Source organism: Clarias gariepinus, chromosome 7 (genome assembly GCF_024256425.1).
Source record: "Clarias gariepinus isolate MV-2021 ecotype Netherlands chromosome 7, CGAR_prim_01v2, whole genome shotgun sequence".
Classification (NCBI taxonomy): domain Eukaryota; kingdom Metazoa; phylum Chordata; class Actinopteri; order Siluriformes; family Clariidae; genus Clarias; species Clarias gariepinus.
The window spans coordinates 725689-786636 of record NC_071106.1 but is presented as its reverse complement, the minus strand read 5'-3'; the positions used below and the strand labels follow the sequence as shown (position 1 = coordinate 786636).

At 40.8% G+C, this 60948-nt stretch overlaps 3 protein-coding genes across 3 annotated transcripts; all 3 read left to right on the top strand.

The window, feature by feature from the left end:
- Positions 1 to 3565: 3565 nt before the first annotated feature.
- LOC128527520 (long-chain fatty acid transport protein 2-like) lies at positions 3566 to 10726 on the top strand. The gene is made up of 10 exons (XM_053499947.1): positions 3566 to 4043; positions 5443 to 5652; positions 5742 to 5900; positions 6002 to 6126; positions 7401 to 7595; positions 8531 to 8621; positions 9005 to 9203; positions 9415 to 9505; positions 9606 to 9743; positions 10511 to 10726. The coding sequence occupies exons 1-10, from the start codon at positions 3569 to 3571 to the stop codon at positions 10685 to 10687; spliced, it is 1860 nt and encodes a 619-aa protein (XP_053355922.1). The 5' UTR covers positions 3566 to 3568; the 3' UTR covers positions 10688 to 10726.
- Positions 10727 to 14198: 3472 nt separating this feature from the next.
- On the top strand, positions 14199 to 36191 carry LOC128527511 (long-chain fatty acid transport protein 2-like). Its single transcript, XM_053499934.1, has 10 exons — positions 14199 to 14682; positions 18145 to 18354; positions 18442 to 18600; positions 18728 to 18852; positions 20785 to 20979; positions 25830 to 25920; positions 29368 to 29566; positions 29765 to 29862; positions 29972 to 30102; positions 34715 to 36191. Exons 1-10 carry the CDS (start codon positions 14208 to 14210, stop codon positions 34889 to 34891), a joined length of 1860 nt encoding a protein of 619 aa, XP_053355909.1. The 5' UTR covers positions 14199 to 14207; the 3' UTR covers positions 34892 to 36191.
- A 5044-nt stretch (positions 36192 to 41235) lies between these two features.
- LOC128527526 (long-chain fatty acid transport protein 2-like) lies at positions 41236 to 54106 on the top strand. The gene is made up of 8 exons (XM_053499956.1): positions 41236 to 41713; positions 42948 to 43157; positions 43557 to 43715; positions 43846 to 43970; positions 45635 to 45829; positions 53290 to 53380; positions 53754 to 53952; positions 54016 to 54106. Exons 1-8 carry the CDS (start codon positions 41239 to 41241, stop codon positions 54104 to 54106), a joined length of 1545 nt encoding a protein of 514 aa, XP_053355931.1. The 5' UTR covers positions 41236 to 41238.
- Positions 54107 to 60948: the final 6842 nt, after the last annotated feature.

The following is a 60948-nucleotide window of genomic DNA, read 5'->3' as shown; positions in this document are numbered from 1 at the left end:
GCGGTGGAAACGCCGGCTTCCTTTGGCAGGTGAGGGATGAACGCGAATGTAGTCCTGAGGCGGTCCGGCCTCCACATAGTTCGATGTTTCCCCGGCGTGCGGCTGGTAAGGCGCAAGACGGTCCCGGTGGAGCAAAACTCGTGCCCGCCCTGCCAACCGCACCCGGTAGATGACATCGGAGAGCCGAGCTGGCTGTGAGTGTCCACGCCCATTCGCCCCATAGGTGCCCCCACCCAAAAGTCTTGCAGCGGTGCCCGCGAGCGCTGGGTGAGGCCCTTCTGCCTGGCGATGAGCGGTTCACAGTTCTACAACCCGTGGGAAACAGTGGAGCCGGTGTCCACGAGCGCCCGCAGTAAGACGCCGTCCGGCACACAGTCGATGTAAAGCCCCGCGGGGCTCCCCAACCGTCCACCCGGCGCTAGGTTAGCGGCTGCTGGTGTACGCTGTCCCTCAGGCCTGAGAACGTTGCAGTGGTAGTCCGGCGGTCCCTGGCCTCGGCGTCGTCGCGGAATCTCGGAAGCGGTGTTGAGGCCTAGCCGCGACGGGTAGCCCTGTCCCCGGCTAGGTTCACCTACCAAGCGCCACTGAGCTGCGGGCGGTCGCTCGGCTCTTTCGCCGTGATGTGCCACCATTATGGGCTCAGCGCGCTCGACCTCGCGCAGCGCCTCCTTACGGTCACCCACGCCGTCGCCTCGCCGCAAAACGTCGGAGAGCTGCTAGTTGCCTAGCCGCGACGGGTAGCCCTGTCCCCGGCTAGGTTCACGAACCGAGCGCCACTGAGCTGCGGGCGGTCGCTCGGCTCTTCCGCCGCGATGTGCCGCCGATATGGGCTCAGCGGGCTTAGCCTCGCGCAGCGGCAGGTCGCTTTGCCGGCTAACGGCGCACGGAGCTGCTTCCCGCTCCGCGTTGGTTGACGTGGTGTGCTCGCGCTAGCTCCGCCAGGAAAGCGCTTCTTCTGCACGAGTAGTCGCTCCGCTACTCGGCGGCCCGCTTGGATTTTTAGAAGGTCCTCCTTTGTGCGCTCGAACCCGTTATTCTCCATCCCACTTCTGACACCAATGTAGCGTTTTTACGCCGGGAAGGATGGTGGAGAGACAAGTGAGCTTATTTGCTGCCCAATGCAATGGCTGGGAGTACTTTATTAGCACACAGTAGGTATGGCGTGAGCAGCACCTTCACTCAGGAGCGTACATCCAATTCAGCACTAGCTTGAACTGGAGCACATTTCACACGTCACACCCCCACACACACAAACAGGGCCGAAGCCACCAACCCAAACACCTTTCCCCAATATGGTGAACACACCGACATTCTCGCAAGGCATGCTGGTCGTCAGCCGCCGCCCCGCCCACGCCACAATATGTATAATCATTCAAAGTCTGCAATTTATAGTGCAGTCTATATGCACATGTAACTTAGTGATTGTGTGAAAACAGCTACAATAAATTCTGAACAAATAGACACAGTTCTTATATATTTGTCTATTTGTTCAGAATTTTACACCAAGTTTCTTCTTTGGGTTCTGCCAAAGTTGCGTGCATATTCGGAAGCAGAGCCACACAGGTTTTATGTGACGGACTGATGTGAAATAAATCAAATATTTATATATAATAATATTGTTGTTGTTGTAACAGTGTTTTCAAAAATACACACTACATTAATGTTGGCAAACAGCGTTTCATCTCATCTGTGGAGAAAACAGTTGTGTGAGGACAGGTGACTGCAGCGAAACTTTACTCAAAACGAAAACCGCAATTAATGCTATATATATAGTCGCAAGTTTGTGTATAAATGAATAACACTAGAATTACTGACTTTTTTTTTATTTTCTGGTGCAAGTCCAGAGGTGTTATTCACCCCTGCTGAGGTTTTCACAGTTCTTCAGCTCAATACTTTTGTTGTGCAAACCACCCATTACCTGTGAGACCTGGCACATTTGCGCAGGGTTAGTAAATCTATTGTTAATAAAAAGCATCCTTGGCATATGACTTAATCTTTATATTGTATGAATATAATAAGTCAATATTGTTAACTTGGAAATCTTACAATTAGTGTTGACTTTATTATCTAAACATTACTGTTAAATCATGCATTATAATGACTTTAAACGACTAAAACGACTTTAATGACTAAACAACTTTAATGACTAAAACGTTTTTGCTCTCTTTCCTAATATGCATATGTATGGTATGTATTATTACATATAAATAGTGTCATGTCAATGTTTGCTACAGTACAGTATTACATTATTTTATTTTATTAAATAATTTTTTTTTGTATTTAAAGAAAGTTTCTGTATTCAGTTTCTGTATATGCCTATTTGCATTTCTATTTGCTTTTATCCCCATGTTTAGCACATATTAATGCTCAATACTAATACCATTAGATTCTATACACACTAAGTACAAATGTTTTTGATACAATGACTTTGATAACTACTATATAAGTATAATTACAAGTGCAAATAGTAATACTGTAGTTGTCCTAACTATTTCACAGTCGTTCAAGCTGGTGATCCGGGTTCTCTTTTTTGTAAATGCAGTTAATGCCAAAACATTCACACTATCTTTAGGAGAGGAGGTCCTAAGATATACATTTACATTTACATTTAGGCATTTAGCAGACGCTCTTATCCAGAGCGACTTACATTTTTATCTCATTACACATCTGAGCAGTTGAGGGTTAAGGGCCGCGCTCAAGGGCCCAACAGTGGCAACTTGGTGGTTGTGGGGATGCCTTAACCACTGAGATACCCCTGGCCTATAGTAAGAATATAAAATGCTGTATTAAACTAGCCAAACTACAGTGTATGCATTTGCAGTTCGCGTAAAATTGGTATTACACATTGGTTGCTGAATTTAATCTTACAACAGACATGGAGGCAAAGACATTCTATAAGAAAGTTTCTTATAGGTTTCTTCTATAAGTTTGCGCTAGCAAAAAGCAAGAATCCATTTTTTTTTACACTATTTCTTATTAAGTTTGTCCTTCTGTTTTAACCTCGAAATTGCTCTACAGAAATCTGGAAAGCAGAACAAGCCATGCCCTGGCAGGAAAGCAACAGCAGCAACTCGGCAGATAAAAAAGAAATCAGTATGTACAGTAATTGTTTTTTATTATAACACTGATAAATACTCATGTACTGTACATGTCCATGTTGTAATAAAGGTATTAAATTACTCTTAAAATTGGTTTCCTTTGAAATGACTTTTTACCTCTTGCAGCCAGGAGTTTAAGGACAGAGACCAGCCTTAAAGTGAATACTCCTTGTATTCTGAAAGATTATTGATCTCAGTGCTAGAGGTCTGCAGGGAGTGCGTTGATGAGCAGGGTGTGATCTGGGGCCTGACCCCAGACTCACTCATTAACTATTGTCAATAGTACTGTATCTAAACGTTTGATAGAGTTTGACAGTTTTGTCATCCTCAAATAAAAAATGACACTTTTTAGTGATAGTATCGACACACACACACACACACACACACAGTGTCAATAAGTAAGAGCAATATACTTTGCCCTGAATATTACATAACTCTGAAATCTTGGTGACTCTTGCAAACTGTCAAACATGGAGCTACTGTACGCTGCATTTGCTACTCTGAGCGTGATGTTTATGCTGTTTTTTGTAAACTTTCCTTATTTCCTGCATGACTGTGCGTTTCTAATTAAAGTTCTCAGGATTAAATCAAAGCGGCAAAGGTTACGGAAGAGAGTTCCGTTATACACTGTGCTCGAGTGCTTTCTGGAAGATGTGTCCAGACATCCACATAAACCCTTCATAATTTTTGAGGATGATGTCTACACGTACCTGCCGGTGGACTGCTGGAGCAACAAGGTAGCACACACGCTGCTTAAACACACGCACCTGAGAGAGGGAGATACGGCCGCGCTGCTTGTGGGCAATGAACCAAACTTCATCTTCCTCTGGCTCGGACTGATGAAGATCGGATGTTCTGTGTCGCTTTTCAACACCAACATTCGGAGCAAATCTCTAATGCGCTGCTTCATGTGTTGTAAGACAAAAGTGCTGATTGCAGGGGCAGGTAATACACCTGATTTTATGTGAGCTTAAATTTAATGTGTGTTTAGTGTTCATGTAACATCTAACATGTAGCATCTTTGTAACAAGACATCTTAATGAAGGTTTTCTATTCTTTGTGTGAGAGATTGTGTAGATCATCCATAATGCACCATCATCTACAAACATTTTGAGGAGTTTGGGCATGTATGTAAAGCGTTTTGAGTACTGGTACGGTGTTGGCACAGTACTTCCACTTAATAAGCTAATACCCCAATGTAATTGTATATTCATTAATGCAAACTTCAAAGCACTTACGCAATTCGCTTTGGAGAAATGCATCTGCTGAATGTCATAAATATAATTGTTTAGTTTTAGTAAGTTTACACTTTAAACAATTGTTGGTTAATTATCTAGCTACATGCAAAAGTAAATATGTATGACATCGTCTTTCTAGCTGCTTTTATTAGCCTTTTAACTCCAGTCATAAAATAATTTTTTTAAAACAGTAAAAAGTTTAAAACACAGACAGTAATCTCCCATTAACTGAGACCTCTGTTGCCAACACCAAACTTTCTCTTACCTTTTAAGAGATTTCATTTTGTTGGTCCTTCGATTCAGAAACACTTTTCTGGCTTCAGGAGAGCTGCATTGATTTAAATAAAGTTTACAGTAAGAAGAAACAAGAGCATCTTATAGGGATAGATCTTTCTGAAAGGCTTAAGATGATCCTGGTAAACAACAGCTCCACTTTTCTTCTTAATCTGTATTTTTTCCATAGCTCCAAAAAAACATTCAGCCTCCAAAGAGAACAGGACTGGAAGGGGTCTTGCCGTGAGAAAAAATTAGAGGTTGAAGTGGTTACATCCGGGTCTCAAACAATCTCAAAGATCCTAGCCAGTGGAACCGACAGTGCAATCTCCACAGAAATTTCTCATGTTGATGTTACTCAGAAACTTGCTGCTAGATCAGCCAAACAACCTTTGGCCCTAGTTTCAATTGATCTCTCAGCATCTTTCAACATGAGCAAGAACAAGAACATCCTGTCCCTCCAGACTTTGGAGTTCATGGCACAGACTGGCAGTGACGTGAATTTATTTACCTGAAGGGAGAGCCATTTCGCATAAATTTATCTGTCTATTTATCTGTCCATGCAAACCTTTCCACTGGTGTCCCACAAAGCCCAGTGCTGGGTACTGTTCTGTTTTAGATGTACAGTATATCTGTTCTATCATCTCTGTACCCGGTCTAACGAGGTCACACCCTCACACTATTTCCTATGCTGTTATCATGCTGATGACACTTAATAGTTTCAAAGCACTTGTCAGATTTATCTTTGTATCTTTTAAAAAAAACAAAGTGTGACTTGTTGTGTTGTTTCAGGGTGTCATAATAGAATGTTTGAGGTTTGTGTGTTATTTCAGAGTTTAGCGATGCAGTGTGTGAGGTGCTACCAGAGTTGCGTGAACGTGGCGTGTCTGTTTTCCTGTTGTGTGATAATTGTGACATGGATGGAATTCAGTCTCTAAAAGATAAGATGGATGACAGTGACGATGGGCCCGTGAGTCTCATGCTGAGAGCTAACATTACTATGAAAACCCCTGCCGTGTACATCTACACATCTGGAACTACAGGTACACAACTACACACTGATACTCACAGCCACAAACAGCAACCTCCAAACTACACCTGTATACGTGTGTGTGTGTGTGTGTGTGCATAGGTCTGCCTAAAGCAGGTATTGTCAGTCATGACCGAATGTTTGGTGGCACTTTCTACCAGTCATTGTTAGGCGTCAAGCACGATGATGTCATCTACATAGCCCTCCCCCTTTACCATGCTGCAGGATTTATCGTTGGTCTAAATGGGGTGATAGAGAGGGGTCAGACTCAAAAACATCTTAAATACCTCTTTAATATATTGTGGAAGTTTCCTAAATGTTCTATATTAAATGTTCTATTATGTGTATATGTGTGTGCTCAGGAATCACAGTAGTGTTGAGGAGAAAGTTCTCAGTGTCTCAGTTCTGGAACGACTGCAGGAAGCACAATGTCACGGTGATCATGTATATTGGAGAGATCCTGCGCTACCTCTGTAACACACCCAAGGTTACACAAAATAACACAACTAAACTCATGAGAGATAATGAGATAAAAACTGCTTAGCATATTTGTGATTTGGCAAGTCAAATACGTAGCAGGCAAGGTGCTCAGCAACCTGGTACTTTATATGCGTGATAGTGTGTTACTGAAGTGATGTGAGTAAGTCTACTTACCATGTGTGAATCATAAGCATAGTGACACCACTACAGTGCAGCAGCCACAAGCTCCCACTTATATTTTTCCCCTCTATAGTGTTTACTACAGATGGTCACATACTGTACAGTACATGTGCATTTCAGTTCCTTCCTTGCTTAGCTTGACCGTGACCTGTTCTCAATGTCTAAGCCTTCACACATTATTGCCCAGGGATATTCTTCTTTGCATATTCCAGATTGGGGTCTGGGGTCAGAGAGCAGGGTCAGTCATGGCACAGCGCCCCCTGGAGCAGACAGGGTTAAGGACCTTGCTCAAGTGCCCACAATGGCACTCTGCTCAAGCTAGGGCCTTCTTATCAGCAACCCAGAGACTCAAACCGCTGAGCTACCACTGGCCCAGCATCGCACATCCAACTCTGGTTCTATAGAGTAGCTATCTGGCTATCTTTTAAACAAAAACAGAAAAAATGCATAAACCCAAAAGGTTTTTAAAATTATAGCAGTGGCTATCTAACAAAATCTGAAAACAAAGGAATACATGAAAAACGTATTATAATCAGTATAATAAATATTATACAACAGTTAATTCAGTAATCTGATTGGAAAAGAGGTGTTCTACTGATTGAAGAGTGCTGATAATGGAAAGTAATGGCACTGGGACGTTCTACAGTGGTTAACTACATTAACTGTGGGTCACAGCGTGGTGAGAGTTGTAGTAGTCTCTGTGTGCATGGAGTTTGCATGTTTTCCCTGTGCTTGGTGGGTTTCCTCTGGGTACTCCAGTTTCCTTCCACAGTCCAAAGAGATTAAGGTTAGGTTAATTGGTGTTTCCAAATTGCCTGTAGTATGTGAATGGTGTGTAAGTGTGTGTATGGGTGTGTGCCCTGCGATGGATTGGCACCCTGTCCAGGGTGTATCCCACCTCATGCCCTAAGTCTCCTGGGATAGGCTCCAGGTCCCCGTGATCCTGAATACAGGATAAAGCGGTATAGAAGATGCGTGAGTGAGTGAAGTTAATATAACATTAAGTTACAAAATGAATTTTGAAACTTACAAACTTTGATTTTGTCAAACCATTCAACCATTTTGTCAAACAGACACATTTATCACCATGATGTTTCTCAGAGAGAGACAGACCGGCAGCACATGGTGCGAAGAGCCATTGGAAACGGACTGCGTGCTGACGTCTGGCAAGAATTTCAGAGCAGGTTTGGGGTAAAACACATTAGAGAGTTCTACGCTGCATCTGACGGGAATATGGGTTTCATGAACTACCCAGAGAAAGTGGGAGCTGTGGGCAAACAGAACTTCCTGTACAAGGTGAGCATAAGACCTTAAGGCTCTTCCTTTTATCCAATCAGAGAAGGTCAGTGTCAGGGTGATATCACATAGCTTCATCAGGATGTCAACACACTTCAGTTGTAAGGTTCACTGCAGATGTCACCATGGCTTACTGACAGGCTAGTTAGCTCTGTTTTAGCTGAAACGGAAAATTTGAGAAAAATGAAATTTAGAGTGGGGGAGGACCAGCCACGGCCTCGAGAGGTGCAGTTCTGCATGTTCCAGTTATGTAGCCTATTCAATATTCACTGCTGATTTCCTGGATCAGGTGTGTGTTCAGTCAAAGTGAATTGGTCCTTCAGCTTTTGACTGAGGAATTTCTAAACATCCACTGGAGCTAAATCTATTTATAACCAGTGACTTACATAATCAAAAGGCTGACCTTGTCCACTAAATCTGGATGTTATGTTGACATGCGTAAATCGGCTCAATTACTACAATAATAAAGCCACATAACACTATGTTTTGTTCAACAGGTTGATTCATTTCCGTTTACATTTAGACATTTGGCAATGCTCTTATCCAGAGTGCTTTACAAAAGTGCTAACTTTCCGTCATTGGATTCATTCTTAGATACAACAGAGAACCTGGGGTGAAGTGTTTCCCAAAATGTTTGTTGTTTCTTGGCCGTAAATGTGTGGTGTCCTTAGGATAAGCAGGATGAAGGCCTTGATGGAGTGTATCACAGCGTAGTGGAGCAGGAAGATACGGCTGGGGGGAACTAGAATCTATAGATTTTAAATTCTTATGTTAGTGCCAGCGTAATTCTGAAAAAAATTTGAGTGTGCATTCAAACTTGTTAGCTGTGTGTAAATAAAGTATAGAGTATATAATAAAGTACAATTTGGCAGGATTAATTAAAATTAATTGTCAGAAATCTGTATTAAATGCTGGTCTGTCTGTACTCTGTGCAGAAAATGTTTCCCCATGCACTGATTCGGTACGACACTGAGACACAGGGACCAGTCCGGGACAGCAGGGGGCGCTGTGTCCCCGTTCCTACAGGTGAGCCTGATAATACCCTGTTCAGCATGAACACACACACACTCGTCAATCAACACCGTGTAATGAACAGTAATGAGCTTTAACATAAAGACGGAATATCGTAACAGAATGTGCCGTGAGGATCATAAGGATTGTGGGTAATTTAAGTTTCACACAAATCAGATCGGGGAAAGAAGGAGACACTACAGTCAGAGGAACAGTGAGAGCAGAGTTAGGAGTTACGAGGAGTCAGACGTCTGTTCCTTAGGAAACCAAAAAAAGTATAGAGAATAAATGAGGGAAAGTAAAACAGGCCGTAGTTTGTGATTCATAATTAATAGATCATTGATTAAAATAGGATGTGCATTGTGTGTGTGTGTGTGTGTGTGTGTGTGTGTGTGTAGGTGAAACAGGACTCCTTGTGTGTAAGATCACTGAGCGCACTCCATTTCAAGGATACGCAGGAAATCCAGAACAAACGGAGAAGAAGAAGCTGCGTAACGTGTTTGAGGACGGAGATGTTTATCTGAACACTGGAGATCTGTTGAGGACCGACCACCAGGGCTTCATCTACTTCCAAGACCGGGTCGGAGACACTTTTAGGTGTGTGTGTGTGTGTGTGTGTGTGTGTGTGTGTGAGACAGAAAGGAAAAACAAACAAACCGAGCTGTAAGAAATGTTCTGTTCATTAGAAGAAAAGAAACAAGTACATGACCAGACGTCTGAACCTAAATCAGAGAGGGAACCTGGGCAGGTGTGTGTGTGTGTGTGTGTGTGTGTGTGTGTTTGATGAGTGTGATTGTTTGTGGTGCAGATGGAAAGGAGAGAATGTGGCCACCACTGAGGTGTCTGATGTTATATCACTGCTGGATTTTGTTGAAGAAGTGTGTGTGTACGGTTTTCAAAGTTCCAGGTAAAAAAAAAAAAAACAAGAATAAAATCTTATTTCATCTTATTATTAATATTCAGACATTTACCGCAACCTGTGTTTGTGTGTGTGTGTGTATTAAAGGTCATGAGGGTCGCGTCGGCATGGCAGCACTGAGAGTAAAGGAAAAGCGAGAGTTTGACTGCAACAAAGCTTTCGATCACGTCACCAACTTCCTGCCTGTGTACGCTCGGCCCCGCTTCATACGCATCCTGGTACACATGTACACACACACACACACACACACACACACATACATACACACACACACACACACACACACACACACACACATAAATACACACACACACACACACACACACACACACACACACATTAGAGGTGGAAAGAGTAATAAACTTTTGAAGTCTAGGACAAGTTTTGTTACTTCAGTGAAATTTTAGTGAAGTTCAAGTAAAGTTACTATTATAAAATCTACTTAAGTAAAAGTAAAAAGTAACTCATTCAAAAATTTCTTAGAGTAAAAGTTACTGTGTTCCTTTTTTTACCATAATTTTTATTATTTTTGAATTTTTAATAAATTAATTTTTTACTTAGTAGCGAATATGATTTAAAATGTAGCAAAGTACAATACTTTAAACAAACCATAGTTAAGGAAAAGTAAAATTACAGATTTTAAGACCTACTTTAAAAATTAGAAGTACACAAAAATACTACTCAATTACATGTATGTCATTGCCTCTGATACACACACACACACACACACACACACACACACACAAACCTCATGTCCGTACTTTATGGTACCACCCGTGCAAAAAGGGTCAAACCTGTTACACCTACGGAAGAACTGAGTGCAGATGTGTGTGAAGCTGCGCGGTAGTGAGCTAGCATGCTAACTGTTATTCATCACTACAGAACACTGATTAGCGATGTAGTTCAGGGCTTTACTGTAAATAACCCACTGATGGTGTGTTTATTACAGATAAATATACAGCTGTTGTTGTTGTTGTTGTTACAGAGGAGTCTGGACCTGACCGGGACGTTTAAACAGGTGAAAACTTCTCTGATGAAGGAAGGATTTGATCCTGAGAAAGTGACTCCGCCCATTTATTTCCTGCAGGAGAGCAGCAAGAGCTACATCCCCCTGACACACACACACTACAAATCTATCATATCAGGGGAGGTCCGCTTCTGAACACACACACACACACACACACACACACACACACACACACACACACACTCTCTCTCTCTCACACACACACACTACAAATATATCAGATCAGGGGAGGTCCGCTTCTGAACACACACACACACACACACCGACACACACTCACACACCGACACACACTCACACACTACAAATATATCAGATCAGGGGAGGTCCGCTTCTGAACACACACACACACACACACACACACTCACACACACACACACACACACACACACACACTCTCTCTCACACACACACACACACTACAAATCTATCAGATCAGGGGAGGTCCGCTTCTGAACACACACACACACACACTCTCTCTCTCTCTCACACACACACACACACTCATACTCAATCTCACTTTTACTCACTCACACACGCACTCAGTTACTCACACACATGCGGACACACACTCACACACACGTGCACACACTCACTCATACTCACATATATAAACACAAACACACACACACACACCTCCGCCTTCACTAAGTCTGATCATAAAAACAGCTTCTTCAACAGGAAAAATCAGAGGCCACACCTCCTTCACTAGGATGGATCAGTGTTTTACTAATTTTTCTATTAGTATTACATAGGAACCTTGGATTACGAGCATAATTCGTTCCCGAAATGGGAATATAAAAACACTCATACACCAAAGCGAAGAAATATTAGAAACTTAAATTACACAAATAAATACATAAAAATAATTAATACAAAAAATAAAGTAAAAATCAAACAAATTAACCTGCACTTTAACTTTGAAAAGAATTGTGACAGAGCAGTGTTTCCATTAGAGTGTGTGTGAAGGTGAGAGGAGGAGAGGTGTGTTTGAAGGGGCACGGTGTCCAATAACGTGCATGCCCACACATTAACTGAGTCAGTGCAGGCTGATACAGAGAGGAAAATGGATCTTTAACCTCTCTAATGAGACTTGCTTTTGCTTTGTGTTCCTATGCGCGGTACACACACACATACAAACACAAAATAAAATATGTTTTACACACACACACATGTGGTCACAGTGTTATAGTGAACAGTACACACGTGCACGGATGTTGATTATACCAGTGAGAGACGAGCACTAAGACCCAGCAGGGGAGACGATTACCCACAATTCCTCATGCATAAGGAAAAAGCTACCCAAAAGCTCATGCATGCTATATAATACTCTATATTCCTAAAACCAAGACTTGATCATTTTTTCAAGTCAAAATTAATTAAAAAAATTTTCTCGTTCTGTGGAGCACAAACGTGTTACTTGCAATCCGAGGTTCCACTGTACATATTACAGTAATAATTATTATATGTGTTAGTCATTACAAACCGTCACATCAGCAACACGCCACATTTTAGCTAAACACTTTACACTTTACCCAGCAGGGGGAGCTGTGAGGATTAACACCACTGTGACAAACCAGATTTACAATGGCTGAGTGTAAGAATAAACACATTCACCACACACACACACACACACACACACACACCTTGGAGCCAGGTTTAAATATTCACTGGGCTCACTTTTAGCAGGTCACGTAGTTGAAGCATGAATAAAAAGAGGGTCTGTCAGACTCAGTGTAAAAGAACTTGCACATCTCTGGAACAAAATTCACAGCATTCGACCTTAAATGTATATGTTGTATTTGTTCAAATCAAGAACTACCATGTCTAGCAACACTCGTCTCTGGTTGTTTCATGAGTTGTCAGGATTCTAATGTTCTGTTATAATGAATATTTAAAAGGAATGAGACGTGGGGTCATGTCAGTGCAGACTGAACCTGTAATAGATGTTTTGAGTGACATTTACTAAATACAACCACGCCCCTTGTATCTGTGTGTGTGACCTGTTTAAAGTGCAAGTTTGTGTCTGTTGTCTCTCTTCCGAAACAACCTGCTATCAAAATGAATTACATTGGCGACGAGGATTAAGAGTATATTTAGAGACTGTTAGTGTGGGAGAAACACAATGTTGGACTTGTCGTGAACTACGTGTCGTAGGAGAATCTAAAGCCATACTTCATGGTTAGAGGTCATACCAATGGCATCAATTACCTCATCACTTACAATTGATGCTCTCCGAGGTTCACCACCGATGGCTCTAAAAGCTGAACCAAATCACACACAAACGGCCTTTAGCCGAGACCTGAAGCAACCCCAGATCACAACACAGTATACACACAGTGGACACTATGCATGATGGGAGCATCGCTTCACGCGCTTCCCTTCTCACCCTGATACTGTTTAGTCCCAATCCTGTGAGTTCTCATCACATTGTGTGTGTGTGTATATGAACATGCTCTTTCTTTCACTATTAAACATAGCTTTGATTCACCTACAGTACTTCCCCAGGCATTTAAGTAATCTCCCATCACACTCAGGATGTTTTTCTAAAGATATTTTTGGGTGAAGTTGAGGGTTTAGAACTATCATTACAGGGTTTAATAATGTCTTAAACAGTTCATTTCCCAATTCCACTCATTTCAGCTTTATCTCCTTAATAGTTGTCTTTGGTTAATATCAGACAATTATGTGACTCCCTTTTGAGCTAACATTGTGGTAAAGACCCAATTATACGTTGTGCTTTTCCTTTAGTATAAAGACACTTCAGGAAGCCCTCGCTTTTTATCTTATTACACCAAAAACAAAAGTTTAAAATGCAGAAATATGAATTATACACAATCTTTAAAATGACATGGGTTACTGAGTTCATGGCCACACCCAATAAAACAAGCACTTGGTTTAAATTAGTACACATGGAGTTTGTAGTCTGAAGAGTGCACATCCAGCGGTACCTCGTCATACAAATACCCTGCCTCAAGAATTTTCGACTCAGAAACTGAAATTTTACAAGAATTTTTTCCCGGCATATGAGAAAATGAACCAAGCCGCATCGTATGATCATATTAAAACTTGCTTGTGTCAGTGGAAAGCCAAATAAAGTGAGTAAAAAAAAATTTTTTTTTTAGTTTTTTGCATTTTGTTTTAAGAATGTTACCAAGGACCAAGAAGAAAAGGGAGCCACTTTCAGTTTTGTTTTTTAATCAGCTGGGGCCAAAATAAATCATACATTAAGGTTACGTGAGGTTAAATGTCTATTTATTTATTTATTTATTTATTCATTTATATATGACTAAAAACCTGTTTCACCATTTGGGGTCACTACAGCAGACCATCAGATCTGCACACAACTTGGCACAGGTTTTAAGCCAGATGCCCTTTCTAATGCAACCTTCCCGTTATATTTGTTTGCTTGGTCGGCACTGCATGTAGTGGCTGAGTTATGGGCAGGAATTGAACCTTGGCCGTTTGCATGGCAGGGCAGAAACTTACAACTGAGCCACAATGTCGTCAATACTCCGCCCCCATAACCCCCCCCCCCTCCCCCGCAACCAACCACACAAACACAAAAACAAGGTAAATCATTAAGAGTGATAGACTCTGCCCTACAAATCCCTGAACAACCCTGAAATCTTGCTGACTTCAAGGCAAACTGTCAAAGATGGAGAACTTGTACGCTGGACTTGCTATTCTGAGCGTGATGTTTATGTTGTTTTTTATGAAGTTTCCATATTTCCTGCATGACTGTGCGTTCTTAATGAAATTACTCAGGACAAAATCAAAGATACAAAAGCTACGAAAGAGATTTCCATTATACACTGTGCTCGACTGCTTTCTGGAAGATGTGTCCAGACATCCACATAAACCCTTCATAATTTTTGAGGATGATGTCTACACGTACCTGCAGGTGGACCGCTGGAGCAACAGGGCAGCACACACACTGCTTAAACACACGCACCTGAGAGAGGGAGATACGGCCGCGCTGCTTGTGGGCAATGAACCAAACTTCATCTTCCTCTGGCTTGGACTGATGAAGATCGGATGTTCTGTGTCGCTTCTCAACACCAACATTCGGGGCAAATCTCTAATGCGCTGCTTCATGTGTTGTAAGACAAAAGTGCTGATCGCAGGGGCAGGTAATACACCTGATTTTAAGTGATATTAAATTTGATGTGTGTTTAGTGTTCCTATAAAAAATGTTACATTTTAAACAAGACATCATGATGAAGGTTTTCTATTCTCTGTGTGTGAAAAATAGATTATCCATAATTCAGTACATATGAACGCATCCCTTTGTCCTCCGTATGAATTTAGATAAATTTAAACATGTACTTAGAGCGTTTTGGGTAAGACCACTGGACCCCCACCACCCAACAGTGCCAGTACTTCTAGCCAGTAACCAAGTGAACCAGTGTATATTAATTGATGGAAACTTCAAAGAATTTATATGTCACTCTGGCTAAGAGCATTTGGCAAATGCCCTAAAGACAATTGTTACTGTTTAGTTATAGTTAGTTTATAGTTTAACTTTAGTTTTCACTTTAACTTTAGTTAGTTTACATTTTAGCCAATTATTGGTTTATTATCTCACCACCTGCAAAAGTGCAAATGTATGAACTTGTTTTTTCTAGCTGCACTTATTAGCCTGTCCCAAACACCATTCTAGTAATGAAATTATTATTGGAGTTACTTTTGTGACTTCAGGACTGCTACTGTACACTGATTTAAATAATTACAAAATAGATAAGAGCTTCTTGCATTGCAGTGTCCCTCTTGCTAATGGATTCCCATAACTACACATATTCCAGGTTTTTATTTGACCATCTTGAGTTTGACCACTTAGTTGAACAGAAAGGTAGATGTATCTGATGGGTCCTTATAAAACTACAGCTCTACCTTTCGTTTGAATCTATATATTTTTTCATAGTTCCAAAAAAACTTTCATCCTGACAAGAGGGCAGGACTGGGAGGAGAAATTGAGGAGGACGTGGTTACATCCTGGTCTTCACTCTTTCCTCTTCTCAGTTTTACTGACATGCTTCTTCTTTCTTCTTAGATCTCTAGCCATTGGTTTTTAAATTGGGTTGTCCTCTAGCCAATACGACGCTGTGGTTGCCGGTAGATTCCAAACATCATCTACCATCCTCTTCCACTCTGCAGCCTTGCACTTGGCCTCATTAATGATCAGTCATTGGCTCCGCAGATCTTTTTCATTTTGTTTGATCTATGTTATCTTTGGTGCTGCTTGTTTGAGTCCACATTTTCGACCCATACAAAAGAACTGGTAGTATTAAGGTCTGGTGAACTTTGGTTTTGGTTGTAATATTGTTTTTTTTTAGAACTGTGTTTTTCATTGACACAAATGCTGCCATTGCCTGACAGATTCTGTTGTGGATTGCTGTGGTTGATACTTTCTCCTACACAAGCAATCCCAAGTATTTAGATTTTTGGACCTGCCCGATTTGGACCTCGTTAAAGTAGCCCTTTGCCTGGGATGCATCTGTGGTCATAACTTTGGTCTTATTTGCATTGATCTTTAGTCATTAGACTTGGCAATGGTGGCTATGCGGAATAGGGTGACAGTAGCATGAGCATCAGTGCTCAAAGTGTCTGTAAGAAAATCATTCTGGTCGTACTGGACTCCATGATTACCCTTGAATGCTTTTCTCCTGATGGCATCAATCACGATGTTGAAGAGCAGGGGTGACACAACATCACCCTGGTGAACTCCAGTTTTGATGGAGAAGCCCTCAGAGAGCTCATTCCGGATGCATACTCTGCATGTTGAGCTATTGTATTGAGCTTGGAGAAGCCTGATCATCTTCGCTAGCACGTGTTCGACATCTAATGCTCTCTAAAGGGACGGGTTGGTGCACACACTTAAAAGCAGATTTAAAATTAATGAGGACAATGACAGTCCGCTCCTGCATCTGACTCTTTCTTTCATTAGTTGTCGGGTGGTAAATATTTGATCAATGCAACCCCAATGTGGCCTAAATCCTGATTGTTCTTCACAGCTGGTACTGATGTGCACTGTAAAAAACATAGATCCTTATTCTAATCTGTTCCACACTGCAGACTCATTTTCCTAAACCTTAATTTTGTCTGAATTTACTTTCTGCATGATTTTACCACTGGAGTCCCACAAGGCTCAGTACTCATCTTTTCTAGATATACTTAATGCCTGCTTTTTCAGCAGGGTAATTTACTTTCTACCTTTCTACTTTGTAATGCATTCAATGGGTTACCTGTTTTGCAAATTTCCATAACCAACCTGCTTGGGTGGAAATGTCAAAAACTTTTTCAAATACTTGCAAATAAGACAGGGTTAACCCTAACCCTAACCCTTCGGGGTGAGTCCGTCCCACGGGTGATTGGTCCAACATCCGATGTGGTTGTGGGGCTTAGCCACGCCTCACGTGGTTCCCCCTTTTGTGCATACCTTAGCCCGGTGTTTCGGCTGTCAGGTGGGACCAATCCGGTTGGAGTTTTTAATACCTTTTATGAAGTAATTTTGCATGAGCTCGGTTTATTCTAACAATTTCCTGTGTTCACCAACGTTCTTTGAATAAAGCCAGCTTTAGATTGATATCAAACATTACATATCTTACCCACTCATTTCTTCCTTTATCTAATAAAAGGGGTTTGTAAATGCTGATTACACCTTTTAAGTTATGCAGAATAATCAAACATACACACAGGAATAAAACATACTGAGTAAATATCTGTACTGTATATGCGTTTTGCCCTACTGGCACACTTTAAAGATATAAAGTTTAAAATAGTGTCCACGTATGCCTCGTTGCGCATTAAAAGCCATGTGCTCTGAAGGTCAAGAAAGTGTCCAGGTGTGACTTGGTGGTTCCTCCCCCACTCAGGGTGAAGCTGTTAATCTTTAGTCCGGCGCCTTAGACTGCTCATCCATCCTGACACCTTGATTTTGGGGTTTACTTCAAAGCATCTGGTCTCATGCCTTGTGAGGTTTTCTGCAGCTTTGTTTCACAGACGTTTCTTGATGATCATGGATCAGATAGAATTATTGGGATGCCGACATCTAGGCCGTGAGGGGGACTCTGGAATGTTGTCAATTGATTGCTTTCTTTGTGGGAGCCCTGTCTATCGCTACATCACTTGGACAGACTCATCAGATGATACATGGAACTCAATTCTTAGACTGGTCAACTCAACCTCCTTATGCACCTGTCATTCTTTATTACAGTTTAAGGATGTACACAGGGCTCATTTCTCCAAAGTTACCTCTACCCAGATATCGATACTTGCTGTGATAAATGTAAAAGCGGAGAGAATTCATATGCATTGAACATACACTAATTTTCAAAAATTCTAAAATTCTCTTACATACTAAATTGCAGTCTTGCACAACACCCCATGTTTGCTCTTTTCGGCATTACTGGACAAGAAAATAAGCTTAACGTTGATTACTGTTCTTTGATCCATACTATGGGGCTAATAAATACAAGTGTACAAGTGTTTACAAGTGTGCCTTGAAACACACACTACATGGTTCATTATATTTCTGTTTGAAATGAATAAAAATGTTGTTGATTAGAATGATTGAGGTTTGCGTTTTATTTCAGAGTATCATGATGCAGTGTGTGAGGTGCTACCAGAGTTGCGTGAACATGGTGTGTCTGTCCACCTGTTGTGCGATAATTGTGACATGGATGGAATTCAGTCTCTGAAAGATAAGATGGATGACAGTGACGATGGTCCTGTGAGTCTCATGCTGAGAGCTAAAATCACTATGAGAAACCCTGCCGTGTACATCTACACATCTGGAACTACAGGTACACAACAACACACTGGTACTCATAGCCACAAACAGCAACCTCTAAACTACACCTGTATATTTGTGTGTGTGTCTATGTGCGTAGGTCTGCCCAAAGCAGGTATTGTCAGTCATGACCGAATGTTTGGTGGCACTTTCTACCAGTCATTGTTAGGCGTCAAGCATGATGATGTCATCTACATAGCCCTCCCCCTTTACCATGCTGCAGGATTCACCATTGGTCTGGGTGGGGCAATAGAGAGGGGTAAGACTCAAGAAACACCTCAAATACCTCTTTAATATATTGTGAATGTTTCCGAAATGTTCTATACATTTTCACTTCAAGGATTGCCTGACCGTATGTGTGTGTGTGTGTGTGTGTGTGTGTACAGGAATCACAGTAGTGTTGAAGAGGAAGTTCTCACTATCTCAGTTCTGGAATGACTGCAGGAAGCACAACGTGACGGTGTTCATGTATATTGGAGAGATCCTGCGCTACCTCTGTACCACACCCAAGGTTACACAAAATAACACACACAACTAAACTTATGAGAGATAATGAGATACAAATCAGATACTTAGCATATTTGTGATCTGGCAGGTCAAATACTTAGTTAGCAGCCAAGTACATTGGATGCATGTTAGTGAGTTACTGAAGTGATGTGCGTAAATCTACTTACCATGTGTAAATCATAAGCATAGTGACACCACTACAGTGCAGCAGCCACAAGCTCCAAGCCCATGTTCGCGTAGCTGAAGAAGGACGGCGGTTACATGACGGATGTGCTCGGCATAAGACCATGAGTAAACCAGGATATCATTCAAGTAGACTATAACGAAACGGTTCAACATATGCCGGTACACGCCATTCATGAACCCCTGAAACACAGCAGGTGCGTTTACCAATCCATAAGCCATTACGTTGTATTGGTAATGACCTGATGTAGTGCTAAACGCTGTCTTCCATTCATCACCCTTACGAACACGAACGAGATTATAAGCGCTGCGGAGATCGAGTTTGGTAAAGATGGAAGCGCCGCGGAGTTGGTTGATAGCGGCCGGTACCAGGGGCAGTGGGTGCTTATATTTCACTGTAACTGTATTGAGCCCACGGTAATCAATACACGGCCGTAAGCCCCGGCCTTTTTTTTTCAATAAGCGGGAGACGACCAGCTGATGAGACCCTGCCGGAGAGCCTCACTCACGTATATTTCCATGGCCCGGGCTTCTGCCAGGGACAATGGATAAATGCGCAAGCACGTGGTGTTTACCCCGGCAGGAGCTCTATCGCGCAGTCCCACGGACGGTGAGGGGGAAGTCGTGCTGCTGCCCTAATACTAAACACGTCTTTGAAACTGGTATACTCAGATGGCACACAGGTCGAAACTTCTTTCAGGTCGTGTGGGATTTCAATTGAGGTGGTTTGGACCTTCAAAGTCGATGGTATACAGAATTGAGTGCATGGAGGTGCCCAGGAAGTGATGTGAGATTTTGCACAATCAAAATTGGGATTGTGTGAGCTGAGCCAAGGGATACCCAGCACGACGGACTAATTCAGCCGAGGAATCACAAAAAATTTAAGTTCCTTGGTGTGCTCGGTGAAAGTTAATCGTAGGGGCATGGATAAGAGTTCAAGAGGCGATTGTTTTAATTTTTTGCCATCCAGAGCTTTAATCGTGATTGGGTATGGAAGCTTTGACACTGGAGCTTGTAGCGAGGAAAGGACAGAAGAAGAAATGAAGTTTCCAGCTGACCCGGAATCTATAAGGGGAAAAACAGACACAGTGCAATTATTAAATGACAATTTAGCCTGTACACAAAAGGCGTGATGTGTGCATGGTGGTGTGTGAGGTAACTTCCCTCAATGGACAATCACGGATCCTATGTGAAACCACCCCCCCCCACCGGAATAAATAGGGAGACACATGAGGTAGACACAGGTGAACTTGATTTCGTGATAAAGATATGTAGTGACACAAGTACACACTAGGGGAAGACAAAGCGGCGGCTCAGTAATCCAGCAAGCCAGATCTTTTTCCCCAAGGCTGAGGTGGGCCAGGTGTGACAGAGGACACCAGAACAAGTCAGACAGGTCCAGAGGGCAGAGGGGGTCTGGATCACTGGTAGCTCAATAGCAGGACAGAGAGACAGGAAGAGTTAAAGAGGGAGAGAGGAGAAGAGAGCGGAAGAGAAGGAGAGATAACTGTTAGGTAAGCTAACCGTTTCAAGCTTTACATTAACTAGTATACATCATAATAAACTGCAAGGAGTTCTTCCAATTTCTCCCCTGCACTTGAACCCATCACAACCTTACAGACCCTTAACAACTTTGATTATGTTAAACCATTGGAGTTTGACTTATGATATAATTATTTCTTTTTTAGTGTTGCATGTGTGTAGTTCTATGACAGACATGTTGCACTCTGTGATGTTGTATTCGTTTTCTTAGAGCGAGACAGACCGGCAGCACATGGTGCGAATGGCCATTGGAAACGGACTTCGTGCTGATGTCTGGCAAGAATTTCAGAGAAGGTTTGATGTAAAACACATTAAAGAGTTCTACGCTGCATCTGATGGGAACATGAGTTTCATAAACTATGCAGAGAAAATGGGAGCTGTGGGCAAGCAAAACTTCTTCTACAGGGTGAGTATGAGACTAAATCTGCACAAGCACCAGTGAGTTCTTGATATACGAGTAGTATGCATGTGCTTTGTCTGCTGAACATCACGCAATCAGAACCTCTCACTCGCTGTGGGATTATTATCTACCATGCTCGGTCTCAGTGCACATGTGTCACTGTGTTAGCAGGGTTGTAATACGACTCAACATACCTCCATCCAGCTATCTCAGTTAAAGTCTGTATTTCTGCCATGCGTGTTACACTTACATTTAGGCATTTGGCAAACGCCTCATTTTACATCTGAGCAGTTGAGGGTTAAGGGCCTTGCTCAAGGGCCCAACAGTGGCAACTTGGTGGTTGTGGGGTTTGAACCTGGGATCTTCCGAACCGTAATCCAATGCCTTAACCACTAAGCTACCTCTGGCCCTGTTCCTCCAAACATTTTGTAGCGGCAAGATTCAGATGTTAACCAGTACAAGACTGTGGTAGAGTCAGATCAGAAAGTGACCTTGCGGATAGGTATGGTCAACTCAGTTTGGGTGACCTTTCCCAATTGAGCACCAGTAAGGGCAGCACACAACTCCAAGCGAGGCACAGACAGGCATTTGCGAGGTGTTACTTTAGACCTGGCCAAGACAAAGGTAATATGAACCTGTCCTTGCTCATCTGTGGTACGTAGGTATGCCACTGAACCATGGGCCCTTTTCGACACATCACTGAAGACATGAAGCTCTCATATGGCCCCTGGGTTGTCAGCAGAGGCTGGGCTATATGCCCGAGGGAACTGTAGCTTAGTAAGAGTTGAAAGTTCTCCTACCCAGGTAAGCCAAATTTCTCTCAAATGTAAGCTCTATTGAGTGATCAGTACTGCTTTGTGCCCACCAGTGCCCACTTCTTGCAAAACCCATCTTCTATCACTTTAGCCTCATTAGCTGTTGATACCCTATATAGGCAGTTGGCAACATAAAACGAATGTTCCACAATATCAAATAATACTGCCTTACCATTTTTGTACTCTTGAACGTGGTATTGGAGAGCATGGATAGCACAACAGGGACTGCACGTTGTGCCAAACAGAAGCACCTGCCACTCATACCAAGATTGGGGGCCAGGGGTAGCTCAGTGGTTAAGGCATTAGACTACGGTTCGGAAGATCCCAGGTTCAAACGCCACAACCACCAAGTTGCCACTGTTGGGCCCTTGAGCGAGGCCCTTAACCCTGAACTGCTCAGATGTGTAATAAGATAAAAAATGTACTGTAAGTCGCTCTGGATAAGAGTGTCTGCCAAATGCCTAAATGTAAATGTAAAATATATCTCAGGTTCTGCTTCTCTGCACATGTCTCTCCAATGGAAATGCAGCACAGATTTGCCCCAGGCAGCAAGCAGACCTGGTGAAACATACCTTTGATGTCCCCACTGATAGCAACTATGTGCTGTGGAGTCTCAGGAGGATACTAAATAGGGATGGTCCCAAACTCTGCCCGGGTAGCAGATGATCATTCAAAGACTGTCCGGTATTGGAAGGAGCGGTTGAAGACAATTCTGGGTGCCGAGAGGAGCTGTGGTGTTGTATGAGGAGTATGTTAGAGTGTGGCAGAGAAATATGTAAGAGTGGTGCAGGACATGTATGAGAGCTGTAAGACGGTTAGCCGCAGCAAGACGGAATACATGTGTGTGAATGAGAGGAACCCAAGAGAAACGGTGAGGCTTCAGGGAGCAGAGGTAAAGAAGGTGCAGGACTTTAAGCACTTAGGGTCAACAGTCCAGAGCAATGAAGAGTGTGGAAAGGCGGTGAAGAGGTGTGTACAGGCAGGTTGAAATGGGTGGAAAAAAGTGTCAGGTGTATTATGTGATAAAAGAGCAAAGGTAAAAATGAAAAGAAAGGTGTTCAGGACAGTGGTGAGACCTGCGATGCTCTACGGCTTAGAGACAGTGGCACTGAAGAAAAGACAGGAGGCAGAGTTGAAGGTAGCAGAGCTGAAGATGTTGAGGCTCTCCTTGGGAGTGACAAGGATAGATAGAATCAAGAATGAGTTCATCAGAGGGACAACCCATGTTAGCAGTGGTGTCAAAAGTATTCACATTCATTACTTGAGTAGAAGTACTGTATAGATACTAGGGTTTAAAAAGACTTCTTTAGAAGTTGAAGTAGGAAATTAGTGTACCCAGGGCAAACTTAGTAACAATTACCCTTGTATGGTTGTCTACAATAAACATTAGTGCTGTCAGAATAAATGATTAATCCAAGTGATTAATCAAAAAAAAAAAAAATATATATATATATGTGTGTGTGTAAATATATATACACTCAACAAAAATATAAACGCAACACCTTTGTTTCTGCTCCGATTTTTCATGAGATGGACTTAAAGATCTAAAATTCATTCCAGATACACAATATTACCATTTCTCTCAAACATTGTTCACAAATCAGTCTAAATGTGTGATAGTGAGCACTTCTGCTTTGCTGAGATAATCCATCCCACCTTACAGGTGTGCCACATCAAGATGCTGATCTGACATCATGAGTAGTGCACAGGTGTACCTTATACTGCCCACAATAAAAGGCCACCCTGTGCCATACATCCATGAACACCTGGGGATGAGTCACAAGGGATAAACAACAGTTCGGTTTTACTGAGATTGAGCTTCAGCTGATGAGCAGCCATTTAGAATGAGATGTCTGTCAAACATGCTGAGATCCGGGTGGAAACCTGAGAACAAGTTGGGTGTCATCTGCATAACAATGGTATGAAAATCCATGCGATGATATGACCTTACCAAGAGACCGGGTATAGAGGAAGAACAGAAGAGAACCAAGTAATGAGCCCTGCGGGACACCAGTAGAGAGTCTACGTGGGGCAGATGTAGATCCCCTTCATGTTACCTCATATGACCTATCTTCTATATGTTTGCGGGTTTACCTTGGGACTTGGAGAAGTCACTTGGATACAAGGCTGCAGCTCGGGTACAGCTCGTACTGGAAATGTGTTTCGCCTGAGACTTAATCTCTAACCAGGTGGCCAGATCAGGGAGTGTATAGGATCTGTCAGTGCCTGTTTGGAGTATACCCTTGCTCAGACAGTATTTGACAAAGCTGTCACTATAGGCAGGGGGCAACATGGTGGGACAACTATCCACATGAGGGCCACACATAAGGTCATAACCATTTTGACGTTCAAGAGGTCTCAACATGATTGTACTGATAAGGCATAGATGTCAAAAGCATTAGCATCACCCAGTCTAAGTGGTGGGCTATTGATGATGGCACCCAGCTCGGACTGCACAAGTTGTCTTTGCTGGCCGTACTTACTCCTGAAGTGCCTGTAGCACAGCTCAGTATGGATGTGGATAAAACATATAAGCTTTAGCCAGCTGCTGTGCACTGGAAAGCTTCAAAAGGCTTAACAGGACATGGTATTAATACTGCTCACTAAGATAGTTGTGATTACTTACCAAATTATCCAATGCCATTTTAACAAGGCGAAGTTACTCTCATTACCACTCTCAAACACTGGTAGCTTAGGTTGTGGGATACCATAAGCTAAGGCAAACAGTAGCTCTGTACCTGAGGAGGCCGAATAGGTGTGGGGGAGATGCATGAATGAAGGTGGCTGAGAAAAGCTAGCATTAGGTGGCATAGCTGAGGCCTGCTGGCTGGTAACTGGAGGTTGGTAATGTGCATGGGCGCTCGCTGGGGGGATGAATGACTGCTGTATCACATATGGACTTGTACGCATTGATCGTTTGACAGTAGTAGGCTGCTGTGGTACAGACAGCACTCTCATACTCGTGGAATGTGCAGTAGTGGACATAACTGTGGCTGCCGAGACAGGCTGAGATGTCACATGCAAGGCTGACATCACTGTGCTTAATGGCATAGTTATGGGGGCAGTCTAAGATACTTTAAAGACTGGTGATGAAACTGCTTGTGAAGGTAACACTGTTGATTCAGTGGTGGGTAATGTTAGCGCCAATGGTCCAAGTGACAGGTGTGAGATGTCATTAAGCATTCTCTGTTCAGCTGCTGAAGGCTGTATGGATGATGTTACTGCTGGTGACTGAGGAAGAGGATGGGACAAAGAGGGAGACTGTGGACTCATGGCTGGATTAATCTCATTAGGTTGAGGTGGTGGCAAAGTGCTGTCTGGTGAGCCTGAACGTACAGGAGTGGCTAACCTAGAGTCTTTATTGAGCATTGAAGATACAAGACTGGCTACCTCGAGTTCAGTCTCTGTTTGTTGCAGCTTCCGCTGTCTCTCTAGCTGCTTAGCTGCAAGAGCCTCCTCCTGATTATGCTGAGCTTCCTTTGCTGGTGTCTGCAGGTGCTGATATTCCATGTCAGCGAGTGAGTCCTCCTGTACCTACTGCTGGAGACTGTCAAACTGTCTCTGCTTAATCTTCTCTTTCAAAACAGCAGTCTGGACACTAGAGAGTTCAGGTGAAAGATAAATGCCAGTGGAGGAAATAGAACACCTACTGGTCCTGGAATGAGAGCTGGTACCGCTATGAGATGTTTTCGTCGAGCTGCTTCTAGATTGACCGAGACTAGGGGTAGAAGCCTTTAGAGGATGGTCCTCTGTGGGTCGGTAGCCAACCATCTATCCAAAACGGCTGAACTTGAAATTTGTAGAGAAGCGAGATTGGTCATTACCATGCAGCATAAACTTCAGAAGTAGCTTCTTAGCACACACATTTTTTGTATTATATGTATCACATAAACAATAAAATCAGCAACAATACTGTGTTTTGTTCGAAGTACAGTAGAGTATATAATACATTTATATAATAAACTACATTCCGGCAGACATTAATTTAAATTAATTGTCAGAAATCTGGATTAAATGCTGGTCTGGCTGTACTCTGTGCAGAAAATTTTTCCTCATGCACTGATTCGGTACGACACTGAGACACAGGGACCAGTCCGGGACAGCAGGGGGCGCTGTATCCCAGTTCCTACAGGTGAGTCTGCTAATACCCTATTCAAATTCAAATTCAAATTTTATTTGTCACGTACACAGTCATACACAGTACGATATGTAGTGAAATGCTTACACAACTGCCAGTGAGCTTAAAAAAATAAAAGCTTAAACATAAGAGATAAATATAAATAAAAGAAATACGTTAGAAGATAAAATCAACTAATAAAATATACTGTACAAGTAAAATATATTGTAATAAAAGAAATTTGGTAGAAAATAAAATTAGCTAGTAAAATATACTGTACAAGTATACTGTAATAAAGAAATATGGTGGAAAATTTAATTAACTAATGAAATATACTGTACAAACTAAAATAAAAAAAATATATATAATAAGATAGAATAGGAATTTGTCCAAATCAGAAATGTAGAAATGACTGAGGTGTGCAAATATGCATAAAAGTGACTTCTTAAAGTGACTTGTTATTAAAGTGATTTGTGCAGTGGTCCGTAAATAAAAAATATGAATATATAGTGCAAAAGTGTGCATGAATGTATTCATAGTAGTCATGAATGCCCAATCAGTGTTGGATGTAAAAAGATGATGTTAGTCCTGTATTGTGTTGTGGTTGAGAGACCTTATCTCCTCCTCAGTCTCTCTGTGTTGGCCTTCAGGGAGCAGAATCGCTTTCCAGACCGCAACAGAGAGAACAGTCCATTGTTGGGATAGCTGAGGTCCTTCACTATCTTCCTGGCCTTGGTCCAGCACTGCTTGCTGTAGATCGAGTGCAGGTCAGGGAGCTTGGTGCAGGTGATTCGTTCAGCTGAACGCACCACCCTCTGTACAGCTCGTCTGTCCTGCGTGGTGCTGTTTCCAAACCAGGTCGTGATGTTCCCCGTCAGGATGCTCTCTATGGTACAGGAGTAGAAATTCCTGAGCACCTTAGAGGGCAGTCTAAAGTCTCTCAAGCGTCTGAGGTGGTAGAGACGCTGCCGGGCCTTTTTCACCACAGTGTTTATGTGACAGGACCATGACAGGTCCCGCGTGATGTGAACACAGAGGTATCGAAAGCTGTCCACTCTCTCCACTGGGCTGCTGTTAATGACAGGGATCTGGTAGTTCCTCTCCTGCTTTGTACAAAAGTCCACAATCAGCTCCTTTGTCTTGCTGACGTTCAGGAGGAAATTGTTTCTCTGGCACCAGTTCTCCAGATTTCCAATAGGTAGACCGACTCATCGTTGTTCGTAAAAAGGCCCACCACGACAGTGTCGTCAGCAAACTTGATGGCAGTGGTGAAGTTGGTAGTGGCCACGCAGTCGTGGGTGTATAAAGAGTACAGCAGGGGGCTCAGAACACAACCCTGGGGGGCTCCAGTGCTGAGAGTGAGGGAGGCTAAGACATGTCCGCCCATCCTTATTGCCTGTGGTCTGCCAGTTAGGAAGTTGGAGATCCACTGACACAAAGATAAGCTGAGTCCCAGGCGCTCCAGCTTGGTGGTAAGTGTGGAGGGAATTATGGTATTAAATGCAGAGCTGTAGTTGATGAAGAGCATTTTCACACAATCCCCCCTCTGAGTGTCCAGGTGAGTGAGTGATGTGTAGAGGAGATTTGAGATTGCATCGTCTGTGGAACGGTTTGGGCGGTATGCGAACTGTAGTGGGTCCAGTGTGTCTGGTAGTGAAGAAATGATGAAGTCTCTGACCAGGCGTTCAAAGCACTTTATTACTACTGAGATGAGGGCTTCAAGGCGATAATCGCTGAGGAAAGCAGGAGGAGGTTTCTTCGGGACAGGAACAATGATGGACTCTTTAAAGCATGTGGGGATCACCGACTGAGATAAAGAGATGTTGAATATCTTAGTGAACACAGGCGCTAGCTGGTCTGCGCTGGCTCTAAGAATACGACCTGAGATGCCGTCTGGTCCTGCTGCTTTCCTGCTGTTCACTCTCTTGAAGGCTCTCCTCACATCATGCTCGGTGATGATAAACGTGCTTCCGGTGCTGGCAGTGTCTTCCTGTCTGCAGCCATTAGCGCTGCTAGTGCTGCTAGCGTCTTTAGCTGTGGCCTCGAAGCGAGCATAGAAAGTGTTCAGCTCGTCTGCCACGTCCGCGTTCATCATATCGGATGTTGGTGCTTTATAGTCTGTTATTGTCCTTGGTCCCTGCCACAGGCTCCTAGAGTCACTCTGCTGGAGTTGTGACTCTAGTTTTCTCCCATAGCGCTGCTTCGCCTCTTTCACCGCCTTCCGGATGCTGTATGACGCATCCGTGTACAGTTCCATGTCCCCCAACGCAAGTCCCGTGTTGTAGGCAGCGGTGCAAGATCTCAGAGCATTGCAGATGGTTTTATCCACCCACGGCTTATGGTTGAAAAACGTTCTGATATTTTTTTTCTCCACTGTATCAGCGCGCGACCTCCCTTTGAACCGGAACTTTCTGTTTCAGCCTTTGTTTGTATGTTGGCATGCTTGTGGTGGAATATAAACGGCGCTGATTATGACTGATGTGAACTCTCGAGGTAGATAAAAAGGACGACACATAATGGACAGTAGAGTTCCAGGTTGGGTGTGCAGTAGCATGTAAGAGGAACAACACTCGCGCTGTTGCACCAGCTGCTGTTTACCATTAAACACACGCCGCCTCCCCTTAATTTCCCCGAGTCTCGTGTCCTGTCCATGTGGTGAACTGAGAAGAACTTGGCCGGTTGGATGGCGTGGTCCGCAGGGTTCAGCCATGTCTCGGTGACGCAGAGAAGATTGCAGTCCCGATGTCTCTCTGGAACTTTATCCTGGCCCTGAGGTCATCGAGTTTGTTTTCCAGTGACTGGACGTTGGCGAGCAGGATGCTAGGCAGAGGTGTGCGGTGTGCACGAGCTCTCAGCCTGTTCCTGACGTTGGCTCGTTTCCCCTTGGGGCCGCCGCTTCGCGTTGCATCCTTTGTTTTCCCTCAGGATCTCACTCGGCCAGTTAGGATCCGGAGTTAAAAACTTCGAATTGTGAGTACATTGTATACCAATAGAAACAAGAGGGTCTCTATTATAGCTAATGTACTCAATGGTGATGAATTAGCCGGTTTAAAGTTACTGAAAGATAACTTAAAAGACGAAAGCAAAGTAAAATAGGTCGGCGCAACACCCACACACTCGTCAATCAACACTGTGTAATGAACAGTAATGAGCTTTAAAATAAAGACAGAATATCGTAACAGAATGTGCTTTAAGGATCATAAGGATTGTGGAAAATTTAAGTTTCACACAAATTAGATCGGGGAAAGAAGGAGACACTACAGTCAGAGAAACAGTGAGAGCAGAGTTAGGAGTTACAAGGAGTCAGATGTCTGTTCCTTAGGAAACAAAAAAAAGTATAGAGAATAAATGAGGGAAAGTAAAACAGGCCGTAGTTTGTGATTCATAATTAATAGATCATTGATTAAAATAGGATGTGCATTGTGTGTGTGTGTGTGTGTGTGTGTGTGTGTGTGTGTGTAGGTGAAACAGGACTCCTTGTGTGTAAGATCACTGAGCGCACTCCATTTCAAGGATACGCAGGAAATCCAGAACAAACGGAGAAGAAGAAGCTGCGTAACGTGTTTGAGGACGGAGATGTTTATCTGAACACTGGAGATCTGTTGAGGACCGACCACCAGGGCTTCATCTACTTCCAAGACCGGGTCGGAGACACTTTTAGGTGTGTGTGTGTGTGTGTGTGAGACAGAAAGGAAAAACAAACAAACCGAGCTGTAAGAAATGTTCTGTTCATTAGAAGAAAAGAAACAAGTACATGACCAGACGTCTGAACCTAAATCAGAGAGGGAACCTGGGTAGGTGTGTGTGTGTGTGTGTGTGTGTTTGATGAGTGTGATGTGTGTGATTGTTTGTGGTGCAGATGGAAAGGAGAGAATGTGGCCACCACTGAGGTGTCTGATGTTATATCACTGCTGGATTTTGTTGAAGAAGTGTGTGTGTACGGTGTCAAAGTTCCAGGTAAAAAAAAAAAGCAAGAATAAAATCTTATTTCATCTCATCATTAATATTCAGACATTCGGCTTTACTGCAAACTGTGTGTGTGTGTGTGTGTGTGTGTGTATTAAAGGTCACGAGGGTCGCGTCGGCATGGCAGCACTAACAGTAAAGGAAAAACGAGAGTTTGACTGCAACAAAGCTTTCGATCACGTCACCAACTTCCTGCCTGTGTACGCTCGGCCCCGCTTCATACGCATCCTGGTACACTCGCACACACACACACACACACACACACACACACACTCACACAACCACTTTGTACAGACATTTAGTACCCTTAAAAGAGGTTGCTAATGCCCTCAATAAATTTAATTGCATTTAATTTTATTCATGAATTATTTAGCGCTTTTAACAATTTACATTGTCGCAAAAGAACTTTACATAAGTAAACTAATTATTTAAGTTTGTATCAGATGTAAACGTGTATGAATCAAAATGATAAGACTGACCCTGATGAGCAAGCCGAGGACGACGGCAACAGTGGCAAGGAAAATCTCCCTGATAAGGTAATAGGACGAAACCTTGAGAGGAACCAGACCCATTCTCATTTGGGTAAAACGGATAGCAGGGATTGATCTGCAGTCATACTGTGTGAGATTGGAAGTTTAGTATAACTGGAGATGTGTTTGAGTTAAAATTGGGTCCAGTCCGTTATTGGAGGAGGCACAGGTAGACTGTGGGAAATTCCAGACCTGAACTCTTGAGTGACTCACAAGTCACAAGTCCTCAGAGAACAGCTGTCTAAATCAGCTGAGGACAGGACCGTCTTCGTGGAGAAGTGAAACCGTCCCCAGTCACCAAACGAATCCCAGGCAGACCACACGGGGCATCCATACGGCAAAATCTCCAACCAAAACCGGGACGACAGGACGAGTCAGACAGGTCCGGAGGACAGAGGGGGTCTGGATCACTGGATGCTTAGGAGCAACATGCATAGCATGACAAAGAGACAGGTGGAGGAAAAGAGAGAGAGGGAAAGAGAGGAGTAGAGAGAGAAGAGGAGAGAGCAGAAGAGAAGTAGAGATGGCAGTTAGGTATGGTCACAGTCAAACAATGTATAATGTGAATGTATATTTAGTGCAGAGTGCAAGCAGGGACTCCGGCAGGACTAAATATGACAGCATAACTAAAATAGAGATACAGAAGGAGACACAGACATGAGGGCTCCCTGAGATGTAAAGCAACTAATCGCTACACTATCAACAAACCTGAGTGATCAATGAGAGTGAGGAAGACAGCATCTAAACATATCAGTTTACCATAATACTCTACGTCCATGAATCCCCCAGATCTGCTCCTTTACCTAAGGCTAATCTATTTATAAAAATGCTTGGCTAAATAAATAGGTTTTTAGACTAGACTAGTCCTAAACATTAATTGGAAGACTATTCCATAATTTCGGGGCTTGTAAGAAAAAGCTCTGCCCCCTGTTGTAGCTTTCATAATACGTGGTACTGACAAGCAGCCTGCATCCTTTGATTGAAGTAGGCGTGGCGGATCGTAAGTCACAAGCAGTTCACTCAGATACTGCAGCGCGAGACCATTTAATGCTTTATAGGTCAAGAGTAGTATTTTAAAATCAATGCAAAACTTCACAGGCAGCAAATGCAGTGTGGATAAGTATTGATAAGTTCTTGTATCTTCTGGTTCTAGTGAGGACTTTTGCTGCTGCATTCTGGACTAACTAAAGCTAGTCCAGCTTATTCTCGTTTATGCACCTAGTTGAACAACCAGACAGTAAGGCGGAACAATAGTCTAACCTAGAGGTGATAAAAGCATAAAGAAGGTTTTCTGCATCGTTTTGTGACAATATATTTCTTATCTTGGCAATATTTCTGAGGTGAAAGAATGCTATCCTGGTAATATTATCTACATGAGCTTCAAATGAAAGGCTGGAATCTATATCACACTTTCACTGTTACATTTGATGGAACAGAAAGGCCATCCAAAGTTACAGTTTGCATGGGGACCTATGACTAGAACTTTTGTCTTATCAGGATTAAGCAGAAGGAAGTTAATTAGCATTCAATGTCTTATGTCCTACACACATTGCTCAACTCACCAATTATGTTCGTAGAGGAAGAATGTAAAGGGAAAAAAGCAGTGGACCTAAAACTAAACCCTGCGGAACGCCAAACTCCACTAGAGAACATGCAGAATAATCACCATTTAAATCTACAAACTGATACAGATCAGTCAAATAGGATCTGAGCCACGACAAGGCCGTTCCCTTAATTCCTTCTACATTTTCTAATCTGTAAAAAAGAATACTATGACTAGTGTCAAAAACTGTACTGAGGTCGAGTAATACAAGTATAGTTACACAACCCTGATCAGAGGCCACTAGGATGTAATTTACTACTTTAACGAGTGTTGTTTCTGTGCTGTAATGAGGCCTAAATCCTGACTGATTCAGTTCATTTATGCCACTTCTATGTAGATATGAGCATAGCTGCTCCGCTACTATATTTTTCCAGAATCTTAGAGATAAAAGGGAGGTTTGATATCAGCCTGTAATCAGCCACAATTAAAATGGCCTTATCAGCGACCCCTATTTGGTTATTTTGTCTCCAAAAAGACTGTGTTTGGTTTCGGGGTTAAGCTCTTGCGAACATGCACGTGTATGGCACGAGGGAATCCTGATGACGCATCAGGTCACAGATTTCGGCATAAAGGCGGAACCGGCAAAGGACTCGGGGTGGGGAGATGAAACAGCGTGCTGGATTTTGAAGAGAGAGAGAGAGAGAGAGAGAGAGATTGTGCTTCCAGAGGATTACTTTTCCCAGGACTCACTCAATACCCGTCTCATTCCGTTTTCTCGTGCTCCCGGATTAAACATCATATACCTGTGAGACCGAGCCATCTCTCGCGTCCACCATTACACATAGACTACAATAATACGGACATTGGACTATCATACATACACACACACACACACACACACTTTTGGTATATAATTTGTAAATATTAGTTTTTGGTGACCTTGGTTGTTTGTCTGTTTGTTTCACTTAATACACTTTAGGTTTGTTTTGAAATTGTCGTTCTTGTCGCATGTCTTTACTTGCTCCGCGAAGCTTGCGCAACACCGGAAGTAAGTTATTTTAGTTCATATTTGGATTCACGACCCCGTAGTTGTGTAACTAGCTTAAATAACAAAGCCGAGCATTACAATGTTTCTTAATTAGCAGTTTAATAACTGCTAATTTAAAGGATTTGGTAACATACTTCTTGCTGAGTCAAAAGTGAATTATTCTCAACAGGGGTTCTGTTATTGCTGGAACTATCTGCTTGAGAAAATGTGTCGGTACAGGTATTACACAGGTTGACGATTTTGAAGAAGAGATGAGTAAAACTAGTTTACTCTTTTTAAGGGGAGTAAAGTATTCTAGGTTCTGATGTGATGTGATTAGTTTATCATCTGTATCACTTAAATTGTCTGGTTTTAAAGCCTGAATTTTTTGCCTAATATTTAAGTTCATAAAGTCCTCACTATTAATGTTGTTGTGGAGATTTCTGCAGTGGTCTTGTTTCTAGTTTCTTTAGCTACGGTAATAAATAAAAATCTAGGATTATTTTTATTATTTTCTATTAGAGATAAATTTAAGCAATTTCTATTAGAGATAAATTTAAGCAATTTCCCTCTGGGATTAATAAAGTTATTTGAATCTTGAATCTTGAATCTTGAGTGGAGACAAAAAATTATCAGGCAGCACTGAAACCATTTTATAGTTATGCTATATGCTATTTGGAATACTAGCAATTTAGTTTGACGCGTTCTAATTTCCTAGAGGTCTGTTTTAAAAGTGCAAGTGTGGTCATTATACCAGGGAGCGTGTGGAGTTCTGTGGGGTCAGACGGTGATTTAATCGAAGTTGGGAACTCTGGGAGATTACTGATAAAACTCTGTTTGGTAGTTGATGTGAATGTACGTTTCATACGGTAGCGCGGCGCTGTGTGTACATTATTACTGTGACACTTGAATTGAGACAAGATAGTGATCTGAGATAACTTCAGATAGTGGAATTGTAAATAAATTTCTTATACTTAATCCGAATAATATTATTAAATCTAAAGTGTGACCTGCTTTATGAGTGGGTCCTACTACACACTGATTTACTCCTACCGAGTCCAGTTTGGACATAAATGCTGTTCTCAGAGGGTCTTCTGGATTCTCAAAATGAATATTAAAATCTCCAGCAATTAACACTTTGTCTACAGAAACGACTAGGTTTGAAAGGAAATCTGCAAATTCACTAAGAAATTCCGAGTACGGCCCTGGAGGTCTGTAAATGACAATTAGCGGGATCGACTGAGCTGACTTAATATAGTTAAATACACTTATGTTACTATAAAGAATTTCAAATGAATTAAATTTGTGTCCGTGTTTTTGTACAATAGTCAGATTATCATTGTGAATAACTGCGACGCCTCCTCCTCTACCAGTTAACCGAGGCTGGTGTATGTAGCTGTATCCAGGAGGACTAGCTTCATTTAGAGCTACATACTCGTCCTGTTTAATCCAGGTTTCTGTTAAACAGAGTATATCAAACTCCTGATCTGTGATAGTTTCGTTAATAATAACTGCTTTAGATGCAGTAAATAAATTTTTGTGATTTTATTGAAAATATAAAAATGTCAATCCTACGGAAGAACTGAGTGCAGATGTGTGTAAAGCTGCGCGGTAGTGAGCTAGCATGCTAACTGTTATTCATCACTACAGAACACTGATTAGTTTCAGGTCTTTACTGTAAATAACCCACTGATGGTGTGTTTATTACAGATAAATATACAGCTGTTGTTGTTGTTGTTACAGAGGAGTCTGGACCTGACCGGGACGTTTAAACAGGTGAAAACTTCTCTGATGAAGGAAGGATTTGATCCTGAGAAAGTGACTCCGCCCATTTACTTCCTGCAGGAGAGCAGCAAGAGCTACATCCCCCTGACACACACACACTACAAATCTATTATATCAGGGGAGGTCCGCTTCTGAACACACACACACACGCACACACACACGCACACACAAACTGATTAGAAGACACACCTTCAATAGCAGGAAAAATCAGACGCCACACCTCCTTTATTAAGATTAATCAGTGTTTTACTAATTCTTCTATTAGTATTGTGTACACACACATCAGCAACACGCCACATTTTAGCCAAACACTTTACACTTCATCCAGCAGGGGGAGCTGTGAGGATAAACACCACTGTGATAAACCAGATTTCCAGTGTTCCAGTGTAAAAATAAACACATTCACCACACACTCATGCTGTCTTTACTCAAGTGTTGCTGAAAGAATCTGATCTCTAACACCCACCCACCCACACACACACACACACACACACACACACACAAACACACACACCTTGGAGCCAGGTTTAAATATTCACTGGGCTCACTTTCAGCAAGTCACGTGGTTCAAGCATGAATGAAAGACTCAATGTAAAGGAACTCGCACATCTCTGGAACAAAATTCACAACATTGGACCATAAATGCATGTGTTGTATTTGTTAACATTAAGAACTACCATGTCTAGCAACACTCGTCTCTGGTTGTTTGATAAGTTTTCAGGATTCTGATGTTCTGTTATAATGAATATTTGAAAGGAATGAGACGTGGGGTCATGTCAGTGCAGACTGAACCTGTCCAGCGCCGCTCCCTCCATAGATATATTTAGATCACAGCTCATTGGTTCTCAGTTTCTGTGCAATCACATGATTCTTTAAGGGCAGATGTCAAACACAGATTCAGTTTCAGCTTCAAAAGCCTGCACGTACACACACTCCTACACAAAACCTGAACACAGTGTATGGACCGATTTGGGATCACGTCATCGGTAAGATTCCCAAAACTCTACACAAAGCTTAACAAATCCAACCAACCGATGGCTCTAAAAGCTGAACCAACTCACACACACTGAAGCAACCCCAGATCACAACACAGTATACACACAGTGGACACTATGCATGATGGGAGCATCGCTTCATGTCCTTCCCTTCTCACCCTGACACGCCCATCACTCTGGAATAGGATCAGTCTGGCCTCATCAGGTCACATGACCTTTCTCCATCACTGCCGTGTCCAATCTTTTTGCTCCCTAGCAAACTGAAGCCTTTTTTATGGAGACACAGCTGTTTAGTCCCAATCCTGTGAGTTCTCATCACGTTGTGTGTGTGTGTGTGCGTGTGTGTGTGTGTGTATGGAAATGCCCTTCCTTTACGATTAAACATAGCTCTAAATTCACCTACTTTCCCAGGCGTTTAAGTGATCTCCCATCATGCTTAATGATGAAGAAAAGAACCAAGAAGAAAAGGGAGCCACTTTTAGTTTTGTTTTTTAAATAGCTGAGGCCAAAAGGAATCGTACATTAAAGTTAGGTAAGGTTCAATGTCTGTTTATTTATTTGTATATGACTAAAAACCTGTTTCACTATCTGTGGTCGCTACAGCAGACCATCCAATCTGCACACACTTGCCACAGGTTTTAGGTCATGTGCCCTTCAACTTGGGTTTGTGCATTTTCTGGCTTTTACCACTGAGTGGCGCTATATAACTATAGACCGACGCCTCGGGCATCAGTTCATTCTCTGCAGGATTAATGAGCCGCGGCTCCTTTAGAGCTGCACGTAGTAGCGGATAAAATCAAGTGGAACATTGTAGTATTATAAACGAATTTATAATAAAAAAATTAAGGTACAAATTTAGAATTTAAATTAGCTTAAATCTTATTAGGATCAAATTTAAGCAAAGTAAACGTTAACACAGTGAGCCTTTAGACATAATCATTTGTAATTAGAAAAGCTACGTGTGTTGGGTTTCGTGTCAACAGATTAACTTTTTACACCCCTATTGCGTTGTAACACTGCCAGCAAAACCTTATTGAAACATTAAACGAATTTACAATCACAGTATTATGTAAATGTATATCTTTATATCTAGCCTTTAGATTTGATCATGTGTACACTAGCGTATAGACAGAAACAGAGGTGGGAAGTAACAATTTACATTCATATATATTTCTAATTTTTAAACAACAAAAATCGCACATTACGATTGAAACAGTTACTACGATTGAAACTAGCCTTTTCACCAAAAACTTTTTTATTCTAACTCAAGTAATATTTCGGATGCCTACTTATTACTTCTACTAGAGTAATTTTATTCAGATACTCTAACTTGAGTACATTTTTTGGCTGGTCTACCTACCTCTGGCCAGAAAACAGAGTCAGTCTCAGAGTCAGTCTCCTGGCTGTTTTTCCCGCTGCATTTATAATCATTGGTCTATGTAAGGTTTTATTATATTGTAAACTATTATAAGATATAATATATATACAGACCCCTCACTGTGCTTCCTTAATCCTTATGTGGTAACACCTTCTATATCCTGTATCCAGACGAGGATACAGTACATCCAGACAGCTCTTGTCCACTATTACTCTTTAGTTTAATCAGGAGAATGTACAGTAAATGTATCTCCTCTCTTCTGTCTGTCTCCGGCTCTCTCTATGACTGACATGTTAATGATCGTTCTTATGATGTTCGGGATGTAGCACCGTTTAAATGTGCTCTCTTAAATAAACAGAGATCTTCAGACAGCATGCCTGTGTGTGTGTGTTTGTCTCTCCCGGTCGATCGGGCCCGGACCAGTAAGTGTATCAAGGTGCAGCGGACACAACAAGAAATAACTCTTCATCTCGTAGCTTAAAACTCAACTCGGACACACTTTTTCATTTAAATCTAACAGTTTGGGGGCTCAGTCCGGTCTTCCCTCTCAGAGCAAAGATTCTGGTTTGGTTTTCTAATTGGTTTTATTTCCAAGTATCATGTATCACGCGTGCGCTTCTTGTTTTGATGCCGAGCGTCACATGATCACAACTGAGCCAACGTTTTTTCTTTTTCATGCGCTGAGGAATTGTGGGTAATCGTCTCCCCTGCTGGGTCTTAGTGCTTGTCTTTTACTGGTATAATCAACATCCATGCACACTTGTACTGTTTACTATAACACTGTGACCACGTGTGTGTGTGTGTGTGTGTGTGTGTGTAAAACATATTTCATATAAAACACACACACTCTCTGCCCTACACAGAAACACTGCTTTGTCGCGATTCCTTTTCAAAGGTAAGGTGTAGGTTAATTTGTTTTATTTTTACTTTACAGCAGTAGTTCCGTTAGTATGCGCTCACACGAGTGTCATTAGCGATGTTCCCTGCTAATTTTTTTGACAAAACAACAGTTTTTTTCGTTAATATGTGTTTATGTGAAATTTAAATAAGAGACGAGAAAGGTTTACTGTGTAAGAAAGACGCATTAGAAGGTTAAAAATCCATTTTCTTCCTCAGCCTCTCTTGTGTGTGTGCGTGCATAATTTGACACCGTGCCAGTTCACACACACACTCTCGGGACGGGAGGGGCTTCACACACACACACACACACACACACACAGAGAGCGTAAACCACTTAAACGGAAACACTTATCTGTCGGGATTTTACTTTTTATTTTGTGTTAATTATTTTATGCTTTTTTTTTTGGGCTGTGGAACGAATAATTTGAGTTTCTATTATTTCTTATGGGAAAATTACATTTGGTTTTTATGGAATTAGGCTCGTAATCCAAGGTTCCACTGTACTCTTGTTTATTGTTTAACTATATTGCTTTTACAGACAAAACAGCAGCAGCAAGATTTAATCCTAATTTCCTCAACAGAAAAAAGTACACTGGAAGGAAGGAGGCCACATAACAAATCGTGACAATGTGTGATGGCATTAAACAACCTTCTCTTTTATTTCCGGTACAGAAATTCCATTGGAGCAGCTGATGGTTGACTTTACTGTGTCCAATGGAATTTAGGAATGTTGTTTATATCTAACCAAGGGCTTTTTATAGCAACATCAGACAAGGAGGAATTCTGACACAATTCATCAGAGATATCCCTAAATCATCCATATGTAACTCTAATCTGAGATCTTACTGATTATGCTGATGCGTATCTTCTGTAGTGAAGAATTGAAGAAATGGGTCCATAATAAAGTGCTAGTAACCTCTCTTCTGGTTCCAACTGACTCTCTATTATACGTATATATTTGTATCGAAGAAGAGATGCAGACTTGGATGTTTTGGACACTGATTTCCCTCACCTTACCTCATACACACTACTGTATTAGCCTGAAAACACACATGGAAGAATTGTAACCACGTTATAGATTGTATTAGGTTATGCTTGGCACTCCGACATGTTATACCTGATGTACAGGTAGATTAGTCAGACTTGAAGTCTTTTACTCTTTCCAAATGTGGAGAGAGATGCTATCTATCTAAAGGGGCCATATCTTCTCATTTTTTACGCACACACACAGGTTTTTGATTAGTTAAATTTTTTTTATATGATTTTGTAAATCTCTTTTATGCCAATGTCTGACTGTTCATTTATTGTCATTTCTATTGACAAATTGTAGTAAATTCTGTTAGATTTAAGGGGGCACTGTAAGGTATTATAATATTATAATATTATAAGACATTGTAATCTAATAAGAAGATCCCTGTGCTCTGAGAACAGACCCCTCACTGTGCTTCCTGGTGTCTTCTTGGTAACACCTTCTTTATCCTGTATCCAGAGGAATATACATACAAATGACTCTTCTTCACCAGAACCCTTTAGTTTAATCAAGAGAATGTAAATGCATCTCCTCTCTCCTGTCTGTCTCCGGGTCTCTCTATGACTGACATGTTACTGACTGGTTCTTTTGATGTTCAAGACGTAGCACCGTTTAAATGTGCTCTCTTTGCTGAGAATAAACAGTTCTTTAGCCTGTGTGTGTGTGTGTTTGTCTCTCCCGGTCGATTAGGCCCGGACCGGTAAGTGTATCAAGGTGCAGCGGACACAACAAGAAATAACTCTTCTTCTCTTAGCTTAAAGCTTGGACACATTTCTTCTTCCTTTAAACCTAACAGTCTACTTCTGCCGTGCAGGACTTTGTGTGCGGCTGAGTGCTGATTAGACTTCATAGGAAATTAAAGAGGAGGATCACGCTGCCAGTTCAACATTCCAAGCCCAAACCTTAAAAAATGAATTAACTAATAGTGTAAGTAAACAACAATAGCCCACATTTAGAAAAATTATCCGCCATCTTTTTTAGGCGTGCCAGCTGCTACTTTTTATTTAGAAGTTTTCAATACAAATTATATAATGCCACATGACATCAAACACTCCCCATCTTAATATTTTAACTATTTATTCGAACTTTTTAAACCATTAAACTTGAGTTTACTATTTTACCTATTACTTTTTAATTTACTTCAAAATGACGTTAAGAACAATAACAATAAAACTTTGTAAAATATTATTGACTCGTGTCCATCAATCTGATCTACAGTATGCTGGAGAAACTCCCAGGTGGGAAGACACTGCTTTGTGTAGTTAACATCAAAGACAAAAAAACCTTAAAAACAAACATCAACAGCCTCCACCAAAGAGTCTGGAACGCAGAGTCCAGGCTGCGTCACACAGCCGCGATGTATTATACTATAAGCGTATTATATCAAAGTTTGCCTGTTAGAAATACACAAAATAAAATATATCCACTGTTTTAACCATTACAGAGACATTACAGCCAGCTGTAGTTTTCAGAAGTTCTTTTCGGGACGAGGCTGCGTTGGCCCAGTGTTATGTGCACAGAGCCAAGGGATTTCCTGGTCCTAAAATATGCAAAACAGTTGGAGCAATTTTTTAAATATCTTTAATAACCGATGGAGGTTTTGAGTTGTACACACATGCATTCCTGCCTAAACAACTCCTAAAACTACACTTGTGACACAATAACAGTAATATTTCTAACATTTTTCAGGCTGTCATTTGGAAAAACCAGAGAATAAAGAATAAACCAGTTGTTCGGTCAAAATAACTCGACCAGGTGTTTATTTGTATATGAGCCACTACATCTCATATGACCCAGCATGGGCAACTCAACAGTGTGTTTACAGAAACAACACAGCATTTTTTAGAGTGTAATTTTAAATGTATTCTAATGTTCTATTCTGAAAGTCTATTGTTAGTTCTATATTTAAAGTTTGATGTTTTTAAATGTTTTTTTTTAATAATAACAATAAACAGATACAAAGAACTTTGTATCTCTGAGAAAGAGGGAACAGGCATTCATTGTACATGGCAGGACAGTAACTTACCACTGAGACACAATGTCGTCGATCCTCTGCTCCCATAACACCCCCCTCAACCACACAAACACAAAAATAAGGTAAACCATTAAGAGTGATAGACTCTGCCCTACAAATTGCACGACTTTGAAATCCTGCTGACTTCAAGGCAAACTGACAAAGATGGAGAACTTGTACGCTGGACTTGCTATTCTGAGCGTGATGTTTATGTTGTTTTTTAAGAAGTTTCCATATTTCCTGCATGACTGTGCGTTTCTAATTAAAGTTCTCAGGATAAAATCAAAGCGGCAAAGGTTACGAAAGAGAGTTCCATTATACACTGTGCTCGACTGCTTTCTGGAAGATGTGTCCAGACACCCACATAAACCCTTCATAATTTTTGAGGATGATGTCTACACGTACCTGCAGGTGGACCGCTGGAGCAACAGGGCAGCACACACACTGCTTAAACACACGCACCTGAGAGAGGGAGATACGGCCGCGCTGCTTGTGGGCAATGAACCAAACTTCATCTTCCTCTGGCTTGGACTGATTAAGATCGGATGTTCTGTGTCGCTTCTCAACACCAACATTCGGGGAAAATCTCTAATGCGCTGCTTCATGTGTTGTAAGACAAAAGTGCTGATCGCAGGGGCAGGTAATACACCTGATTTTATGTGAGGTTAAATTTAATGTGTGTTTAGTGTTCCTATGGACTTAAGACATCTTAATTAAGTTTTTTTTTTGTATTCTCTGTGTGTGAAAGATAGATTACCCATAATTCAATACACATGAACTCATCCCTTTGTTCTCTGTATACAATTAGACAAATTTTAATATTTATGTAGAGTGTTTTGGGTAAGACCAACCGCACCCCCACCACCCAACAGTGACGATACTTCTAGCCAGTGACTAAATTGACCAGTCTATATTAATTGATTAATTGAAACTTTTTATATACAGTAAGTCATTATGGGGCCAGGGGTAGCTCAGTGGTTAAGGCATTGGACTACGGTTCGGAAGATCCCAGGTTCAAACCCCACAACCACCAAGTTGCCACTGTTGGGCCCTTGAGCGCGGCCCTTAACCCTCAACTGCTCAGATGTGTAATGAGATAAAAAATGTAAGTCGCTCTGGATAAGAGTGTCTGCCAAATGCCTAAATGTAAACTATGGTTAGGAGCATTTCCCAAAGCTTATAAAGATAATTGTTAATGTTTCAGTTATAGTTAGTTTCAACTTTAACTTTAGTTAGTTTACACTTTAGCCAATTATTGATTTATTATATTTTCACCTGCAAAAGTGCAAAAGGATGAAATCGTCTTTTCTAGCTGCACTTATTAGCCTGTCCCAAACACCATTCTAATAATGAAATTATTATTGAAACACTTAAATGTTTAAGACACCTCTGGTGTCAAATCCATAATTGTGTTAAGAGCGAGCATCTTCCCAATCCCTCAATTCACACTTACTTTTGTGAATTCAGAACTGCTACACTAATTTAAATTTTAAAAAAAGAATAAATAAATAAGAACTTCTTGCATGCACAGTGTCCCTCTTGTTACACATGACCTACAGTATACCATCAGATTTTATTTGACCATCTTGAGTTCGACCATTTACTTGAAAAGAAAGGTAGATGTATCTGATGGGTCCTGGTAGACTGCAGCTCTACCTTTCTTCTCAATCTATATTTTTTCCAAGAAAACTTTTATCCTGACAAGAGGGCAGGACTAGGAGGAGACTTGCCCTTAGAAGAAATTAAGGAGGAACTGGTTACATCCTGGTTCTTACTGTTTTCTCTGCCAGGCCTCTGGATGAGTTTTATCATTTAAAAAAGTTTATAAAGAATAAAAATATTGTTGATTAGAATGATTAAGGTTTTTTTTTCAGAGTATCGTGATGCAGTGTGTGAGATGCTACCAGAGTTGCGTGAACATGGTGTGTCTGTCCACCTGTTGTGCGATAATTGTGACATGGATGGAATTCAGTCTCTGAAAGATAAGATGGATGACAGTGACGATGGTCCTGTTAGTCTCAGACTGAGAGCTAAAATCACTATGAGAAACCCTGCCGTGTACATCTACACATCTGGAACTACAGGTACACAATTACATACTGATACTCATGGATACAAAAAAACACAAAAACTACACCTGTATACAGTATGTTCAATTCAAGTAGGCTTTACTGTCACTTCAACCATATACAGTTAGTTCACAGTGAAAGGAAACAACGTTGCTCCAGGACCAAGATGCTACATGCTACATAAACTTACCACATGAATTAACAGAAGAGCTAAAACTAGCTAACTAAGAGTTAGCAGGCTAGCGGAGACAAGACAGATTGACCTGACAACATAAATTTTAACAACATAAATTTACAACATAAATTAATGAAAAACTAACTAGCTAACCCAGAGAGGATGACCATACTTTTTTTGTGTGTGTGTATGTTTATGTGTGTGTGTGTGTGTGTGTGCGTGTGCGTCCGTGTGTGTAGGTCTGCCTAAAGCAGGTATTGTCAGTCACGACCGAATGTTTGGTGGCATTTTCTACCAGTCATTGTTTGGCACCAACCACAATGATGTCATCTACATAGCCCTCCCACTTTACCATGCTGCAGGATTCACCATTGGTCTGGGTGGGGCAATAGAGAGGGGTAAGACTCAAGAAACACCTCAAATACCTCTTTAATATATTGTGGATGTATTCCTGAATGTTCAGTACATTTTCATTTTAAAGGTTGCCTGACTGTGTGTGTGTGTGTGTGTGTGTGTGTGTGTGCTCAGGAATCACAGTAGTGTTGAGGAGGAAGTTCTCAGTGTCTCAGTTCTGGAACGACTGCAGGAAGCACAACGTGACGGTGTTCATGTATATTGGAGAGATCCTGCGCTACCTCTGTACCACACCCAAGGTTACACAAAATAACACACACAACTAAACTCATGCAAGCTAATGAATTACAAATCAGATACTTAGCATATTTGCGATTTAGCAGGTCAAATACAGTACTTAGCACTCTACACTGGATGTTAGTGAGTTACTGAAGTGATGTGCGTAAATCTACCTACCATGTGTGAATCATAAGCATAGTGACACCACTACAGTGCAGCAGCCACAAGCTCTCACTTATATTTTTTCTGTCCAAAGTGTAGTTACTACAGATGGTCATATATATGTGCATTCCAGTTGTTACCTTGGCTAGCTTGATCGTAATCTGTTTGCTGCACTTCATGTAAATCTTATCCTCAATGAGAATATATTTTAAAGTGGAATAAGTGAAAATATAAAGTAAATCTCATAAGTTTCTCAGAACTGTCCACCACCATGAAATGTGAATGTGTGTAAATCAAAACTCCCTGAGATGGTAATAGGAAGAAACCTTGAGAGGAACCAGACTCAACAGGGAACCCATCCTCATCTGGGTGATAACAGATAGCAGGAATTGATCTACATTCATACTGTGTGTAAAATGCAAGCAGAGACTCCGGCAGGACTAACTATAACAGCATATCTAAAAGGGAGGAGCCAGAAGGAAAGATAGACATGAGGGGGAAATGGGATGTAAAGCGACCAACCACTTCACCATCAACAAACCTGAGTAATCAATAAGAGTAGGGAAGACAGCATCTAAACATACCAGTACACCATAATACTCTACTGTATGTCCATGAGTCCCCCAGATCTGCTCCTTTACCCAAAACAAATCTATTTATAAAAATGCTTGGCTAAATAAATAGGTTTTTAGCCTGGACTTAAACACTGAGACTGTGTCTGAGTCCCGAACACTATTTGGAAGACTATTCCATAACTTTGGGGCTTTGTAAGAAAAAGCTCCGCCCCCAGCTGTATTTTTCATAATACGCGGTACTGACAAGCAGCCTGCATCCTTTGATCGAAGTAGGCGTGGCGGATCGTAAGACACTAGCAGTTCGCTCAGGTACTGCGGCGCGAGACCATTTAATGCTTTATATGTCAAGAGTAGTATTTTAAAATCAATGCGAAATTTCACAGGGAGCCAATGGAGTGAAGATAAGATAGGGGTGATGTGCTCATATCTTCTGGTTCGAGTGAGGACTCTCGCTGCTGCATTCTGGACTAATTGAAGCTTGTTTATGCACCTAGTTGAACAACCAGACAGTAAGGCATTACAATAGTCCAACCTAGAGGTGATAAAAGCATGAACTAGTTTTTCTGCATCATTTAGCAACAATAAATTTCTTATTCTGGCAATATTTCTGAGGTGAAAGAATGCTATCCTGGTAATATTATCTACATGAGCTTCAAATGAAAGGCTGGAATCAATAATCACACCAAGGTCTTTTACTGTTGCACTTAATTAAACAGATTTAAAAAAATTAATAATTTTTTATTTTTTGAGTCTGAATTCATGGTGAAAGTTGATGTAGTAAAAATGTAGTAACTAAATACGTTTTTAAAACTACATACTTTGATTATGTCAAACCATTCGAATTTGACACTTATATAATTGATATAATTATTTCTTTTCTATTGTTGCATGTGTGTAGTTCTATGACAGACATGTTGCACACTGTGATGTTGTATTCGTTTTCTTAGAGCGAGACAGACCGGCAGCACATGGTGCGACTGGCCATTGGAAACGGACTTCGTGCTGATGTCTGGCAAGAATTTCAAAGCAGGTTTGGTGTAAAACACGTTAAAGAGTTCTACGCAGCATCTGATGGGAACATGGCTTTCATGAACTACCTAGAGAAAGTAGGAGCTGTGGGCAAACAAAGCTTCCTCTACAGGGTGAGTATAAGACTGAATCTGCACGAGCACCATCACAAACACCTCACTGTCCTGCAGAGGTGGGCAAAGTACACAAATCCTGTGTGTGAGTAAAAGTCAGGATACTTTATGTCAAATTTTAACTTCTGTTAAAAGTTTACAACTCTACTCTGTAACTCATGTACACACGTGTGTGGATTTTCACTGACTGTAACAAAACAGGACATTAATACTTACCCGTATTACAGTTCTTTTTGGATTGCTTAAGCACGATTTTTAAAACAGGGCCCGTATTTTCAAAACAGTACACACAATTAGCACAACCACACATCCAATTAGAAAACACTACAGATCCTTTACATAATTAAACACCGTTTTTAAAAACTATACACTTATGTTTAAAAAACACACTTTTTTTACCATAAGAAACACACGTTTTACATTTACCATACTCTGTTTGCACAAGTTACACTCTGCTGTGATAAACCTAAAACACTTTTAGCACGTCTACTTCCCTATGATTAGAGTAGGCTACCATCAACAAAGTACAAATATAAAGTAAATCCACCGAACACTAGACAAGACCAATGTTGCACACTGAAGAAACTCATTTATATCTTAACATGCCCAAAATGTTGATATGGAGATTCACAGTACTGTAACAACATGTCACTTTACATATTGTACTGTAAGTTTACTGTTACAAAAACAAAACAAAAAAAAAAACACTAGACATTGTCTCTACGCCTAGCTGGATCTGGCCAAAGATTTTCATCAACATCGCAAGCCATGTTGTCATTAGCAAGAACCTTGGAAAGAAAGAATAGTACAGTAATTTCACAGGACAAGGTAACAGAAGTGATGATACTGCATAGAATACAGTACTGTAAGCAGTTACTGAAAATACAGATGTTTTTGATATGGTGATATTTTTACAATACCTATTTTCTAAGCGAAATGTTCTTATCACACTTGCCACAGTGTATCGGCTTAGATTTAGCTGAACTTGCAGTCCAGCCTCCCTCAGCATCAGGCCGTGGTTGACACCGTGGCCAACCAGTGTTGCGCAGATCTCATTCGTCAGATTCGGTCCTTTTTACAGTTTTTTCTGATTGCTTACAGTTTTTGCCAGTTGCTTGAACACTATAAACCCATGCTTAGACTAAAGTAACACAACTTGAAGTTTTTGTTACCATACCTGAAACACATGTACCCATACCTTAAACAAAAGCGCTGCTTTGCACTCTAGTTGCAATTATGCAACACACTTACTACTTTATGGAACACACATGGTCCTGCATACTACACTCTATTTCATACATAAAACACTTCGTTCAAAAATGAAATCTCAGGGTGCCATTTGGAAAACACATGTATCCAGAATACAAAACACATCGGGTAATTGCAATCACTCAAATACACACCTGAAGGCACTTACTTGCAAAACTAAACACCATTTAGCCAACTACAAAATGTGAGCCTCACCACCATCAGACGCATCTTGGGAAAACACAGCATCACCATGAAGCAGCTCTACAGAGTCCAATTTGAGAGGAACAGTGACAGGGTCAAAGGACTTGGAGCTGAATATGTTACAAGTGTAACTGTCCTTTACATCTACAATACAGTATTGGTGAAATCCAGTAGCAGCTGAATATGTACCATATCAGTACCACATGGATCCAGGTGCAACACAGGTACCTGTGTGATGGGGTGAGGGTTCTGTATGTGTAGCACTGTAGTACAGTAATATGTTTTCTTTTTACAGAGAATCTTGGCCATGGATGGAGCTGCACAGTCTCATGAATTCATTTTCATTGATGAAGCTGGATTCGACCTGTTCAAAACAAGACGACATAATGTAATTGGCCAAAGGGCAATTGTGCACGTCCCAGGGCAGCGCGGGGGAAATATCACATTGTGTGCCGCCATAAGCCTTCGAGGGCTTCTGCATCATCATGCAAAACTAGGTCCATACAATAGCCAACATATACTCACATTTCTAGATGCTCTCCATAATGTAGTTGTACAGAACAGACCAGATCAGCCCAGGTTTGTGGTGATATGGGAGAGCCCACGTATGCACAATTGTCATGATTTGTTTGTGTTTACAGTATAGTGTTTTTTCTATTACTGTATTATGTTTTTTGTATATTGAGTAGGCATATTTGCTTTTTTGGTTGTTTAAAAATGTGTCTCCTGAAAATATGCCTTCTGAATAAACAATGAAAATCAAAGACTGCAGTGTTTTATATAAAGTAGACTAGTGTGTTCCCCCTGATCTGAAAGTGTTTGCATATGATGCAAGTATGTGTCATTTAGTCAACAGAGTTACATTTTGACAAAGGAATGTTAGGTTTTGATAGCAGAGTTTAGGTTTTGAGAGTAGAGTTTCAATTTGGCACAGATGTGAATGGTATATTTCCCAGTGTTGTGTCATGTTTACTTGTGTTTAGAGTTTTGGCACAATGAGCGAAGTTTTGCAAAATGTGTTCAAGCAACGGGCAAAAACTGTAATACAATATTACATACATATACTAGATTACTGTGCAATACTTAAAAATGCTCTTGGGTCATATTCTTTGGTACCAACTGTTTTAAGACCTTTTTTTTGGTGATTACTATTATTATTTATTACCTTTCCTTAAATAACAACTGTGAGCAACTGTAACCCAGCATAAGCAATTTCCTTCTGGGATTAATAAAGTCTCTTGAATCTTGAAGTTAAACACAATTAACACACTGTTTTCATCATTTACACATTACCACTCAAAATTGAAAACCCATGTGTCCAATCAGTGAACCCAATTAGTAAACGGTATATACGCCTAGTCAAATGCAAATGGCATGAGTGGATCCAACAATGGAGCAATACAATAGAAGAGGAAGAGGAGGAGGAAGAGGAGTCCGTGTCAGAGGTGGTGGGCAAGGACTAAGACCAAGAAGAAGATCTGTAATTTTAAATGACATTCAAGCAATCATGATTCAAAGCAAGATCATGTTCTGGTGCATGAAAATCTACCAACATTCCTGGATGGTCTACAGGATGCTTTGCTTGAGTGGAGAGATTGCGAGCAGGCAGAGCATCCCATGTATGTATCATTTGGGACAATGTGAGCTTTCACCGTGGTCCAAGAATACAAGATTGGTTTCACAATGAGCAGCATTTTATGAATGTGTCTCTTTCACCATACTCTCCCTTTTTAAACCCTACTGAGGAGTTTTTCTCGGCATGGAGATGGAAAGTATACGACCAAAACCCTTACACACTGGAGAATCTACTTCCAGCGATGAATGGAGCATGTGGTGAGATACAGTAGGAGTGGAATCTGGCCAGGGCTGAATTCAGCAGGCTAAAGAATTCTTTCCTCGTTGCCTTGCAAGGGAGAACATAGCATGTGTTGTGAATGACGTCCTGTGGCCTCACCCAGCACAGAGGCATGATGCTGAGGCAGAATAATTTATCTGAATATGCTGTAAATATATATATATATATATATATATATATATATATATATATATTTTTTTTTTATAATTATAGATATAAAACTTTCTTTGCTGGAATTATTTTTGTTTAAATGTGAATGCAAGAATAAACGAATAAATAAATATTATTTTTCCTGCTATCCGAGTGTTTGTTATTTATGTAGTGTGTAATCGTGCTAAGTTGTGTTTGCACATTGGCTGGTTTTGTGTGGTTTTTGACAGTAGTGCTTGATTTTGAGTAAAGTTAAAATAGTTTTGGGTCAAATGTTTGGTTTTGCAACAGAAGTCGAAGGTTTTGTGACTGTAGCTTGAATTTTAGAGTTTGTGTTTAGTGTTTTGAGACAAAGAGAAGAGATTTTAGGAAATGTGTTTTAGCAATTCAGAAAAACTGTATTATGTACAATACTGTGCAATGCCACTGATATTTATTTATGATATATATTTATCTGCTATCCGTTATCACCCAGATGAGGATGGGTTCCCTGTTGAGTCTGGTTCCTCTCAAGGTTTCTTCCTATTACCATCTCAGGGAGTTTCTCCCTCAGCACCGTCACCCTCGGCTCGTTCTTCAGGGACGATCTGATCATCTGATTCACACACACTCACATCTCATACAAACATACATTCAATAATTCTTTTGATTGTGTAAAGCTGCTTTGCGACAATGACAAAAGCATTAAAAGCACTATACAAATAAAATTGAATTGACTTTATTTGATTTACAGTGAAACCTTGGGTTGTAAGTAACTCGGTCTGCAAGTATTTTGCAAGATGAGCAAAATTTTTAAATAAATTTTACCTTAATAAACGAGTGAGTTCCTTATATATGAGTAGTATGCATGTGCTTTGGCTGCTGAGCGTCACGCAGCGTCACAAACTGGGACAATGGTACAGTACTTCTTTCTCACTCGCTGTGGGATTATGGGTGATTTTATCCAACGCTCGGTCTTAGTGCATGTGTATAGTCATGTGTACTAGTATAGTCAACATCTGTGCATGCGTGTACTGTTTACTACAGTATAACATTGTGACCACGGGTGCGTGTGTGTGTGTGTGTGTGCATGAAGTATTTTTTTACTTTTGTGTCCAAATGTAGTGACTGTTCTTTAGTAACTGTACTGCAACAATGGTCCCAGAGAAGAAGAAAAAAAGGTTAAAAAGGCTGTGGCAGCGCAGGAGATAAATCTGTATAGAGGAGTGATTCCGTTAGTGCAGTAGTTCTCAAACTGTTCTGTCATTCCTCACTTTTTCAAGAATTTTCAAGCCCCACTTCAAAATGATAACGAAATCGGCCAAGTTTACTTTTTATTGAAATATCAATTTCTAAACCAATAAGATCAAATAACACCAAGTTCAAAACAGATAAAATACACGTGCAATTGTTATAACAGGCTTACTCGAGTAAGTAAGTCGAGCGGCTTATTAACGTGACTGGGGTGTGTTGTCTCTAAGTGTCTTCCTACTTTGTTGGGTCTCATGCTGTCTGCTGCCAGCGGTCACAAAACACAGACACAAAACACACACAGGTCTCTCCTCTGCCCCACCTTCCCCACCATTAATCCAAGCGCAACATAGGCTTCATCATGTTTTCCTTGCAACAAATGTATCCATTGATACCCATAATCCGATATTCTGTTTCAAGTTTTATTGTCATATACAGATAACAATGAGACACCATTACCGTAATGAAATTCTTAGACCTGTGTTCTCCAACTTTACATAAACATAAAAATATAAGAAAAGAAGAGAAAAAGGAAAAAATGTATATATAAATATATAAGCAAGGGTATCTGTATGTGCAAGTGAGCTTTAAGATAATTTGGTATTTACATGTAACAGTTCAAGGTGCAATGAAGTATTTTGAATATGGAAGTTGCATTGTTTAAAGTGACATTGTTAAGAGTCCAGTAGTTGTGATAAGTGTATAGTGTATTACGCTCACTACATACAGTACGATACTGACCCGGTTTGTGTCCGTGGTAAAGTTAGTTTGATATTCGCCTCTTCGAATTCAATAGCTTCGTAGATTAACCCGCAAATAAGATACCCAAAAATATTTCCCTTCTACATTGTCTCTAAGCTACAGCCGTTTAAATTATACATGTTTAAAAGCATAAACACCATTATTCTCTACGGCGCAATGAATGATTTAGGGATCATCGCAAAATGCCGCACACCAACAAAAAGCGTAGAACGATATCGATCTTCCCTTCTGTTCAGCGCCTGAAGGATCAAAAAGCAACTTTGTTGTTTCACTGAAAACTAGAAATGCCAGACTAGTACTGCCTGATAAAATATTAATGTTTAACAAAAATACAGAAACATCAGCATACACATTGGAATAAATGAAATGACATATATAATACCGAATGTTTCCTTATATATTGTTCCTCTGGAATTAACATGCTGACGTTAAACCGTTATTGTTGCACTATGGTTCCACTTTTTCTCTGATGTTATTTTAATTTACTTGTATTAATGATCCATTTCTTTGCGTGTGATTGTTTAGATTCGAGTGTCCGATCTTTATTGTCAATAAAGAAAAGCATGAATTAGAATAGGTACTTTCCTATTATTTTCCACTAATTCCCTCCCGTTCATTGTCCCCCACCTGTCATGTCTGTATTCACCACTAGTGGGGCGCCACACACTTTGTGTGTGTTTGCCCCCCTTCCTCCTGCTTCGTGAATAATTAGAGTTTTCATTATTTATTTTGGGGGAAATTCACTTTGATATACAAGTGTTTTGAGATACAAGCACGCTTCCGGAATGAATTATGCTCACAATGCAAGGTTCCACTGTAATTTGGTTTATTTGATTATACTATTCCATTTGTTACTATTCCATTTGTTATTCCATCCTATTTCATTTGTTTTTTTCTGTTTCACACTGTTTTTTTTTTTTTTTTGGTGTTGTGTGTGCTGTATTGTTTCTGGAAGCTTCTGTCACCAAAACCAATTACTTGCACGTGCAAACATAGTTGGCAATAAAATTCTTTCTGATTCTGATTCTAAAAGTACTTTCCCTAAAATTATAGTTGTCTTTAAAAGATATTTGTTAGAAGGTGGCAAAGTTTTCAGTTTAAATGGTGAAGATTATACTACATAAACAAATATAGTGAAGTAAAAGTACAGATACTGTAGTAGGATATAGTGGTGAAAAAGTAAAAAGTTTCTTTAAGTAAAGTACACATAGGTGAAATATGCACTTAAGTACAGTAACAAAATAAATTTACTTGTTACCCTCCACCTCTGCTGTTCCAGTAGTTTGTTAGATACCCAGACACCTGACCCTGGATCTCCCTGAACACCCGCACCGTGCAGTACAGTAAGAGGTTTCATAAACGGAAGAGAAGAAAAAAGAAAAAAATTGAATCCAAGCCTCAGTCTCGGGTGCCACAGCTACTGTTTTACTGTAGGCATGCACACAGGTGTGTGTGTGTGTGTGTGTGTGTGTGTGTGTGTGTGCTTGATGGAGTGTATCATACAGAAGCATAGTGGAGCAGAGAGAGAGATGACCGGGCGAGCTGGAGTGTATAGATTTAAAATTCCCATGCTAGTGCTAACTTAATTCAGAAGATAAAGAGAAGTTTTTATTCAGAAGTGTTTATCTAACATTGAGTGTGCATTCAAACTTAGTTGTGTTAGTTGTGTGTAAATGGCCAAAACATGGTATAGGTGCTAAAAAGTGTCTCACTTGGGTGGAAAAGTACATTTTCACTTAGGTTTATATAACAACATTTATAAAGTACTCAATGCTTTTTGGGCCACATTTAAAATTATCTCTTCAAAACGTCTGAACTTGAAATTTGTAGGGAAGCGAGATTGCAGCATAAACTTTGCTTTACTTAATTATATGTATCACAAACAATAAATTCAGCAATAATACTGTATTTTGAAGTAGAGTATATAATACAGTTATATAATAAACTACATTAATTTAGATGAATTGTCAGAAATCTGGATTAAATGCTGGTCTGGCTGTACTCTGTGCAGGAAATGTTTCCCCATGCACTGATTCGGTACGACACTGAGACACAGGGACCAGTCCGGGACAGCAGGGGGCGCTGTGTCCCCGTTCCTACAGGTGAGCCTGATAATACCCTGTTCAGCATGAACACACACACACTCGTCAATTAACACCGTGTAATGAACAGTAATGAGCTTTAACATAAAGAAGGAATATCGTAACAGAATGTGCCGTGAGGATCATAAGGACTGTGGGTAATTTAAGTTTCACACAAATCAGATCGGGGAAAGAAGGAGACACTACAGTCAGAGGAACAGTGAGAGCAGAGTTAGGAGTTACGAGGAGTCAGACGTCTGTTCCTTAGGAAACCAAAAAAAGTATAGAGAATAAATGAGGGAAAGTAAAACAGGCCGTAGTTTGTGATTCATAATTAATAGATCATTGATTAAAATAGGATGTGCATTGTGTGTGTGTGTGTGTGTGTGTGTAGGTGAAACAGGACTCCTTGTGTGTAAGATCACTGAGCGCACTCCATTTCAAGGATACGCAGGAAATCCAGAACAAACGGAGAAGAAGAAGCTGCAGAACGTGTTTGAGGACGGAGATGTTTATCTGAACACCGGAGATCTGTTGAGGACCGACCACCAGGGCTTCATCTACTTCCAAGACCGGGTCGGAGACACTTTTAGGTGTGTGTGTGTGTGTGTGTGTGTGTTTGATGAGTGTGATGTGTATGATTGTTTGTGGTGCAGATGGAAAGGAGAGAATGTGGCCACCACTGAGGTGTCTGATGTTTTATCACTGCTGGATTTTGTTGAAGAAGTGTGTGTGTACGGTGTCTAACCGCTGGACCATTTCAGAGAGAAGAGATAGGGACACTGGCTCAAATTTGTTAAACACAGATGAGGGCATAGAAGAAGAAGAACATTTTTTAAGACCATTTGAAGTGACATTAATATTCTGCCTAACAGAGGCTATCTTATCGATAAAATGATTTAGAAATTCATCACAGATTGACCTTGATACCCGTTTTGGAACATTACACAATGTATTTGTAACTGACTAAATTGTATTAAATAACACCCTAGGACGATTACAGTTGGTGGAGATTACGTTTGACGAGTACATACATTTAGCATCTTTAGCAACTGCATTTTGATAATCAGAAAGACTGTCACGCAGTATACCCAGTGATACTTGTAATCTGTCCTTCTTCCATCTGCGCTCGGCTTGTCTGCAGTGCTGCCTAAGGGCACGTGTAGTATGATTAAGCCAAGGGTCAGGTTTGGTTTTTATGGGTTTGTCCTTGTAAGGTGCAATGGAGTCCAAAATCCCTGAGCAGGTGGAGTAGAGGTTGAAGATAAAATCCTCTGAGCACAGGGGGGAAGCTAACTCGTCCTGAATGTAAAAACTAGTGTTCATGAATGCATCAGCAAATTCTCCAGCTGTGGTGGATGTAATGGTAAATTCAAAGATAACAGGGAAGTGGTCCGAAATACAGATATCAATTATTTCTGAGATGGATACTGGAAGTCCATTTGAAATAACAAGATCCAGTGTGTGGCCATGCTTATGTGTAGGGTCATTTGCTGATTGGGTCAGGTCAAATGATTTTAAAAGACTTTAAAAGACATTTACTAGTTGGCTGGATGGACAACAGACATGAATATTAAAATCACCACAAATGAGTAAACTGTCATATTTTGGCATTAATTTAGAGAGTAACTCTGAAAACTCAGAGATAAAGTCCTTATTGTATTTAGGTGGACGATTAGCAATAGCACACAGTACAGGACATGCAAACTGAATCAAAACCAGTTCTGGCTCAAAGCCATTGTAGCTTTTACATGAGATTAAACGGCAGCTGAATTTTTGTTTGAAAACCGCAGCCAGTCCACCACCACGACGCGACACAAGACCAAAACAATGTAATTTTACGGTCAAATTTACAAATGCTTTCACACTGTATGTCAGAACAGATAACATCATGTTCTAAACATAACTTATATAGGTTACGTTCAAAGTGAACAGCTGTTTATATTGTGAATTGAAACACAAATATATTCCCTGTATATTATTCTATTACCAACGAGAAACAGCTTATTGCAGTAATGCAAATACATCACAGCTGATTCTCATCCAGGAACCACACTCAGGTGTTGAGGGTTTCCTATCACATGATCATATGTTCTAAAAGAGGACTCTTTAGGCTAATCTTGTGTGTAAAAGGAACAATATAGAGCAACAAAGAAAGAAAGAAAGAAAGAAAGAAAGAAAGAAAGAAAGCCTGCACGAGGGAGAGGAGGACAAGTATTAGGACAATCGAGAGGCATAGGGCAAGGTAGAGGTAGAGGAGTTAGAATGCGTGGTGGCGCTCAAAGAAGGACCAGAGCTCAGGTAACTGATCAAATAAGATCTACTATCATTGACCATGTCATAAACCACGAGCTATCATACAGAGAGGCTGGTGAACGAGTACGGTCAAATCTCAGCTGGGACACAGTGGCATCCATTGTCCGTATTTTCAGAGAAACCAACAGGTAGGATGTTGCTTCTCCTACAGAAAAAGGTAAATAATTTTACCATTTACTGTATTAGAGTGACTGTATGTCTCTGGTCTCTAATATGTAACTGTATTTTGTCCCTCTAAAGACTCAACGTCTACCTCCCTCAGGGGGAAGGGGAAAGCTCGTGAATGAAGAACAGGAACTTGTTATTGTCAACATGGTGATTGCTGACAATGAAATAAAACTGAAGGACATTTACTCCAGAGTTGTAGAATTGGGAACATTGCAGCAATCAGCATAACATCCATTTCTCGGACTCTACACATGGTCCCAATGAAACAACTATACAAAGTTCCTTTTGAAAGGAACAGTAAGCGCATCAAAAAACTCTGTCACCAATACGTCCAGGTAAAGTTATGCAATACAGTCATTACTGTACTATACACAGTGTGTTTTGTAGTAAACTACTCTATAAACCTGGAGTGCATTAGTATATACAGTAGATATACAGTACAGCACAGCATTTACATACACTGTGTGTAATTACTTTTAGAGGGTCATGGAGTTGGAGGCCAATCAAGCCCCACATAAAATTATCTATGTTGACGAGGCTGGCTGCAACTTTACCGTGCCGGGCCAGAGAGGAGCCAACATCCCCATGTGCGCCGCAATCTCCAACAACAGTGCACTCCTGCATTAATGTCAGATTGGCCCCTACAACACCGACCGTCTTCTCCTGTTTTTAGAAGACTTGCACGAAAGACTGGTGCCAGAGGTAGAAAGGGGACAGGTGGGAGACCACTTGCCAATATATGTATGTGGCATTCCACCATTCCCGTGCAGTCACAGCCTGGTTTAACGCCCATCCAAGGATGATGTCCCATGTCCTTGCTCCTTACTCCCCTTTCCTCAACCCTTTTGAGGAGTTTTTCTCAGCCTGGAGATGGAAGGTTTTTGACCATCGTCCACGTGACCAAATGTCCCTCCTGGATGCAATAGCTGCTGCATGCCAAGACATCACAGCTGAACACTGCCAGGGGTGGATAAGGCATGCCAAAAGACTCTTCCCATGATGCCTTGCCAGAGAAGATATCAGGTGTGATGTGGATGAGATCATGTGGCCAAATGCAGAAGACCTGCAGAATAGAAGATTCCTTTTTTTTTTTTTTTTTTTTTAACTATAATTCCGGTGCTTTTTCTGTTTGTATATTTTGCAGTAATGTCCTTTTGCAAATAAAGTCTGTACTGTGTCTGTTCTGTATTTTTTTTTACACAAACTGTACATTTTATAGCTACTCTGTCATTCACTTTTTGTATTGAATTTCTGCCGCAAAAGAAACAAAATGCATGCATTTACTAAACCCAACGAAACAAGAATGTAGAAAGGCTTCAAATATAAGGGCACCTGACACATAAAACTGTAAGACACATTTCTGTCATTTCAGCTGATGATTGTGTTTTTTTTGTCCATGTGTTATGATTGACTAAATGTTCCTGTTGGAAGAGAACATGTGTTACTGTTTTGAATAATTATTTAATTTTAAAACATGTTTGCAGTGTTTTGCTGGACATAGTGTACTGTGGTAGTTTATTATTGTATTTTGAAAATTAGTTTTGGGGTTTAGTTTACAATGTGTGATTTTGAGCATGAGATTAACCATTTTGCCAGTTGTGTGTTTTAGGTGTGATAGTGCGTTAAGAGTTTAGGAAACTTGTTAAATGTTTTAAAAAAACTGTTATAGTGATTGTAAAAAAAACTGAAATCATTTTCATTTGCATGTGGAATGTAAGGAAAAGTGTAATAAACAACTAATAAGGTCCAGATGGAAAATGTGTAAACGGCCAAAACGCAAATATTATTTGTCATAACACTAAATGCTTTTTAACTCCCGTTACACAGTTGCTAAATAAATGCCCTTTTATGTTTTAGTGCCTGTAACCTTTTCGAATTCAAACCTTACAGTATTTTTTTAAACCTAAAAAAGTGTATTATTCTAAAATGTAAAGAGATATTGCAACATAAATTTAACAGGGTTACAGACACTACATGTTTTTTGGCCTTTAAACTTTTACCAAAAAACAATTTAAGCAACGGTCTTTACAGCAGTATCAATTACTTTACATTTTAGTATCAATACTCAAAAAGAAATATCAAAGAATTGACATTTTAAATGATTATTGATTATTGTTATTATTTGAGGACAGTATAACGCTGAAATGGTCATTTTTGGGGCACAAATAAAATAATCTCTCTCTTAAAAATGTAAAGATTAAATGATCTGTGCAGTTCTGTTTCTTTTGCTTTTTGGTTTCCATCCAACTTTTAAAGAAACCTGAAATCTGATAATGAATAAGTAATTAAACTGTTTTATTCACGGCTCTGGTGGAAAATGTGGTTTATGTATAAGTAAGATAGTTTCTAACTGAACTAACCCAGGGAGAGAGGAATAGGGAGGGTATAAACATAAACACAGACACAGAGGAACAAAGTGTTTCAGATCAAATGGATTATTAGATGTGTGTTAGTCATTAAAACCGTCACGTCAGCAACACGCCACATTTCAGCCAAACACTTTACACTTCATCCAGCAGGGGGAGCTGTGAGGATTTACACCACTGTGACAAACCAGATTTCCAGTGGCTGAGTGTAAAAATAAACACATTCACCACACACTCATGCTGTCTTTACTCAAATGTTGCTGGAAGAAAGGTGACCCCAAACACACACACACACACACACCCACAGCCTGGGGCCAGGTTAAAATAGTCAGTGGGCTCACTTTCAGCAGGTCACGTGGCTGAAGCATGAATGAAAGAGGGTCTGTCTGTAAAAGAACTCGCACATCACTGGAACAAAATTCACAACATTGGACCATAAAAGTGGAACTTTACACAAAACTGCAGCTGTTGATTGGGCTTATTGAACTCCTGAAAGGGCAATAGTCTTTTAATTATAATAAATTGTATTATTATTATAATTATTATAATTGTTATTATTATTACATAATAACCCTGTATATTCATGGTAATACTAATACTCTAAACACAAACATAGAACATTTAGTCTTCTGTATATACCCAAAGTCTAGTATTTATTAACATCAAGACCTGTCATGTTTAGCAAGTGACGTAAACACTGCAGTGCACTGCAACACTCGTCTCTGGTTGTTTAATAAGTTTTCAGGATTCTGATGTTCTGTTATAATGAATATTTGAAAGGAATGAGACGTGGGGTCATGTCAGTGCAGACTGAACCTGTCCAGCGCCGCTCCCTCCATAGATATATTTAGATCACAGCTCATTGGTTCTCAGTTTCTGTGCAATCACATGATTCTTTAAGGGCAGATGTCAAACACAGATTCAGTTTCAGCTTCAAAAGCCTGCACGTACACACACTCCTACACAAAACCCGAACACAGTGTATGGACCGATTTGGGATCACGTCATCGGTAAGATTCCCAAAACTCTACACAAAGCTTAACAAATCCAACCAACCGATGGCTCTAAAAGATGAACCAACTCACACACACTGAAGCAACCCCAGATCACAACACAGTATACACACAGTGGACACTATGCATGATGGGAGCATCGGTTCATGTCCTTCCCTTCTCACCCTGACACGCCCATCACTCTGGAATAGGGTCAGTCTGGACTCATCAGGTCACATGACCTTTCTCCATCACTGCCGTGTCCAATCTTTTTGCTCCCTAGCAAACTGAAGCCGTTTTTATGGAGACGCAGCTGTTTAGTCCCAATCCTGTGAGTTCTCATCACGTTGAAAAATCACTCAAAAAGTAATTTAAAAAAATGGACATTTTAAATGATTATTGATTATTGTTATTATTTGAGGACAGTATAACGCTGAAATGGTCATTTTTGGGGCACAAATAAAATAATCTCGCTCTTAAAAATGTAAAGATTAAATGAACTGTGCAGTTCCGTTTCTTTTGCTTTTTGGTTTCCATCCAACATGTTGATTCCAATTTTTAAAGAAACCTGAAATCTGATAATGAATAGGTAATTAAACTGTTATTCACGGCTCTGGTGGAAAATGTGGTTTGTGGATAAGTAAGATGGTTTCTAACTGAACTAACCCAGGGAGAGAGGAATAGGGAGGGTATAAACATAAACACAGACACAGAGGAACAAAGTGTTTCAGAGTGTGTGTTAGTCATTAGCGTCACATCAGCAACACGCCACAATTCAGCCAAACACTGTGTGTATGGAAATGCTCTTACTTTTACTATTAAACATCCAGTAGCTCTGCTCCACCTACAGTACCTCCCCAGGCGTTTAGGTGATCTCCCATCACGCTTAATCAGGATGTTTACCTGAAGACATTTCACTGGTGGACTTGAGGGTTTAGCACCATTGTTCCAGGGTTTAATAATGTCCTAGACAGTTCATAACCCAAGTCCACTTATTTCAACTCTACCTCCTTACTTCTTGTCTTTGCTTGATGTCGGACAGTGAGACCCCCTGTGAACTGATATTGTGGTGAGTTAGATGCTGCAGAAAACTGGTTTCATGCTTTTCACTTCAGGAAGCCCTTGCTGTTTATCTTGTTAAACCACTCTTCAGCATAAGTTTAAGGCATCGTCACCGCTAACCGGTTCGAGATGTCACTCTGCAATTTTGCATCCTCAATGTCTTGAGGCCTGGTTGGGTGGAGATCGTATAAATCCCATAGAGGGAGTGAATCTGAATTCTTTGGGTGCGTTTTGCAAAATAACTGACGAATGACATGCAGTGCGAATGTTGTTCAGCTCAATGAGCTCTAAATGTGTACCGGGTTTTGCATGCGTGTGTGTATGATCTATACAGCAAATCTCATGTGAGACTCTCGGGCATCCTAATGGCAGCAGATTCCAACCTGTCTTCTGTTTTTCATCTCTTTTTAAGCATTTAAGACCTTTAAAAGCCATGGAAATGTTATAGTGCTTGGGCCCTAATTTGTACGCAGAGGTACCACTGGCATGGTTAAGCATGCTCACCTTGTGGGAAATTACTTATATCTTGTAAATTGACCAGGAGTACTACAAATGTCCAACACAAACGTCTAGAAAACGAACCGTGATCAAATTGTGCTTGAGTCCTCTTAAGCACCCTGAAGGGTCTCGAAAACACACCCTTATTCCATCCATCTCCCCAAAACACTCCAAAAACATATCAAGA

What these genes read in the sequence shown, in the direction of transcription:
- LOC128527511 (XM_053499934.1), top strand. Translation starts at nt 14,208, where the DNA reads ATGGAGAACTTGTACGCTGGACTTGCTATTCTGAGCGTGATGTTTATG. An exon ending in AGCAAAACTTCTTCTACAGG is followed by an intron (nt 20,980 to 25,829) that starts GTGAGTATGAGA and finishes TACTCTGTGCAG; the next exon opens with AAAATTTTTCCTCATGCACT. An exon ending in CGGGTCGGAGACACTTTTAG is followed by an intron (nt 29,567 to 29,764) that starts GTGTGTGTGTGT and finishes TTTGTGGTGCAG; the next exon opens with ATGGAAAGGAGAGAATGTGG.
- LOC128527526 (XM_053499956.1), top strand. Translation starts at nt 41,239, where the DNA reads ATGGAGAACTTGTACGCTGGACTTGCTATTCTGAGCGTGATGTTTATG. An exon ending in GGGTGGGGCAATAGAGAGGG is followed by an intron (nt 43,716 to 43,845) that starts GTAAGACTCAAG and finishes GTGTGTGCTCAG; the next exon opens with GAATCACAGTAGTGTTGAGG. An exon ending in ACCTCTGTACCACACCCAAG is followed by an intron (nt 43,971 to 45,634) that starts GTTACACAAAAT and finishes TCGTTTTCTTAG; the next exon opens with AGCGAGACAGACCGGCAGCA.
- LOC128527520 (XM_053499947.1), top strand. Translation starts at nt 3,569, where the DNA reads ATGGAGCTACTGTACGCTGCATTTGCTACTCTGAGCGTGATGTTTATG. An exon ending in AAATGGGGTGATAGAGAGGG is followed by an intron (nt 5,901 to 6,001) that starts GTCAGACTCAAA and finishes GTGTGTGCTCAG; the next exon opens with GAATCACAGTAGTGTTGAGG. An exon ending in TGTGTGTGTACGGTTTTCAA is followed by an intron (nt 9,506 to 9,605) that starts AGTTCCAGGTAA and finishes GTGTGTGTGTGT; the next exon opens with ATTAAAGGTCATGAGGGTCG.